The sequence below is a fragment of the Desmodus rotundus genome, chromosome 10, assembly GCF_022682495.2.
Source record: "Desmodus rotundus isolate HL8 chromosome 10, HLdesRot8A.1, whole genome shotgun sequence".
Taxonomy (NCBI): Eukaryota; Metazoa; Chordata; class Mammalia; order Chiroptera; family Phyllostomidae; genus Desmodus; species Desmodus rotundus.
In genome coordinates this window covers 11679778-11751166 of record NC_071396.1, presented here as the reverse complement: position 1 = coordinate 11751166, position 71389 = coordinate 11679778, and the positions used below count along the sequence as shown (strand labels likewise).

General features: G+C 42.2%; 2 protein-coding genes, 1 non-coding gene and 2 pseudogenes across 8 annotated transcripts; 2 read left to right on the top strand and 3 right to left on the bottom strand.

Annotated features, from left to right (window-relative positions):
• Window positions 1-1686: 1686 nt before the first annotated feature.
• Window positions 1687-2566, bottom strand: LOC112318773 (large ribosomal subunit protein eL6 pseudogene; annotated as a pseudogene).
• Window positions 2567-18216: 15650 nt separating this feature from the next.
• LIN9 (lin-9 DREAM MuvB core complex component) lies at window positions 18217-60135 on the top strand. 6 transcript variants are annotated; one of them, XM_053913188.1, is made up of 18 exons: window positions 18262-18333; window positions 23150-23231; window positions 24449-24650; window positions 25125-25157; window positions 26783-26877; window positions 28090-28140; window positions 28807-28911; window positions 34835-34968; window positions 36171-36296; window positions 41016-41173; window positions 43573-43706; window positions 45330-45449; window positions 46085-46186; window positions 49351-49431; window positions 53153-53278; window positions 57042-57221; window positions 57376-57473; window positions 58703-60135. In XM_053913188.1, exons 6-18 carry the CDS (start codon window positions 28135-28137, stop codon window positions 58806-58808), a joined length of 1476 nt encoding a protein of 491 aa, XP_053769163.1. In that variant the 5' UTR covers window positions 18262-18333; window positions 23150-23231; window positions 24449-24650; window positions 25125-25157; window positions 26783-26877; window positions 28090-28134; the 3' UTR covers window positions 58809-60135. The 6 variants fall into 6 exon arrangements, with proteins under 6 accessions (XP_053769160.1, XP_053769163.1, XP_053769161.1 ...); XM_053913186.1 differs by having other exon boundaries at window positions 18266-18333; window positions 24472-24650; XM_053913187.1 differs by lacking the exon at window positions 24449-24650 and having other exon boundaries at window positions 18266-18333.
• On the top strand, window positions 31392-31454 carry LOC112318938 (U7 small nuclear RNA). Its single transcript, XR_002976271.2, has one exon. It is a non-coding gene; the product is annotated as a U7 small nuclear RNA (small nuclear RNA).
• LOC112318825 (small ribosomal subunit protein eS27-like) lies at window positions 45689-45956 on the bottom strand (annotated as a pseudogene).
• A 4207-nt stretch (window positions 60136-64342) lies between the features above and the next one.
• On the bottom strand, window positions 64343-66040 carry MIXL1 (Mix paired-like homeobox). The gene is made up of 2 exons (XM_024576019.2): window positions 65633-66040; window positions 64343-64645 (listed from the first exon to the last, which is right to left on the bottom strand). The coding sequence occupies exons 1-2, from the start codon at window positions 66038-66040 to the stop codon at window positions 64343-64345; spliced, it is 711 nt and encodes a 236-aa protein (XP_024431787.2).
• Window positions 66041-71389: the final 5349 nt, after the last annotated feature.

The following is a 71389-nucleotide window of genomic DNA, read 5'->3' as shown; positions in this document are numbered from 1 at the left end:
ACTTGACAGGTAGTAAGCCAAAGTCTCCCTGAGTCCACGTGTGTAGCTGGGGACCTGTGTTTTATTCGGATTGCCTTCCCAGCAACTCAGTCCCTATCAGAATTTAGTTTTTCTGTGCCCTGCTATTTTTTTTTTCTTTCTAAGACCATTGCTACCTAGTGCACTAATTCTTCCTCTGCGGGTTATCGGCTAGCAAAAGGCAGTGCATAGTCTGTTTAGCAATTCTGGAAATGAGCGCAGCAGGCAGCTCAGTTCTGTGACTGGTCCCTACTGGTGTACACGGTCCCTGCCTGTGTGCAGGGGCGTCAGCCACTACCCGTTGCTCGTCCTTTCCATCCAGGTGCCCTGAGGTCATGTCCATCAGTCCCCTGGACTGCAGTGATGTTTAGGATTTTCTTCGTCAAGTCCAAGGACTCCCACCAATCCTTACTTACCTGTTGATCCTCCTTACCTGGACTGCTTCCTTGCGGGCCTCTCTCTGTTCAAATCCAACATGATACTTTTCCTTTGCTGCTTTGAAATGGGTCCAGCGCTATTAATTCTAAAGCAGGCCATCGTGGGTCAGAACAACTTGCCAGAAACAAAATAGGTGCAGAAAGAAAGGCCATAGAGGAAGGAACCCCACCTTTGCAGAACTCATACAACCACGGACAATGCGTAGGATGGATATCCATTGGCTGAGGGCTTAGGCAGTAGGAGGCGCTTGCTCGTGCTCATTGGTTCAGGGTGCACAGCACAGCTTGCTCTCATTGGCTAAAAATGCATGCACAGTACTCTCAGAGCAAAGAAGGTTATTAATAAAGTACTGTGAATAATTGTGTTGGTATTATTTTTAAAGGAAAGTATTTCTAAAGACAAATAATCTTACAATGAATTAGTGCTATGCAGGATGGCATATATAAGGGTATGCATACGTATTCTCACTCTCCTAGCTAGAGAATAAAGTAAGTGAATTAAAAGCATTTATCTCCTGTAAAGGTGGGAAAATTTAATTCTTTAAAGATTTTCTTTTTTGCTTTTAGAGAGAGAGGGGAAGGGAGGGAGAAAGAGAGGGAGAGAAACATCGATGTGAGAGAGAAACACGGATCAGTTGCCTCTCATACATGCCCCAGCCAAGGACCAAACCCGCAACCCAGGCATGAGCCCTGATGAGGAATCAAACCGGAAACTTTTCACTTTGCAGGGCGATGCCCAACGCATTGACCCACACTGGTCAGGGCTAAAAATTTAATTTAACTTTATAACTTTCCAATGCCTTCTACTGTCAGCCCTGAAAAACTTGATAAACTATCAAAAAGCAGTTGATGTGACTGTGTTTCCCTCTTTTAGACTGAATCCTGGTGGGCAGGACCCATGTCCTTTTTGTCTTTGTATTCCTCAGGCCTCCCTGTACAGTTAGTGAGATTGTACGCTGCCCAAGGCTGCCCTCCAAGGGGACAAATGACAGCTGGAATCCAGCCTGCTCTCCCTAATCCAGCTCTGTGCATTGGGGTCCTTCTCTGCCTGGAGGAGGTGTGCTTTGTCTGTCTGACCTGTAACTTGTTCTCATTCCCTGGCAGTGCCCTTTGGTTTCTCCTGAGCATTGTGGGAAGCCAATAAATGTTGTTTGGGAGGAAATGAATCAATGAAAGCATGAATGGATGTACTTTGCTTTCTTTTTTTTTTTTTTTTAAACAGATCAGTTATTTAATTAGGATTTTCAAAAGAAATGTAGAACTTCATTTTGTGAGGATAAAGGCCATTTGTAAGAGCAAACAGGGAGTGGAGGTAGCCCTAGACCTGGGGAACAGCTTTGATTTCTGGCAGAATTTGCGAGTCCATGGCTTTCTGATCAACCTGGCATTGCTCTGTCATCTCGTATTTCTCTTCCTCGGTGTCGAAGATCTCCCCCTCCTGGAGTCTGGGCTCGTGCAGCTGCTTCTTGAAGTAAGCATCAGTGAGATGCTTGGGGATTTTCGCACCACTGATATCAATTTTGGTGGAGGTGGCGATGACAAATTTCTGGTGTGTTCTACGCAGAGGAACTCCATTAAGGGCCAGAGGTCCAGTCACAAGGAGCAAGCCACTGCTCAGCTGCTTCAGGAAAACCACCCTCTTGCCTCTGTGGCGCCCAGTGAGGATGATCAGAATGGTCCTGGGAGTGATGCTGGCCCGCAGTTCCTCACCTGCTGACTGAAGGGCTTCTTGCTGTGGCTCAACAGCTTTCCAGGCATGTCTTCAGTAGGATAGCATCTAGGCATTTTGCGAAGTCGAACCACTCGGGTACCACCATGCTTGTCGCCACCAACTGGTTTAGTGACAGTGGACATGACTTCCTCCTTTTTCTTTTCAGTCCTGGATTTAGCTGCGGAATGCTTCCTCTTGTATGTGGCCTTTGGGGAATACATAGCTGACCAGGAATACCTGCCAGTTCCTCTGACTAGGACAAGGTTTCAGCTGCAGTGGGGCTTCCCCTACTTAGGCATCTTGGCCTTGAGGTGACCTTTCCTAACCTTGCTTCCAGCATCAGCCTTCTTGCTTCGGGTTTCTTCTTGGTATCCGGTTTCTCATTTTTTTCACCTGCCATCTTGCAAGATGGGAAAAACAACAGACTTTGCTTTCAATGGAGGTGAATGAGTGAGATAGACACTATTTATTTATTTATTTTAAGATTTTATTTATTTTTAGAGAGAGGGGAAAGGGGGGAGAAAGAGAGGGAAGCATCAATGTGTGCTTGCCTCTCACATGGCCCCCACTGGGGACCTGGCCTGCAACCCAGGCATGTGCCCTGACTGGGAATCGAATGGCGACCCTTTCTTTGGTTCACAGCCCACGCTCAACCCACTGAGCTACACCAGCCAGGGCTTTTTTTTTTTTTTTTTTTTTGGCCAGCCCAGCAATCATTCCTGTCTTTCCTGGCCCCATTTTTTTTCTGGTACCCACCCCTCCTCCACCCCTACCCCCAAACTCCAGGTAAATCCTGAGGAGTCTAAGCCAGTGGTTCTCAATCTTGGTTATACATTACAATCACCTAGGGAGACTTACAAAGTCCCTATGCCCAGGCACCTCCCAGACCATTTCCCCAGGTGACTGCACATACATGTCCGTACCTGGTTGATAACCTGTTTCCACTGATCTAAGCCATACGTGGTGGCCCCATTCCCTTTGCTGGCATGTCAGTTAGGAAAGAGCACATGGCCCAGTTCTGGCCAATGACACATGAGGGGAAGTCTGCTGAGGGCTTTTGGAGATGAGGTCCTCACTGATGAGAAGTAGAAGAGCTAACTCCTCCCACCGGGCATTGTGGTGCCTGGATGCCTAGACTTGCTCTGATGGTCAGTCACTCGGAGAGGAGCTCTCCAGGACCAGCTGATGTGCTGGGAAAGGCAAGGCAAGGATAGAGAAGAGCCCCAGTCCCTGATAACCTCCCCAAATGCACAGCCTCCTCCAGGAGGCTCATTACCTGAGACAGTACCGTTTCTTTGTTGTTTCAAGTCATTCGAGTCGGTGTGTTATGTTACTTAGAAACATATCAACAAATAGTTAAGAATCTCAATACATAAAGGACTTTTAAAAGATTTTCCTCGTTGGAGGGAAAGTTCAGTGATTGTGTGTGTGTGTGTGTGTGTGTTTCCCCCCCAGAGAAACAGCCACCTGTGAGAAGCAAATGCAACAGAACATGAGGGCAGAGGAGGAGAGAGACATAAAAAGCCAACAGCTAAATATAGACAAAATTCCATATACATAGTTTGGGAGGAAATTATGCTTTAGAAGAGGGATCAGAATGATGCAGGAAGAAGTTAAAAATGCTGATGATTAATGAGGACGTAATATGGTTGGCGGAACACTCGGGCCCAGGGGGAGGATTAGAGTGAAAGAACTAAGGTAGTAGGAGACAACACAAGTGCCAGGACCGGGGTGGGAGCCAGTACACGCACAGATAGTTAGTTATTAAGTATCTGCAGCATTTGTTCACGCAGGTGACAGTACATCCAAGAACACCTGCAACCAAAGTACGAGGTTTGCTTTCAAAAGGCGACTGGAGAGCACGCTGTCCCACATGTCAGATGCACAAATGAATATTGCTTGAATCAGCCGGCACACTGGTTGATCGAGAAGCAAATTGTTGGCTCAGGACTGGCATGCCTTTGCAGTGTGGAGAAAGGGAAATCAGCACAGTTGCTGGAGTAATTCTGGAGGGGACTGGGATGCAGAGGAGCTGGATCTTGAAATTTACAGAGGATGTATTTGGGCATAGAAAGTGCAGGAGGCTGAATGACATCATAGTGGGCGAATTCTCAGTGCCTGCTCCCTGGCAGTTGCTGCAGGCCAGCTCACTCCTATCACGGAGACAAGTACCTTATTGACGCAGTAGAGTCTGGTGTGACTAAGTGTGTTTCGTTTGAAAATGCAAAGCATCCCATCCACACAGAAGAATGTATGAACTCGAGAGTGACCAGTGTAACCCAGCATCACCCTTTTCGATGTTGGCAATTTTTTACAGATTTTATTTATTTTTAGAGAGGGGGGAAGGGAGGGAGAAAGAGAGGGAGAAACATCAATGTGCAAGAGAAGCATTGATCAGATGTCTCTCAGATGTGCCCCAACTGGGGACCAAACCCACAACCCAGGCATGTGCCCTGACTGGGAATGGAACTGGCAACCTTTTGGTTCACAGGCTGGCACTCAACCCACTGAGCCACGCTAGCCTGGGCCAAGGTTAACAGTTTTTATATTTTTTAATTAATAAATGGGCATCACGTAGAAGCCTACCTGAAGGCTTGGTGAAGCTTGGCGCTCTGGCTGTTGAGAAATTGGAGCTGTCACGTCATTCTGCGGGAAGAGCAGAAGCTGCCTGGCCCCTCCCACTAGCCAGCTGTGCAATCCTGGAGAGTTTCACAGACTCTTGGAACATGAGCGAAATGAGGATACTAATGCTGCCTCTCTTAAAAGGTATGAGGATTAACTGAGAAAAATGCAGGTACCATTAACTGGTGACTCGTATGTAGTGGGTATTGTGTAAATGTGAACTGCCAGCTATTACATAAATGCAGAATTACCGCAGATATGCAAAAGTAACCTAAGGCCGAAAATCAAGTAGGCCAGAAAAAGAAAAAAAATAACCAATAATTACCAAATTATAATCTGATAACCAAAACTAGCTACTATTAACATTTTTGATATGTTTCTTTCCAGTCTTTTTTTATATACATATAAAATGTTTTGGTTATAACTCTAGTGTATCTACAATTTTGAAGTTTACTTTTTTGGAAGGAATTTTTAAAAATCCACCACCTTTGGCCCTGGCCAGTAGCTCAGTTGGTTAGAGCACCATCCCGATACGCCAAGGTTATGGGTTCAATCTCGGTTCAGGGCACATATAAGAATCAACCAATGAATGCATAAATCATTTGAACAACAAATCTCTTCTTCTCTCTCTCTTTCTCTCTCTCTCCCTTCCTTGCTCTCTCTAAAATCTGAACTACAAAGAAACACAGATGGAAGGTCATCATTTTATGGTATCAGTAAACTGAGGCTGAGCTTATCTGCTAATTTGAAAGCAGGTGTATCTGTTTGCCTTGGCTACAGTGAATAATCAATATGGTCACTTATTTATTCAAGAATGAACATGATTACCCAAAAGTAAAATAGAGATCTGACCCATTTTAGAAAAGGTAATCTCAAAGAAAACAGAGTAGTGTCTACTTAGTTGTCTTTTTTTGTGTGTTTTATTCATTAATCAAGTGTTTTAAAAAGATAAGTACTAAAGAGCCAAAGGAAGGAACGCCCACATCAACGGTATGTTAGTACATGAAATGTTGAAAACTTTAATTATTGAGGGGGACTTCTCTTTCTATTCATGACAGAGTAACAGGTACCATGTATGCTCTCCAGCTATAAGGAAACTAAGCGAAACATAAGAAACAAATGTTCTTATCCATTGTACAAAGGCAACACAAAACTGTGACCCTTGAGAGGGGAAAGGAGTTACATGAGCCACAGGATCACCTAGGCTTTCTGCCTGGAGACACCCCCAGCCACTGTGGTGCAAGAAGAGGGAACCTAGCAGGTGTCAGTTTCACTGGGTTGAAGGACAGAGACTGGTGTCAGGAGGCTAAGGTTGCTGGTGTTTGCAAGGCAAAGTAACACAGAGAAAGGAGCCCAGAGAAAGAACCCAAGAAATCTGTGCAAGGATCTCTTCGAGTCTTGTGCTGAGGAAGACTAACCTGTCTATATCTAACATGAAACTATACGAAGCCAGGAAAAATAATAATAATCACAACCATGGGAGAAATGTAAGTTGGACAGTTCCCAGCGCTCACGCTGTACAGAGAGATGTTTGAGTTCTGTCTTAGTACATCCATGTTGCTATAACAAGATATCATAGACTTACAAACAATAGAAATTTCGTTTTCACAGTTCTGCAAGCTGGGAAGTCCAGTATCACTTCCTGGTTCATAAATGTCTGTCTTCTCTCTTTATCCTCACATGGCAGAAGGGGCAAAGGAGCTCTCCAGGGTTGCCTTTATTAGGGCACCAGTCCCCTTCATGAGGGCTCCACCTCCGAACACCATCCCACTGGGGACTCAGTTTCAACATCTGAATCTTGGCAAGATACAAACATTCAATCTATGGCAACTTCCAGCCAATCAGAGGAACAGAAATAGCAAAGAGGTAGAGTTAATAAGTCAATAGAGATGGATAAAACAGAATCATGAGAAACAATCAAAAGGCAACAAAAAAGAAAACAAAAAGAATAGATGAGAACATACAGAAAACAACTACTAAGTGGCAAACTAATATTCAACCATACTGATAACTGTGTTAAATATAAACAATCTAAACATTTCAACTAAAGGCAGAGTCAGACTGATTTAAAGAGCAAGACCCAACTACGCTGTCTAAAGAAATGTACTTTGAATATATAGACACAGACAGATTTTGTTCATCCATTCAAAAATATACATAGCCCTGACTGGTATGGCTCAGTTGGTTAGGCATCATCTCTCAAAGCAGAAGGTCACCGGTTCGATTCCCAGTCAGAGCACATGCGGGTTTGGTCCCTGATCAGGGCACATGCGAGAAGCAGCTAATCTATGTTTCTCTCTCACATATTGATGTGTCTCTCCTCCTCTCCCTCCCTTTCCCTCCCTCTAAAATATAAATAAATAATTTAAAAAATAAAAAATATATATAATAGTCCCTTCCTTATCCACAGTTTTGCTTTACACAGTTTCAGTTACCAGTGGTCAACTGCAATCTGAAAATATGAAATGAAAAATTCCAGGAACAAACAATTCAGAAGTTTTAAATTGCCCACTGTTCTGAGCAACATGATCAAATCTCGAGCCGCCGTCCAGCTCCAGCTTGCCTGGAAGGTGACCCACCCCTTCGTCCAGCATGCCCCACCCCTCAGTCACGTAGTAGTTATCTCAGCTAGCAGATCAGCAGTCCAGGTGTCAGTGCTGGTCTCAAGCCACCCTTATTACACTTAATAATGGCCTCCAGCACGAGAGTGGTGATGCCGGCTATTTGGGTATGCCAACCAGAAGCCGTAAAGTGCTTCCTCTAAGTGAAAAGGTATGTATACATAGGAAGAAGACAGTATGTATAGGGTTTGGTACTGTTTGCACTTTCAGGCATCTGCTGGGGAGGGGTATCTTGAAATGTACTCCCCACAGGTAAGGGGAGACTACTGTAATATGCAGACACGACTCATAGGTCATTTAAATTAATATCAGACAAGGTAAACTTCAGAATAAGGAATACTACCAGAGATATTTTTTTAATAATTTCATAGTGACAGAAGAGGCAATTCATCAAGAAGAGTTCTAAGTATGTTTCTAACAACAGAGGTTCAAATTACAGGAAGCAAAAACTGACAGAACCAAAAGGAGAAATAGATAAATCCACAATTACAGATGCGATTTCAACAATCATCTCTCAGTCATTGACAGAACAAGGAGAGAGAAAATCAATAGGCCAAGATTTGAACAATATCAATCAACTTGACCTAACTGGTATACAGAGAGCACTCCAGCTAACGGTCACAAAATACACATTCATTTCAAGTGTGAATATAACATGCACCAAGGTAATCAGTCCATATCCTGGGCATAAAACAAGTCCCACACTTAAGAGGATGGAAAGAAAATAGAGCATGTTCCTCGACTACAAAAGACTCTAGAAATCATTGTCATTACACATATATCAGAATGGCAAAACCAAAACAAAAGCCCTGATAATACCGGGTGCCGACAAAGACACAGAGCAATGGAACTCTCAGACATTGCTGGTGGGAATGTCAAATGGCACAATCACTTTGGAAAACTATTTGGTGCATCTGATAAACATACACCTACCATATGACCAGACATATGACTCCTAGGTTTTTACCCAGGAAAAAGTGAACACATAATCACGAAGAGACTGGTGCACGCATTTTCGTGGCAGCTTTATTCATAACACCCCAAACAGCGTGCATCTCTACATGCACGTAGATACGCACACTGTGGGGAGCCCATACAATGGAATGCTCCTCGGCAATAAAAAGGAGCAAACTATTGATACATGTGACTATGTGGACAAGTCTCAGAAACATTATTGTGGAGCTAAAGGATGTAGATCCCCCCAAATGGCAGGAAGCAGATCAGCAGTTGCTTAGCACCAGGAGGGGCGGGAGCACCAGGAGGGGTGGGCCTGAGTGCAGAGGAGAATGAGTGGAACTTTTTTGGTGATGGAAATGTGTGTATCTTATGGTGATGTATACACAGGTGTCAGAGTTCACCCAACTGTACACTTAAAAGGGGTGCGTTTTATTTTTTTTAAAGAGTGCATTTTATTATGTATTAGTTTTACCTCCATGAAGCTGATTTTTTAAAAAATTGTCAAGATGTTACATGTTTAAGATTTGGGCACTTTACTAAACATACATTAAGCTTCAATGTTTTAAATCTCAAAATTGATGTGGTACAAACTGTTTAAAGAAATACAAAATAAGACAAAAATTCCCCCACCCCACCCCCTAAGTAAATGAAGCTGTTCTCACCTTCCTTGCCCTCCACCCTTGGCACCTGCACGGTTTAGTTTTACTACAGCATAGAAATAAGGTCAGTGGGGCCTCAGGTTACAATTGACCCCGGGACAGGAGTACAGGCAAAGAAAGGGAACCAAGCCCTGGGTGGCAGGTGGAGGAGAGAATCTCTGCTGTGACTCTCTCCTGCTCACTCGCCAGCTTCCTGGGAGTTCACCACTTTCTCTTCTTTGGGGACTGGCTGTGTCTGCTTTTCCTCGCCACAGGGCAGAAAACAGAGGCAGAGAAAAGGACAACTTTCTGCCTTATTGTGTAGCCACTTGGAAAGTGACTAAATCCACTCTTCTGGATCCCATTCCACAATCCCTACAGGAGAGACTCACTGACGGAGCTTCCTATCCTTGAACCAGCCAACTGCAGCAAAGAGCGGGAAAGGACATCTGGGGCAGGCTCCAGGGGAGACGCAGTTTAAGCCCGGCAGCCTTCCCTTCGTTCTTGCTGTCTGATGCAGCCACGGGACCCTTTGCTACAGCCAGATCAAGGACATCTAGGACAGAAGAGACTCATGTTAACATGCCTGAAATAACCGGTGACAGCTTTGAGGAGCAACAGGTCCATTTTCTTGACAGCGATGTGTATTCTTATTGATGAAAGTAACAATAAAATCGGACCTATCACCAAAACAAATTGTCACTTGAAGGAAAACATTGAGAAAAGACTATTGCATCGAGCCTTAAGTGTCCTTTTATTCAACACAGAAAATAAGCTACTGCTGTGATGCTAAACTTTCCTTTTCGGGTTGTTTTCCCACTACTGGTAGTTATCTGTTAAGTTTTCCAGAACTGGAAGAAAATAATGCAATTGGACAGCAGGAGGAAGAAGGACAGCACAGAGCCTTGTGGAAAACGGAGTTAAAAATTCCCATGGGCCCTGCCGGTGTGGCTCAGTTGATTGGAGCGCCCTCCCGTAACCAAAAGCTTGTGGGTTCAATGCCCTGTCGGGTTGTGGGTTCCATCCCCGATCTGGGTGCGTGAAATCTCCAGTCCAGGCACGTACAGGAGGTAACCGATCAATGCTTCTCTCTTGCATCGATGTTTCTCTCTCTCCTTTCCTCTCTCTCTAAAAGCAATGGAAAAAAAAATGTCCTCAGGTAAGGATTAAAAAAAAATTCCCATGGAACAGGTTTCCCCAGAAGGCGTTAATTATTCACCACAAATTCCCTACAAGGCTCAACCTGAAGATATATTTGGGGTGAACGTGACATTGACTACATTGTATTTGGGAGGAAGACTAACCTCAGACCCAGATGCCTATGAGATTAAGAGCTATTGTTATCTGTCAAAGGGAGAATTAGAACTTCTGCGAAAAGCAGCCAGTGGTTAAATCACAGTAACGTCACGGTCTAAAATGACTGCACAGACTTCTCTTTACACGGTGAGACAACTTCTTTTAAAATCAATTTGTTGAACATGAAAAAACATGAAATGTGGAGGCATGGTTGAATGATTGTACAAGTAACTGAGAAAGATTTTTAAAAACCAGACCCAAGATGTGACATCCCTTAGTAGTGGCACTAATCTACACCGTCACCACCCCAGGATTTGACTTTGTTTTTTATTCTCTATTTTGCGGGGAAGGGCAGAGGGGAGTTTCAGAGGCAGCCAGTTACCTGTTTAACCTTTCCCAGTACTGTGGCTGTTACCCCACAGGCCGAGAACTCAGTGAGGGAGGGGCTTTCTCCACACCCCAGGTTCTAGTCTCAGAGACTGTGGAAATGACCACCAAGTGTGTCCACAGACCCCCCAGGCCTATTGCAAGCCAGACTTTAATCAGGACTCCATTTGTTACCTCCTGCCCCCACCCCAACTTTAGAGGGGCGTTTTGATGACTGCAAGCTGATGACTGTGGATGTGAACTCAGTCCTTAACATACCTGGGCACTTCCCTTTCCTCAGGGTTCAGTCACCTGAATAAATAGGTCCCTTTGAGGAATGACATAACAGTGTACACTTGCCACCCTGTTGCAGGGTTCTTCCTCCTTCTAGGGGCCTGGCCAGCTTTCATCAATGAGTACCAGAGCCGTGCGATCGTTACAAATGATGAACTCACGTGGACACATCATCCTCTCGGCCTAGTTTACATCAGGGTCCTCTCGACACAGAACCAAGGATGCACACAGTGCAGAAGTAACAGCAGAAGTTATGCAACAACAGGGGCTGGAGATCTCTGGCACGGGCGTCTGTGCCATCCCCCTGCTGGATCCCACAGGATCCCCTAGGGTGGGAAGCTCTCAGAGCGAGCTGATCATGCAGGCATATTCCATCTCCACCACCAGCCTTACCCGGTAATCATTGAAATCCCCAAGGTCCACCGAAAGCTACAATTACTAAACAATGCTGACAAGCTGGTATATCCTGCTCTCTGAACAATCCACAGAGCAAATGGTCACAGAATCTCAGAGTTAATACGTCCTATAGCATTGGCGGCGGGTCACCATCGTGTTCAGGTAGCTCTGCAGGTAAGCATGCAGCTAACCCAGACCATGGTGTGCAGGAGCCCCGGGGTGAAGATCGCCCATAACGGGAGACCCCTGTCGGGTGCAAATGGCCTAGCTCCAGCAGCTCTGCCACGCTCAGTTACTGCCACGGAGCAGCCTGGGGAGGGCATGGCATCGGCGTGAATGCTGTGTCAGATCTTAGCGTGCAGCAGCTGGAGGCTGTCCGCCAACTGCACTCCTCACAGCGGGAGAGCTGAGAGCCATATCTCCATAGCTACCAAAGCCCACTTCAGGAAAAGGTTTTTTTTTTTTTAAAAAAAAATTTAATCTTTATTGTATTTTTTCCATTCCCGTTTAGTCCGCTTATACCCCCTCCCCCCAAGGAAAAGTTTTTAAATGTTCCCCCCAACTTTTGTGTGATCCCTGTTTATCACTCTACACCTACCTCTTGCCATTTCTTAAACTCCCCAGCCGCCCTGACCTACTTAGAGTCCCTGGAATAAAAGTCATGTTCTTTCTCACCTCTGGGCCTTTGCATGTGACCCTCTGCCAATAATACCACTTTCTTCTTCCCTTCCTTTCCCTAACTTCTGCTCATTCTCCGGTCTTAGTTCAGAGACCATGTGCCTGAGGAACCTTTCTTGCTCCTGGCCCCCACATCTGCTCCTTAAAGCACCCTGTCCTCAACACTACTGTAGCACTCATCACACGAATTGTACTGCCAATAGAATTTGTCTGTGTCTTCCGTTAGACCAGGGGTGTCGAACTCATTTTCATCAGGGCCACATCAGCCTGGTGGTTGCCTTCAAAGGGCCGAGTGTAGTTTTAGGACTGTATAAATGGAACTACTCCTTAACAGTTAAGTGAGAGCTCGGCGCTGCCACCGGGTAGAAACAAGGTGCCAGGCGGGATAAAACAAGGTGGAGGGCTGGATTCAGCCCATGGGCCTTGCGTTTGCCACCTGTCCATTAGACCATAAAATCTATGAGACTAGGCACTATGTCACATTGAATTTTGCCTAATGCCTGCCATAGGTAAAATATTTGCCGCCCAGCTGCTGGATAACTGAGCTGGATAATTGCTCAGAATGCTGGGGGTGAAGAAGAGGAAGAGAAGCCAGTGACATCCAGCTGTTAATGTTTCCTTACACATCCAGGTCCTGAAGGAACAATCTGTCTGGCTTGGGCAGCCCTGACGACAAGGCCGTCCCCCCTGGGGAGCCTGGTCACATGTGCCCCCTAGCTGATGTCCCCTGATTCATTCAGGAAACTCTGGACAATGATTATGTTCACATGTGGGGGAAATAGGGCTCTCTGCTTTCCTTCCCATGGGATCATCTGTCATAACTATTTCATTTTCTTTATGCCAGATATCTGATGAAGGAGGTTGCTATTATTCCTTAAAGGACGTGGGGTTTTTCCTTAACTTTGGCTCTATTTTGCAGACTGAAAAACAGAGACCTCCACAAATGACCTGGGATACACCAGTAAGTTCTGCAAGCATACTGTCTTTACAAGTTGTGTCTTGAAAATAAAACAACATTTAGTTCCTTCTGGGTACCATTTAGGGAAATAGGATACAGCAAAGAGTGGTGGTGGGGATGGAGCTGGGCCAGGTATTTTACATAAGTGATCTCATTTAATTCTCACTACTACCTTAGGAAATAGGTTTAACGATCCCTTCTTCTTTTTTTTTTTTTTTTAATAAATGATACTTTTACCTGAGTTTCCGGAGAAACAGGTATTTGATGACCCTCCTAGGGGTTGGGTTATTCTAAAGAAAAAGAATCTGTCGAGAAGGCAATGCGCATCTTTCTGCAGACACTTGGGTCCACAGGAAGGACAGGCTCTCTTTCTCAAACAGTTTACAGGATAGTAAGGAGAATGTTTGGCAGAAAAGATAGAGTGGAAAGGAAGGCAGTTTGATATTGGGTTTTGTTTTGTTTTTGTAGCTATTGTTTAAAATGGCCTAGCAGAGCCCTGACCAGTGTGGCTTAATTGGTTGGGCATCATCCTGCAAAGCAAAAGGTCACCGGTTTGATTCCTGGTCTGGGCATATGCCTTGGTTGCGGGTTTGGTCCTGGGTCGGGGTATGTGTGAGGGGCAACAGATCAATATCTCTCTCCTTCTCTTCCTCCCTCCCTTCCCATCTCTCTACAAATAAATAAACAAAACTATGAAGTGGCCCAGCAGAGTGCCTTTGACTTTGCATCTTCGTTATCTGGCTTAGAAAAGGATTCTGTAAAAAAGTGAGTACCAAAATCTTTAGGTTGAGACGAAACCTAAAAAGTCTGAAAAGTAAGATTTTTCTTGTAATAAAAAATAAGATTTTTTTTATTGAGATGTAATTCTCACACCACACAACTCACCTATTTAAAATGTCCTGTTCAACGGTTTGTAGTCTATGCAGAGTTGTACAGCCATTATCAGACTCAGTGAATCTGAGAACATTTTCTTCACACCAAAAAGAAACCCTGTACCCTTTAGAAATGACTCCCACTTCCTCCCCAACCCACCGCCAGCCCTAGGCAGCCACTAATCTAGTGTCTTTCTATGGATTTGCCTATTCTGGACATTTCCTATCAATGAAATGAGACAATAGGTAGTGTTTTGTGACTGGCTTCTTTTATTTAGCATAATGTTTTTAAGGTTCATTTAAGCTTTAGTATATATCAGTACCTGGTTCCTCTTTATGGCTAAATACTATTCCTTTATATGAATATACCTTTATTTCAATAGCTGCTTTGTATTGTAAAAGCAATGAATGTTACTGTAGAAAAACAGTAAATACAGACACAAAGAAAATAAAAATTACCCATAATCCCACCACCCGGGTATAGCCACTACTGGATATCTTTCGTTCTGGATTTTAATCCGCTGCATATATATTTGTAAATGGGGTTATATTGTGTGTACTGTCTTTGCAAAGGAAAATGTTTTATTGTGCTAAAATATACATAATATAAAATTTACCATCTTAGCCATTTTTCAGTGTACAGGCCCGTGGCATTAGGTACATTCACCCTGCCATGCAACCATGACCCTCACCCACCTCCAGACCTTTTTCACCTTGCCCAGCTGCAGCTCCGCACCCACTAAACAGTAACTCCCAATTTCTCCTCCCCCCAGCCCCAGGCAACAGCCATTCTTCTTTTGCCACTATGAATTTGACTATTCTAGGTACCTCGTACACATGGAATAATAAAGTATTGGTCTTTTTATGCCTGCTTTATTTCATTTAGTATAATATCCACAAGGTTCAATCCCATTGTAGCATATACCAGTTTCCTTTCTTTTTAAAGCTACATAATATTCCATCATATGTGTCTACGACATTTTATAGATCCATTCATCCGGAGATGGACACTTGGATTACTTCCACCTCTTGACTGCTGTGAATAATGTTGCTATGAACATTCAGGTGTACAAATATCTAAAGACGCTGCTTTCAATTCTTTGGGCATATTCAGGTGTACCTCTTTTTATTGCGCTTCACCTTATTGTGCTTCACAGAAATTTTTTTTAACAAGTTCAAGGCCAGCTCCTCCAAGGAGAAAAATTATGACTTGCTTTATTTTTATACTTGCTTTGTTGTGGTGATCTAGAACTGAACCCACAGCATCTCTGGCATATGCCTGTATTCAGAAGTGAAATTGCTAGATCATACAGTAATTCTGTTTCATTTTTTGAGGAACTACCATAGTGGCTGCATCATTTTATGTCCCCACCAGCTGTGGACAAGTTCCAATTTCTGCACCACTCTGTCAACACCTGTTATCATCTGTCTTTCTGGTTATAGCCACCCCAGTGGGCATAAAGTAGTATCTCATTGTGGTTTCGATTTGCATTTCCCTAGTGACTGATGGGGAGCATCTTTTTGTGTGCTTATTGGTTTATTGTACATTTTTTGGAGCCTCTCCCCATTTTTGAATTGGATTCTTTTTTTTTTAAATTATCAACTTGTAAGATTCTTTATATATTTTGGTTATAAATCCTTTATATATTTTGCATATAAGTCCCTTACTGTATATGATTTGCAAATATTTACTCCCATCCTGAAGGTTGTCTTTTTGCATTCCTGATAATGTCCTTTGAAGCACACAAGTTTACAGACATAACGCAATATTTGATAAATGGGCCATGGGACTGGAAATGATCAAACCTGATATGCCTAAAATATGGCTGTTTACTTTTCTTATGGTGTATTTTATCTAGATTTTCTATGACTTAGTACCCTTGTCCAATTTTCTTCTTAAAGCAATAACTCTTATGCAATCATGTCATTTGTAAATTGAAATACAAAATTTAAAATTTAACAGTCCTGTGGCGGACTTTATCATCACATCACAGAGGAAGAAAATGAAGTGAGAAAAGGAGGCCAGAGCCTGATTCTATCATCTGGTGGATGTTGTCCTTGAACGAGTTACGACATTTGGGGGAGAATAGAGTAAGCCAAAGATTTAAAAACCCCCCTTGTAAATATCTAATAAAGAACCTCATTGAGAATAATCGTTAAGGGCTTTGTTTGCAGGCACAGCTAGTAAGTGGTAGATCTGCACGGCGACACAGTTTCGGGCTTCCGAGTGTGAGAACTCATTTAAGGTTTTGTTTAAAATGCAGATCACCAGAGGAGGGGCCTAAAGATACATACTTAGACAGCAGACCTGCTACCGCTCGTGAAAACCGGCTGAGCACAAAACCTGGTTTGTGTCGCTCTGAAGGCGCCTTGACCATGGCTTACACTTAAAAGTTTTACTTCCACTCCCCTAACCTGCTTTGTGTTTGTTTGTCTCTCTCCTTTCCTTTTCAGAGGGTTGACCTTTCCTTGTATTCATCTCCAAACTGATAGTGTCCTACTGCCCACCACCCCCCAGGGGCTCACTACAGGGATCAATTGGTCTTCATCTTCTCAGAAGGTAGATCAGAATGTGCTTAAAAGGCACAGGAGGGGGTAAGTCAGCCAGGAAGGATTACTTTGTAAAACTGAATTTTTAAACCTCTGCTCACATCCTGCCTTCCCCACCCCGCCCCCAGCAAGTGGCAGCATCCAGCTCACCCGAGGCCCAGAGCTGGCACCACCAATCACACTCCCTGTTCGAAAGTAGTGGTGGCAATAGCTAACCGTTGAGCCAGAATGGGTGCTACAAAGTATAAGGTTTTTACATCCATCAACTCAATTAATCCTCAAAACAACCGTGTTACTACCTGCATTTTACACAGGAGAAACGGAGGCACAGGGAATTCAATGCAGAAACAAACTCGCCTGACGTTACACACCAGCCCCCAGAGCCCCAGCCAGGCCCTGGACTGCAGAGCCCCCTCTCTGGAGCTGCAGGGCAGCCCGCCTCGACCTCTCCCCGTCGTCCTCGGCCTGCGCACCCCAGCAAGCTTCCTCCTGACCGGTTGCCAGGACTCTCGTCGGCTCTCCCTCCAACCCATCACCCACATGTTTGCTCCGCAACACACGCGGGAACGTGCCGCCAGCGCAATTTAAAAACCGACTTCTCCGTGGCTTCAGGGCTCCCGGGGAGTTCGCCGCCGCGTTGCGCTGGCCTGTGTTCTGCTGTCCTCATGCCAGGCTACCACGTAGCCTGTAACTTTCTGGTTCTCGGCGTTCACCCTCGTGGTGTTTTCCACGCGGGACGACCCTGTTCCCCCACTCCCGTTACAGCCCTGGGTCGAGGGAGCTGGAACTCCTCGCGTGCTTCGAATGAACAGTGGGAAGCAACAGGGCTCATCACTGGGCAGTGCTACGGGCGGGCGGGCGGAGTCTCTTCCCCGGCTGCTTCCAGAACCGGCGGCCGACTTCTCACCCAGTAACACGCCGATCGGGGACCGGGCTGCCGCGTAGTGCCCCTGCCGACTTGGCTCCGCATCCCCCCCAAACCTCCGTCGCTGCTTTTGTAATTCTCTCCCAGCTCCTGCCTCGTCTAGCGCCGACTGGATGAAAGGGCCCAGCGAAACAGTTCTGGAGCTGATGACCTAAATGGCTAACTTCGTGACCTCTCAAGGTCTCTCCTGCAGGCTGGGATCCCGACCTTAGGGAGGAGGGTGTCCCCGACCGGAACCCGGAGTCAGGGACGTACCAGCCGTGGGGCTGCGGCCTGAGCCCTCCTCCCCGCTCCCTCCCCGGGCTTTTCCGGGTAAGGGAGGGGACGGCGACGCCGGAGAAACGTGGGTTTCGGGAGCCGTGAAAAGCGAGTGGGAGCAGAGCCCCCCGCGGGTAACGCCACCCGGCACCGGGGGCTCCTTTCCCCGCGCGGGGCCCACAGGTGCCGCCCCCCTGCCCCGCCTCGGCGCTCCCGGCCTCCCTCCCACCTTCCCTCCCTTTCCCACTCGGAGCAGCCTGCAGTTCCCGCAGCCGCAGCGCGAGACGCGAACCGCGAGCCGGGAGCGAGCCCCTGAGGGGGCGGGCGGCGCGGGCCGGGAGTCGGGCCGGCGGGACCCGGGAGCTCGCGCGGCTCCCCACGCCGCGCTCCGGCGCCGGGCCCCGGCAGGGGCGGCGCGAGCCCGGCCGCTCGGCGCGGCCTCCCCGCCGCCTCCCTCGGGCCGGGCCGGGGGCGCAGGGGCGAGGCGCGGCCCGGCCCCGCGGTGCCCCCGCCCCCGGCAGGCGCGGGCGGAGCCCGGCCGCCCCCCAACCCGGCCTGCCCCCCTCCGCCCGCCGCGGCGGGAGCGGCGCGCCGCGGCGCCGCGGGCAGCGAGCTCCGCATTCGAACCTCCCTCGCAAAGACAGTCTCCGCCCCACAATGCACCGCGGCGGGCAGCCTTTGAAAAAGCGGCGCGGCTCGTTCAAGATGGCGGAGCTCGACCAGTTGCCTGACGAGAGTGAGTAGCACATCAAAGCACCCCCCGCTTCCCGCCGGCTGCTTGCCGCCGGGCGGCACCGGCCGGGACGGGCGGCCGTGCCCTCTGCCGGGCAAGTGGGCCGACTGCCAGCCCCGCCGTGGCCCCCTAGGCGTCCCGCCCCGGTGTTGCCGCCGCGTCGCCGCCTTTGTTATGGTGTCTGTGTGTTGGTTTCTGAGGTTGTGGGAGCGCCAGGGCCGGAACTGAAAGCCCGGGGGCCCAGCCCGTGCGGGGCGGAGGCGGTGGCTTGCTCCCCGGGCCCGATGCCGGCCCCGGGCCGAGGTGGGGGGCGAGGGGCCCCCGGCCGCGGGAACTGTCCTCGCTGCCGGCACCGCTCGCCGAGCGCGCAGAGCCGCCCGGCGCGTTATGTAACCCGCCTGTCCCGGGGCCGGGAAGGGCTCGGGCTGCGGACGGTGGGCACAGCCCCTTCTTGTCGCCGCAGCGTCCGACCTCGTCCTGTCACGGCCCCTGCCCCTACGGGCACTTGCGATCCCCACGGTGCCCCCCGCCCGCGGGCGTCCAGCCCTGGAAGTGTTTCCGTGTCAGAGGGCTGGCCCCTTCCCCTGGGACCACAGGTGGCCGCGGACCTCGCCCGCGATACCGCAGACGCGGGTCGCAAGTGTGCGGGGGGGGCCCCCATCCCACCGACTTTCTTCCGTGCGAGCGTCTTCGGACTCGCGGGGACGCCTTTACCCACGGACGCGGCCGGCCCGGCGCGCGCCCGCCGTGCCTTCCGGACACGCACCCCGCGCGTGGCCTCGCCTCGCGTGCGGGCTCGCCCCGCCACCTCGCACCTGTACGCTCACCTGTGCTGAGCAAGGAGCAGCACTGGCTCCGCGGTCCAGCGCGGGGGAGCTTTCCCGGACTGTAATTTTCCCTGTTGTGGAAAGGACACAGAAGAGGCGAGTCATTTCGCTAACGACACGGAGGTCCTGACCCCCGCTGCTCACTGTTCGGTGCGTGCAGTTCTGTCCTGTCTGAGAGCCTCAGTGTCCCAAACGCAAAAGGCTCACGGTGAAGGCTTATCCGGGCAAGAGGCAGACAGACGCTTGCAAAGTGAAAGCCAGTTCGGTTTGCGTTGGGATAGACTCTTCGTGTGCTATAAAGTGAAAATAAAAGTTCAGTCGCCGGGCTGGTGAAAAGTTGCATTCAGAGGGTTCACGTCTTTACCTTTGCTCCGGGCCAGCGCTGCGTCCCAGGGGGGCTTCCCCCGTGAAGGGGGTGTTCTGTTTGGCCACCCCCGCGCCGCTGGCCGGAGTGACCGAGAAACCGAATCTTCCGTTTTATTTAATTTTCGTTCATTTGACTGTAGGTCGTCGCTCGTGGCTGGTGGCTGCTGCATTGGATGGGGCACCACTGTAGAGCATCCAGGGATTTTCTTGGCTCTCGGTCGGAGCAGACAGTGGGTTGTGATTTAGGGTGCTCCGGGGTAAGGGTGGGCCTGCTGAGCACAGTGTATTTGTCACCTGAAGATCCTTGCCATCTTTACCACTGATGTGTCATCACTTCTTAGGCGTCACAGCCACCAGCGCCGTCTCTCGGTTACTGTAGTCATCCTGCTGGACGGAGAGCTGTGCCAAGTGGTTTTCCTACAGCTGTCATCTGGAACCTTCGCTCGTCGTTCAGCGGTCAGCGAGGACTCACCGTGGATCTTCGTAGGGACTTGGGGCTCATAGTAGGGTTAACTCCAGCTGCACTCTCAGATTGCGCGGCATCACCTGTGCTACTTTGTGGCGTCTCTGGTACGCTGGTGGGGGGCGTGCGTGCGTGCGTGGCGTGCATCTTGTTCCCTAGACCACAGCTTGTTGAAAGCAGGGACCGCCGTACCTGGTTGTCATAGTGTCACACATCAGAGACACGTGAACACTGGGCTGACATGGGATTGAATGTAGGGGAAGAGGCATTGTTAATGCAGCTGGAGCTGAGTCTTGAAAAGGGATGCAGGAAATAGCAATGTGTTTCTTTGCCAGTTTTAGTCAAGGGGAACCACTAATAAATTTGCCAATAGCTGGTGTGATATCATCAGTGTTAAAAGCTGCCGTTTATTGAGTACTTAGTATAAACCAGCTGCTGTACAAAACATATGATATGCGTTTGCTCACTTAATGCTTGTTTCAGTTGAGGTAAGTACTCTTGCTAGCTTAATGTTGTATACGAGGAGACTGAGGCTGTCTTCAGCCCAGATCTTTCCCCCGAGCTCCTGTTCTTGATATCTCTTGCCTGTTTCACCTCTCTTAGCTGCCTGGGGCCCCTCAGACTCCTTCCCAGGACAGAGATACTTTCAGTGGTTCTCGTCTGGATGAATGGCTTCCCTGTGCATTCAGCTGAAACCTAGAGGTTACATTCAGAACTTCCCCCTTTTCTACTTTCCGTATTAAAGGCTTTACTAAGTCTTGTAACTTCTACCTTCCAAAAAAAAAAAATCCACCTGCTTCTCACCCTAGCCCACGGTGACTGACAGCATCTCTTCCTTGACCCAGTCACTTCAGCCTCTCAAAATCCACCGGCTCACCCCCACCACCCCACCTCGGCCCACAGAGTGATCCTTATAAAAACATATATTTATGTAAGTATTAAAAATATGTGTATATGAGTAAACATATACTTGTATATATTTACATACTCACATATAATGTCGTCCTACTGCTTTAGACACTTGAGTAGCTATAAGACCCTTCGTGGTCTGGCCACTCCCCACCTCTCCGGCTTCATTTTATGCCACTCTTCCTCTTATTCCATCCATTTGAGCTAAAGTGGATCTTTTTCATTTCCTATACTCACCGGGCTTTCTTTTTTTACCTTTTTTTTGCAGGGCCTTTGCGCATGCTCTTCTCTCTGCTTGGAGTGTTCTTCCTTCCCCTCACTTCTGGTTACCTTCTGCTTATCCTTTAGATCCCAGCTGTTTTCTGTCCTCCCTGACAAAGATTACGTCTTCTTATTAAGTCTTTGCATACCACTGTGTAACTTCTAAGTGGCAGCTGTCACAGTTGCAGCTTCACATTTGTGAATGTAGTTGGACAACTTGGGTTAGGGTACAGTACTGTTTTTCTTCATGTGTGCGTTCCAATCCTGTGTGTAACACCAGGCCTCTCTGACCTTTTTTCATACCATTTGCCCCTCCATAGCTACTCCCCAAGCTCCATGGCCTCCCTCCCTCCCTCCCTTCCTTGAATATGCTAAACTTTCTATTTCAGGGCCTTCTTACCTACTGTTCTGCGCAGACTCATTGATTTGACCTCCTGCTCTCTCATGGCTGGTCCCTCAGATGTTCACTCCTCAGAAAAGCCTTCCCTAACTACCCTGTGTGAAGTGACTTCCCACGCTGAGATCACCTTCCTTTATAACAACTGCCACGAGGGTGGCTATTTTATGTGCTTATTTACTGTGTCTCTTCCTAGAATGTGTCTCTTCCCACCGGAGAGCAGAGTCGTTATCTTTTCCTTTTGCTAACCTGGGTCTTGAAACAGCTCTGTGTCAGGTGCTCAGTGAGTGTGTGTTCAATGAATGAATGAACACACCCAGTTAGCAGGTTTCTAACTTGACGTCACCTGCCTGTAAAGTCCATGTTCTTTTTTTTTTTTTTAATTTATTTTTAGACATAGGGGGAGGGAGAAAGAGAGGGAGAGGAGCATCAGTGTATGGTTGCCTCTTGCATGTCCCTGTCTGGGGACCTAGCCCGCAACCCAGGCATGTGCCCTGACTGAGAATCAAACCGGTGGCCCTTTGGTTTGCAGGCCGGTACTCAATCCACTGAACCACACCAGCCAGGGCTGAAATCCATGTTCTTAATCTAATAGATTTCTTTTAATTGATCAAAGTAATGCTAATAGCATAATATAAAAATTAGCCATGTGCTAATGTGCACTGTTTTCTAAGCACTTTTACATGTATAAATTAATTCCCATTTTACAAATGACGAATCAGCACAGAGAGGTTAAGTAACTTGCTTAAGGTAACAAAGCAAGAATGTGACAAAGCCAAGACTGCTAGTCTCCATCTGTGCTCTCAACCACTGTGCAACACCATCTCTCAAAAACGGAGAAAGGTTAAAAGTGGTGGGTCAGAGTCCCCAAGATGTAGCTCCTGTCTTCATGGGGCAGGGATGGAGATCCTTGCTGCTCACCCCTCTTCCTTCAGATGTCTGCTCAAACGTCATTTTTTAGAGAACCTAATCACGAGCACTTTGTAGAAAAATAGTCTTTCCGCCCCAATCTCACCCCACCTTCTCTGTTCTTATTATCCTGCAGTATTTTTCTTCAGGTGGTATTTGTTTGTCTCCCCTCACTAGACCATACATTCTGCCTTCGGCTGTGTTGCACGCGGTATTCTCCCAGGTGCCGCCGGCAGGGGCTGGGGGGCCTCCGGCAGCCCGTGGTACTCGGCACACGAGTGCACTATTACTGCTGCGTCTCCAGTGAGCCGAAGTTCTCGTGGTAGCCACGTGGGTGTGTGTCGTCTACTGCTGCTGCTTCCCAGTCGTGTTGTGTCACTGGTTTTTTGGTGAGACTTCACAGCATTTCTCCCTGACTGCTTTCCCCACAACGTTCCTGCCTTTGGTCATTGAACTTCAGCTTGCCAAACAGAAGCTCTTGCGTTGTCCTGTTAACCATTCTCCACATCCAGGAAGAGAGTAGAGTGAAAGCAACAGTGGCTTTGATGTTGATGGGTTGTCTGTTATTCTATAAGCCGCTCGGACCGCCCTGTGGAGGAAAAGTCAATTGAGGTTTAAGGATCTGAAATGCATAAAAATGTTTCATAGCCAGAACTGCAGTACTTTCTCTGTTGCTTTTCATTTAAGGTCTGTTGTCCATTTATGAGTTGTAACTCTGCTGCTTTTGTTAAACACCAAGGAGAATTCATCTTTCTTCACTGATTTATATGTAAGTTCATGTTCTTCTTTATCCCCTGAGATCATCCTGTATTTATTGATTTTTATGTGTGTAGTGTCATGATGGACTGGCTCCTTAAAGATATTTACTCACATTTTGAACATGCCATTTAAAAATTTGTCTTTTCTCAATGCAAGTAGCTGACCACGTTTCAAATAACTTCACTATTGCCTGATCTTAGATTATAGTCTTTCAAACATAAATGGATATCACAGTAACTGAGATGAGAAGTAGCTGGTTGTGGCTCAGTGGGCTGAGTACCAGCCTGCGAACTAAAAGGACACCGGTTCAATTCCCAGTCAGAGCACATGCCTGGGTTGCAGGCCAGGTCCTCAGTTGGAGGCATGCAAGAGTCAACTGATTGATGTTTCTCTCTCTCGTTCCTCTCTCTATAAAAATAAAAAGTAGCTGTCCATGGCTGGTGTAGCTCAGTGGATTGAGCACAGACCTGTGAATAAAAGGTTGCCAGTTCAATTCCCAGTCAGGGCACATGCCCCGGTTGCAGCCAGTTCCCCAGCAGGGGGTGCGAGAGAGACAACCACACATTAATGCTTCTCTCCCTCTCTTTCTCTTTCCCTTCCCCAATCTCTAAACTAAATAAATAAAAATCTTTATTTTAAAGTAGCTGGTTATAAAGTAAAATAAATTTGAAAACAAGTAAAGATAAATAATTTGACTATAGTAAAAGAAAAACAAAAGGTGTTCGAAACAGTTTTTAAAAATTTATTTACTGAGTTGAGAGAAATGGGGGAATGGGGGGGGAGAGACATTGATTGTTGTTCCACTTATGTATGCATTCATTGGTTAATTCCTATATGTGTCCTGACCGGGTATCGAACCTACAACCTTGGCGTATCAGGACAATGCTCTAACGAACGCAGCTATCCGGCCAGGACTAAACAGTGTTTTAAATTTAAAAGAAAATTTGCTCATGTATAATTCTATGAATAATTTCTCTTTTGTAGCATAGAAAGGTTTTTTTTTCTGTTAATTTCTCTTTAAAATTGCGATATAACTGACATGACATTATATTGTTTTAGGTGTACAATACAAGTGTCCCATATAAATGACAGAGATCACCCTTTATTATTTTTAGAGTGACTTGGACTTTTTTGCAACTCACGTACACAATCTAGAGGTTTTCAATTTAAAATCTTTCCTCTTTCCTAAAAACTTCTATTGAATCTCCTACTTCCCCTCACCTGTAGATCCTATCCTTTATTCACACCAGTGGCCCCGCGTTTCCCAGAGCGAGCCTGAGGGTTACCTGCAACAGGATCCCCGGAGGACCTTTATTAGTTGTACCTATTCTGAGTGTTTGAGGAGCTTCCTGGTGATTAGTCAGTGATCCCCTCCACCTTGATGCCAGTCCCTCCTGCCTGTTCTGAACGTCTTCTGCCGCTTGGATCTGTAAGTGTTGTACACGTCTGCATTCTAGACATGCAGGGGACTTACTGCCGGCTAGGACAGGGCCTGGGTCATTTCTGTCTTCTCCACCCTATTACCACTTCTGAATTTTGCCTCAGTAAATCCTGGTTCCCTTTCTCTCTTCCTTCTCCAACACCAGCACACTTCTGGATGAGGATCCAAAATTGCTTCTGTCCGTAGTCTTCCTCTTTCCTCTCTTTCTACACTTTTCTCCCTAGGAAAGGTCTCCATTTCTCACAACTTCAGTAGGATTTCCAACTGTCTGTCCAGTTCTTCTTTACCTCATCTGAGTTCTGGTCTGTAGCTTAAATTGTCTACTAGTTATTTCTGATTACACGTCCCACCCTCACTTCAAAGTCAGTGTTGCTAAAACTAAATAGATCATCTTTACCCCCAAACCAAGTTCTTTTTCTGTCACTTTGATTGTGAAATAATATGGATTTGTTTTCATTGCAGGCTCTTCAGCAAAAGCCCTCGTCAGTTTAAAAGGTAAGATGCATAGCATGACTCTGTAGGTGTGGCACACACTAGAAATTTCAGTCATCGAGTTAATTCGGATGTAGCGTTTCTTTTTCTGTTACGACATTATAGCTTTTAATTATTGGTTTTCACTGATGATAACTTTAAATTCATATGCTGCTACATGAAAATTGGTCCTTGGTTGTTAGAATTACTAAGAAAATTTTTCCCTAGAATTACTGATTAAAGAACTTTCTTACTAGATTGAAAACATCTCTTTTTTTAAACATTTCTTAAATAATTGTTCTGACCTGTGTTTTTGCATAATAGTTTATTTAAGAATCTTGCTTTCTCAGTAATAATGCAAGTCTCTTAAGAATAAAAGAATGATAGTAATTTTCTTTTTAAGAGAAAAAGATGTTCCTTGGTCTTGCTATTTTGTTATGTAAGTAGTATTAATTAGACCAAACCCTGTTAATATAGTTCATTTTTAAATTTACCTTGAGCAATATTCTACTGGGTAAGAACATTTGGAACCAAGCTAGAAACTCTAATGTTCATTAGTACTTTTACTTTTAAAACTATTTTGTTCCACTTTGAGTTGGTGACTTACCAGATTCAATCCTTCTGGCTTGAGAACACTTGTCTTCCAGTTACCCTAACTTATTTGCCTACCAAAATCAACACCATCCCACCTCTTTTTTAAAAAAAGATCTTATTTATTTATCTTTAGAGAAAAGGGAAAGGAGGGAGGAAGAGGGAGAGAAACATCAATGTGTGGTTGCCTCTCGTGCACCCCCTACTGGGGACCTGCCCCACAACCCAGGTATGTGTCCTGACTGGGAATCAAACCGGTGACCCTTTGGTTCGCAGGCTGGCACTCAATCCACTGAGCCGCACCAGCCAGGGCTGCCTCTTTTCTTTTGTACTTATTAAAATAAACATTTGAAAAGCATTTCATTATTTTCCCTCAATATTAAAATCATTTTCTTCAAAAAAATATTTAAGTGATATAAATTTCTAATAGAAAAAATTAGAAAATGCTGATATGCAGCTAGAAGGAAATGAAACTAACTATATTTGCCTATGTCTCTCTCTGTATAAACATGTCCTTTTTGTAGAAATTAAACTCATCCTTTTCATAATATGTCTAGTCACTTGTTCGAAGTTTTTCTGGTTTCATACAACTCAAGACATTTCTTTAAATTAAGGAAAACAGAAATGCCACACATTTCATTTTTTGATATCAAGGGTTTTAGATATGGAAGCAGAAAACATTTAGATATAAGCTTTAAATTTAAGGTTAGAAGACGCTTTTTTCATTGCCCTGTTTTCAGTTAGATTGTACTTATGAGATGGTTCTCGGAAAATTAAAATGGAGGAATTATTAAAAACCAAAAAGAAAGAAGCCACACGTTTTAATAAAAAAAGTTTAATATTTTCAAGATACATTGCCTTCCCGAATTATTTAGAGTTTGACAGAAAAAAGAAAAAGAATTTTCATTTGTAATTAACTAAAATTATTACGGTCAGTGTATTTTTTTCATATTGGTAAATATTTCCATATATATTGCTGTTATTAAAAAGGCAGTGTTCACAGTATGAAATCCTTTGAACTCAACCTAAATCTTATTAGTAATAATTATTTATTACAGAGGGAAGCTTATCTAACACATGGAATGAAAAGTTCAGTTCTTTACAAAAAACACCTGTTTGGAAAGGCAGGAATACAGGCTCTGCTGTGGAAATGGTAAGGAATCAGTTCTTCTCACACTTTAGAGTATGAACCAGACTGTCTGTATTATTGTCGTGTGCAAGTGTTTATAGCACGGTAAACATTGTTCACAGTTTTCCGCCAACCTCAAGCACTTGAATCTTTTTCTTTTTTATTGATTGATTTGAGAAGGAGAGGGAGAAACATCACATTTGTTGTTCCACTTATTTATGTGCTCATTGGTTGCTTCTTGTATGTGCCCTGACCAGGGATTGAATCTGCAACCTTGGCATGTTGGGATGATGCTCCAACCAACTGAGCTACCCAGCCAAGGCAAGCATTTGAGTCTTTAAGGGTCTGTGAGCAGTATATGATCATGTATAGATAAATAATCTGTAGTCTGCGATAATTTGGTCATTATTAAGCATTTGTAGTTTTTTTTTTTTAAATAGGCAGAAACAGAGAAAAACTCCAACAACCCAAAATCATACTATTATTAGGTACTAAAAATTTTACATGGTTCTGGTCCCTACAAAAAGATATATAAATAAGTGGTAAGATAATAAAATCTTTTTTTTAAATATCTCTGTCTCCTTCCTCTAAAAACAAAAGATTTTATTTATTTATTTATTTTTAGAGAGGGGAAGGGAGGGAGAAAGAGAAGGAGAGAAACATCAATGTGCAAGAGATACATTGATCGGCTGCCTCTCCCATGCCCACAACTGGGGTCCTGGCCCACAACCCAGGCATGTGACCTGACTAGGAATTGAACCAGTGACCTTTCAGTTCGCAGGCCAGCACTCAGTCCACTGAGCCATCCCAGCAAGGACAAGATAAAATCTTGTGTAGGTCAATGGCGGGTACATTTAGGGGTGGGAAGTAGAGATGAACATAAAGTTCGCAGGACTAATGATTTGGGGCATCTCTGCTCCTCCCCTGCCCTCTTAGGTAACCATGAGGCTTTAGGGATCATTCATGACACAGGTCCGGAGCTGGGGTAGACAGCAGTGGACACAGTAACCTGGGCATCTGGCCACAGTTAATATGCAGGACTTTCTACACTCTATCAATTCAATCGCCATCATTCTCTTCCTCCTCTCAGCAGGGGAGGGAGGTACTTCCTGTCAGGGCTATGGAGTGTTGAGACTCTCTGCAGATTTAATTTCAAGGACCATACCTCTAACCTTGACCCAACTGGATGCTGTCCATATGTTGCTAGCCCTCTGTACCTGCCTCCCTTCCAACTAGGTATGAAGCTCTCTCTTGAATAGTGGAAGAAGGATTTGAAAAAGGATGCAGGTACTATTGGGATATTATTTCTGTCCTTTATTAATGAGACCTCTGAACCTAGAATGGGCCATAAAATTTTTCATATTATAGACCCTTAAGTATATGATGTACTTTGGGTACTTAAATTTTTTTTTTAGTTCTACAGGCATTTATCAAGTATCTGTTATGGGTATCTTGTATTTTTATTTACAAATAGAAATTCAGTTAACAATTTTTGACAGCAGATCTAGTGTAATACTATATACATTTAGATCTACCCTCTAGAATCATCTAGTAACTTTGCCCCAGACCAGCCCTATGCTAAAGGCGTATTACGTGATACACCCAGCTGGTGTTAATCCAAACACCAACATAACAAGAACTGGAATTTCCAGAATTTATTTTCCTATCTTCATTCCAGGCTGCCAGTGTACTAAAGAGATTTGAATTCTAATTTTAATCATCTGCTAGGTGTTTTACTTGTAAACCAATTGTATAAACATTTATCTTATTACTCTTTAAATCTAAGATCATTTGTATTTGACCTTGCATACTTTGTATTACCCATACTTCATCCTTCTGTAGTGCTTGCTGATAATCCAGAATTAGCTGTATTCTCCAAGTACAGAATTATATTTTGGAATAAAAAAGGGAAATGTTCAGTCTTTTCATGTAATAAAAAAATTTCTATCATAGCCTTTCAGAAATTCAAAACGAAGTCGACTCTTTTCTGATGAAGATGATAGGCAAATAAATACAAGATCACCTAAAAGAAACCAGAGAGTTGCAATGGTTCCGCAGGTATGTGTGTGCTGACATTTTGTTTCACGTGAGAGGAAGTAAGCAATTGCTCAGCGCAATAAAGTTTATGTTAATTCTGTTACATTTTGAGTAACAAGTTCTTTTCTTTAAATCAGTGCTCCAGCTCAGCCCCTATTTTAGGTACCTAGAAAAGACCATTTCTACTCTGGTTTCAAGTGCATCTTGAAACCAGAGTACAAAGCCAGTCCTCAGTCTTACACACTTTTCTTTTAAGCATGGAGATAGTGGACCTTAAGCAAATGGATTTGACAGTATGGAATCAGTTCGGAGTTTGGCATGGAGAAAATATATAGCATGAAATTATATCTCCTTTTTCATTTTTGGCATCTTTTAAAAAATTTTAGTGGATATGTAAGAAAGGAATGAATGAAAATTGGATAAGGAAGTATTAAAGAATAATGTAATTTTTCTCATCAAATTTATAATTTTTGGTATAGTTATTTTCTACTTCCCTGTCATTTTTTTCCCCAAAAGTGTTATAAGATTTTCCAGTAGGATGGGCCATAGTAGAGGTGATTTTTCTCAACCAAGGATTGGGCATCAAAGGAATTAAAGGTATGACTAGCAATTGACCTACCCCGCCCCCCGGGAAAAAAACCCTAAAAAGTCTTACATACCTTTATGATAATTACAAATAGTAAAATATGTTCATGTTCTGTAAAATAAACAAAAATGTATTTTGAACTTTTTTTAATATCAAGGACAAATGTACATAAGCCTCTAAAATTCAGTTAAAAAATTGAAACTAATACATAATGTGCATTGTTTGACTCGGTAGGTGTTGGATACAAGGTTACATGAATATAAGAAATAATTAAGTAACTTATATTAACTTTAGTAGAGCTTTGTTATTAGTATAATTTGAATGACTTAACTCTACTCTTTAGTTCTTAAAAATTTCTAAATGTGGATTTTTTTTTAATTTCTTTTTTTCCCCTCCAGCTATTTATTAGGAAAATTTCCAAGCATACAGAAAGCTCCAGTCTCTATGACTGTAAAACCAGCCTGCCCCGACTCCATCCACTGCCTTTCTCTCCAGGCACATCATTCCTGCTAGGACTGTTTTTCAGAGCCCTTCCTACTTCTGAGCATAATACGAGACTGCTAGAGTTCCCTTGTTTCCAGCCTTAACATGCCTAGTTCTTTCAGTCTTCATTTACATGATATGGCTTGTTCCCTTCCCCTCCTAATCACACCCTCTGAATTCTTGTATTCTGTCTGTGTTTCTTTTTTATTTTATTTTATCCACCCGAGGACATTTTTTATTGCTTTTGGAGAGAGGGAAAGGGATAGAGGGGAATACCAATGTGAGAGAGAAAATGGGAAGATCAAACTACAGCCTAGCCATGTGCCCTGACTGGAAATCGAACCTGCAACCCTTTGGCTACAGGACATGCTCCAGCCAACGGAGCTACACCGGCCAGGGCTGTCTGTGTTTCTAAAAAGAGCACTGTCCAAAGCTGAAAAATTATAAAAACCAACTTTTATTGAGCTCTTAGTACACAGACCTTGTTCTAAGCACTCTTGTATTACTTTGATTTAATCTTCAGCAGTCTGATGAGATAAGTTACTATTATATTATCTTTCATTGTTTCAGATGAGGAAACAGACACAGAAGTATCTTGTTCAGGATTACGAAGCTAGGACCTGAAGGCTGATTATAAAATGGCAGGGATCCTGTCTCCAGAGCCCTGCTTTTTCTATTTGTTTTAATTCACATATCATGCACCTCATCTATTTACAGTGCACTGTTCAATGGGTTTAATATAGGCACAGAGTTGAGCAACCATCAGAACCAATTTTAGGACGTTTTCATCTCCCCAGAAGAAACCCTGTACCCAAGTACAGTCGTTCTCCATTTTCCATGTGCTGAATAAACCCTAGAAGCATAACTGCTGCTAGGGTATTAACATTTAAAGTTTAGAAGACACTGCCAAAAAAAATGTGTTCATAAAAGTTGTAATAATTTAAATTTCCACTAATAATTTTAATATATTTCCCCACACTCAACAAGGGATCTTTAATACAGTTTTATATCTAGTAAGCCATCAATAACTCACTTAAAAGTCTGAGTCAGTAACTCAATGGAAAGAAGCATAGCACTTTTTCTGATAGTAATATTTTATAGTAATTTGGTTATTATTTTATGCTTAACTATTTTTGCAATAAAAAGTACAAAAATTTTTTTGCATTAAAAAGTTAATTTTTTAAGTACAGTTTGGATTCTGGGACAGAAAAAGGACATGAGTAGAAAAACTGGAGAAATCCAGATGAAGTCTGTAGTTTAATTAATGGTGGTGTACCAATGTTAATGTCTCGATTTTGACAAACCTTGGTTATGTAAGATGTTAACATTAGGGAAAGCTAGGTGAAGGGCATAGGAGAACTCTGTACTTCGCTACAACTTTTCTGTAAATCTATAACTTTTCCAAGTAAAAAGTTTATGATAAAAAAGTTAGTAGCGCTTACAGCTCTTTTTGAATTTGTCTAGTACATCTTCCTGTCTTTACTGGAAGACCCACTAAAAAAATAATGAAATAAAAATAAAATGTTAATTTTGACCTCTACCTACCCTCCAGATCTACTTCCCTTATCTACTGGTAACCACTGTAATTAGCTTAATTATTCCTTTTGACCTTTTTAATACTTGTAAAACTATATATTCACAGAAAATATGTAGTATTAATATATGTAGTTTTAAAATTACGTTTATAATTTCAATTTCATGATGCTGTATCATGCATCATTCTGTAACTTATTTTTTTCACTCCAAACTTTTTGAGATCTGTCATGCTGGTTGATTTAGATGGATGGATGGAATGGAAGGATAGGCGGGCCTTACTATTTCATTTTTTTTACTGTTAATAGTGTTCAATCTTATGATACCATAATGCATTTACGAATTCCCCTATGTGGGCATTGAAGTGGTGTCTCAGGCTTTACCATTACAGACAGTGCCGTCGCGAACACCCGAAGCATGTCTGTGCGAATGTGCGAGTATCTCTTTCTAGGGCGGACGCCTGCAGTGCGGACTTGATGCATCACAGGACGTGCACATTGAAACATCTTTTTTTACTATAGGCATTTACACTATAAGTTAACATTTCCTCCAAGCATTACTTTGGCTGTTTTATTTAACTTTTGGCATGTTGTATTTTTTCAGTGGCCTCCTCTTTCTATTCTATTAAGAGTTGTTTTAATGGATGTTGAAGTTTATCAAATATCTTTAGCATCTGTGGAGGTGGTCATATGATTTTTATTGTTTTGATTTATTCATAGTGGCAAGTTATATTAACAGTTTTTTAGTGCCGGACTACCTTTGTATTTTTATTTGGTTTGGTTGTTTATTATCTTTGGATTTTTGATGTAAATTCCTGTTGGTTGTATTGTATTCTTTTGATGTTTTGATGGTATTTATCTGGTAGCGTTCTTTCTTTTTTTTAAGCTTTTTAAAAATCAAGATATAATGACATGAAACATATTACTTTCAAGTGTGCAATATAATAATTTGATATTTGTATATATTCAAAATGATCACTATAAGAAGTTAACATCTGTCAACACAGTTACAGACTTTTTTCTTATAATGAGAACTTTTAAAATCTCTCTTAGCAACTTTTAAATATGCAGTACAGTATTAACTATAGTCATCATACTTTGTATTACACCCCCATGACTTACTTATTTTGTAACTGAAAATTTCTGCCTTTTAACCTACTTGGCCTATCCCCCATCTCTTGCCTGTGGCAACCACCAATCTGTTCTCTGTATCTATGAGTTTGGACTTTTTTTTGTTAGGTAGCATTTGTTTGATTTAGATTATACATGTAAGTGAGATCATAAGGTATTTGTCTTTCTCTGTCTGACTTATTTCATTTAACATACTGTCATCAAGGTCCATCCATGTAGTTGTAAATAACAAGAGTTCATTCTTTTTATAGCCATTGTGTGTATGTATGCATCACATTTTATTCTTTTATCCATGATGGACACTTAGGTTGCTTCCATATCTTGGCTATTGTTAATAATGCTTCAGTGACCATGGGAGGCATATATCTTTTCAAATAGTGTTTCATTTTCTTCTGATAACTAGCCAGCAGTGGAATTACTGGATAATATGGTGGTTGTACTTTTAATTTTTTGAGGAACCCCCATACTGTTTTCCATAGTGCCTGTACCAATTTACATTCCCACCAAGGGTACACAATGGTTCCCCATTCTCCACATCCTTGCTGACATCTGTTATTTCTTGTCTTTTTTATGATGGCCATTCTACTAGATGGAAGGTGATATCTGATTGTGCTTTGGTTTGTGTTTCCCTGATGGTTAGTGATGTGGAGCATCTTTTCATGTACCTGTTGGCCATCTGTATGTGTTCTTTGGAAAAATGTCTGTTTAGATCCTATGCCCATTTTTTAGTTGATTTTTTTTTGCTTGAGTTATATGAATTCTTTATGTATTTTGGATATTGACCTCTTAGCAAGTATATAATTTGTAAATATGTTCTCCCATTTGGAAGATTGCCTTTTAATTTTGTTTTTTGTTTTCTTTGCTGTACAAAAGCCCTTTAATTTGATGTAGTCCCACTTGTTAATTTTTATTTTTGATGCCTTTGCTTTTGCTATCAGATCCAAAAAAATATCACCGAGACCAATGCCAAGGAACTTACTGCCTGTTTTCTTCTAGGAGTTTTAGGGTTTCAAGTTTTACATTCAGTTCTTTAATACATGTTAAGTTAGTTTTTGTATATGATGTAAGACAGTAATTCAGTTTCATTCTTTTGCGTGTATTTTTCCAATCTTCCCAGCACCATTTATGGAAGATACTGTCCTTTCCCCATTGAATATTCTTGACTCTTTGAACTAATCTATCCTATGTATGGGTTTATATTTGGGCCCTCTATTCCATTCCATTGATCTGTGTGTCCGTTTTTGTGCCAGTGCCACACTGTAGCTTTGATGACTGTAGCTTTGCCATATAGTTTGAAATCATGTAGCACGATGCCTCCAGCTTTGTTCTTCTTTCTCATGATGCTTTGGAGGTTTGGGGTCTTTGTGATTCCATACAAATTTTAGGATTACTGACTCTAATTCTGTGAAAAGGCCATTGGAATTTTAATAGAGATTATATTAAATCTCCAGATTATTTTGGGTATTATGGACATTTTAACAATACAGGGTAAGGCAAATGTTTGTTTACAGTTGTGAGTATGCAAAACACAATTTATTCTTATTATTTATTAATTATTGTGTTATTTTCCATACAAACAACTGTATACCTACGTTCGCCCCACCCTGTATTAATTTTTGCAATCCATGAGTGCAGAATATCTCTCCAAGCATTTTTAAAATTCATAGAAATGAATGATATTTTCTTTTATTATACTTGGGCAGATTTTATTATCTGTGTTATGTTGTCTTTATAAAAATAGTTTGGAACATATTTTTCTTCTTCAGTGATTTGAAACAATTTAATAGCATTGGAGCTCTGGTTTGATATAGAATTCACTGGAAATCCTCTGGGCCTAGTGCTTGCTTGCTTGTTTCTTCTCTCACTCTCTCAAGAGTAGCAGAGTTCTTAGGAACTTTTCTGGCCCAAGATCTCTAGGAATATTTCTTAGAGGTAGCTTCTTGCACACCTTAACTGAAATTGCACTGCAGTGCAGACATGGTGGGGCCAAATGTTCCACCTTCCTTGTGAGAATATGTTTCGAGACTGGAGGCTTTAACTTTGTTAGGATTAATCAGAATGTTTATTAAATAGTAACAAAAATTTCATGTTGAATATTGTTGAATCTTTTTGAGTACTTAACCACAATCTACCATTTTACAAATGTATTCAATGTTATAATCTTTTTTACTTAATGGGACTATGATTAATCTTGTTTTTTTTTATTGTATAGAAATTTACAGCAACCATGTCAACACCAGATAAGAAAGCCTCACAGAAGATTGGTTTTCGGTTACGTAACCTACTCAAGCTTCCCAAAGCACACAAATGGTGCATATACGAGTGGTTCTACTCAAACATCGATAAGTATGTGTCATGGCTTGTGGCATGAGTAGCACTTGAACAGAACATTTACGTTTGTCAAACGTTATGAGCTACAACCTTTCTCTAGGTCCCTTTTGATCCTATTTTGTCCTAAATTCCTTTCTCTATTCCTCTTTCTGGTTTGATCTCTTTCCATTTCTCATAGTTTCCTTCCCCTTTTCCTCTTTTGAAGAAGAAGGTACTATACATTTTAGTGAAAAATAAAATGAAAGTGTAATTTCTACATAATTTGCAAAGACTGAAACACAGCACCATTATTTGCAATGCAGGGAACTTGTTTTTTAAATCTTGCGATCTTAAGTGCTAGTATGATGGTAGAGAAATAGTTGATTCAGTAAGATTGTTAGGGTAGTCTTTCTCCTGTTGTAGTACTTATGTACTTTAGTTACACATAAATGTTTAAATAACACATTAAGAAATTTGAGTGAGATTTATTCAATAGAATTTACTGAAGAAAATCCTGATTTCTCATCCAGTCCAATCTAATCCATGCCAGCTATTGGCACTTGCTTTTCTGGCTACTTACCTTTATTTCCCTTCTCTGCTTTCCAAATTAATTGTCTAGTCTGAAGCTTGTGAATCTAATGAATGCTCATATTTAAGTCCAAGATCTTTGTGTGTTATTACTGGTTCCTGGTTGCCCAAACTCGTGAATAGAATTGTTTTATTTTTGTCCACAGATTTTCCATAGGTGTATGAGCAAGCTCTGAGGGTGTCCTAGTATGGCATGCATGAGTCCTAATCTAACTCCCTGGAGTTCTCCAGTTTTCTAAAACTGGTTTAATCTCAAAGAGGACTCCTTGATGATGGTGTTACCTTTGGGACAGGTGCTTTGTAGCTGACGTTGTGTATCCTTACCAGATACAATGCCAGTGCCAGGATAGCCCCCCGGAGGATAGACTCCCCATAGGAGATTTAACAAAAACCAGTGTCTCCTGGACATCTCAAGCACAGATATTATTTCTTGAGTAACTTTTACATATTATTTGTTTCATGTATGCCAAGGATTTAATTTAGCTTTAGCATTTTGAATATGTACCTGTTGTGTTTATGTTTTGGGTAGAAGGGAAAGTTTGGGATTTTGTGATTAGTTTGATGTTGAAAATTGAAAAGCATATTTTTAATTTTATGTCTCAAGTATCACATTGTATATTAACCATTAAAATACCATTTCTATTTTATAGACCACTCTTTGAAGGCGATAATGATTTCTGTGTATGTCTAAAGGAATCTTTTCCTAATTTGAAAACGAGAAAATTAACAAGAGTAGAATGGGGAAAAATCAGGCGGCTTATGGGAAAACCACGGAGGTAATAATCTTTTTGTTTAAAATAAAATCAGTAAGTTGGTAATACCATTACTACATTGATTTTTTTTAATCTTCAAGAGGACTAGTACTAAAGTATACGTTTTCAGAGTGATTAATTATTTGTTAAATATATTCTATTAAGCAACTTTAAAGTAAGGGCTTTATATATTTACATATCTTATCATTAAGTGTGCAATTTCAACTTTGTTCAATCACAGGCTTTGAATATAATTTTGTTACATATAAATATACTCCACTGTGTTTCAAAAAGTATTTAGGAATGCACCAAAAAGTATTTAATGAAGCTGTAAGGTTATATGTACATCGTTATCTTTTGCGAAACTACCACAAGAGCCTTCCCACAGACACATATTTTACTTTATATAACAACAGGAATCAAGTGAGTCTAATATGTTACTTTCTGAGAATTACTTTTCATGTGAAATGACTTTTCCTTTTCCAGTGTTATCCTGCTTTCTAACACATTACACAACCTTATAGTACTTTAGTGGAATCTTGAAATATGTTAGAAGAATTAGATCATTAGTTCTCATATTGTGTCTCCTTGCCTAGTAAAAAAAGCATGTGTAAGATTTTTTTTTTTAAGTTTTAAATAGTAGGAAAATTCAAGGAAGGTCTAGAAATTACAGTTTCTTGTACAAATAGAAATGGAAATCAGTTTTAAGAATTTGTGGAGATAGTAGATGAAATGCAAGTGTGAATTTTAGTTGAACTGGCAAATTTTGTTTCATCCTTTGTACTTAAACACGATTGCTTGAAAAGTAAAAATAAAAAGACACTTAAATGAAAAAAGAGATGATCTTACTGATAATGTTTTTAATATTTCCCTCATTTACAAGAACAAAATCAATATGTGATATGTTAATGTGTTCCATACTTGTAATTTATGGTCTTTGGTAATTACTCTAGGCAGTTCCGGGAGGCTCTGTTGTGACTTACATGTTTCAGCAAGTTGAGTTACATTGTTTCTAATTGTCCATCAGAATGGGATATCGGTTACTTCATTGTACTGTTCTGTTATGAATCGGCAGCTCGTGTAAGATTGTCATTGTATTTCTCTTGTTAGTTTTTCCTCAATTATCTCACCATAACATTGCTTAATCTTATAGTTCTTTATTTACTTTATTAAGACTAATTAACAATTAAAGTCTTTATTTTCAACAGAAGTTTGTAGTTTTTCTTTTCTGAGGAAGTCCAGGTACAGTACAAATTATTGATACAATAAACTTTTCAAAATATTTAAAAAAAAAAAAAAAGATGAAATTCCAGGAAGGACTTAACAGAAAATGTGCAGGACACAGATGAGGAAATGTGAAACATACATGCTCTTGCATTAAAAGACTCAGAATCCTAAATTAACCTGTAAATTAAAATCTGCCCTAATAAAAATATCAGTAGGCCATTTTTTTTTTAACTGGATGAATCAGTTCTAAAATTCGTGTTTAAAAGAAGAGAAATCAAGCAGAAAGATCCAGGAAAGTTCTGAAGAAGCAAAGTAGTGAAGGAAAATTACATTTATCAGGTGTTAAAATTGATTATAAAGTGCTCATAATTAAAATGGTGTGGTAGTGGTGCGTGAATAGAAAGATGAACTGAAGGGAGAGAAGGCCCAGGTGGAGCGCGGATGTCTGTGGGAATTTGGTGCATGTAGCCGTTGTCGCATCTCAGATGCTTGAGGGAGAAGGGGTCAGATCATTGATTTAATGCATATGGAGATGACTGTGTGGCCATTGGGAAAAAACAAGTTGGTTTCATACCTCGCACCTTATCCCAGGGAAAATTTAACAAGGATCAAAGAGTTAAATATTTAAAAAACGAAACTACTAGAGCAACCTATAGGAGAGTTTTGCTTAATTTTGAATTGGAAAAGTTCTTTCTAACAGGCTCTAATGCTAGGAACCATGAAAGAAAATATCGATAAATTTTACTTTATTAAAATAAGAACATTTTGCTTTGTTCTCCCCAAAAATTCATAAACAAAGTTGAAAGAAATATTTACAATGTTTATTACAAAGAGCTAATTCCCTAATGTGTGAAGAACGACTATGAATCAACAACAAAAGTCAAGCAGCCCATAATAAAAAGGATTATAAACAGTTTATAGTAAAGGAAAAAGAGATGTGTCTTCTAAGTATAGGAAAGGAGTTCAATCTCACTCATGACGAGAAACACAAAGTATGCTGACGTACCGTTCTCTAACTCTCGGGTTGACAGAGTTCACAAAGCTTTAGTATGTTGGGTTGGCAATGGTGTGGTGAGATAGTCACTCTTGGTGGTGAGAATTTACATTTGTATAATCTCTGTGGAGGGCAATTCGGTAACATCTGCTGTATTTACAAGTTCCCATACCGCTTGACCTAGTACTTCTATCAGTTTATATCACAGAAATACTTGTACATGGGTAACATTGCACGTACACAGTTACTTATTGCAACACTGTTTGTAGTAGCAAAAGATTCGCAACAACCTAAATGTCCATTAATAAGGGAATGATTAATTAAAATATGGTAGCTCAAATATCACAAATGTTTAAGACTCAGCACAGTAAGTGTTAGTGAGGGCAGAGGGTGACGTGACTCTTACACACTGCTGACCAGGGAGGGGGTGACGTGACTCTTACACACTGCTGACCAGGGAGGGGGTGACGTGACTCTTACACACTGCTGACCAGGGAGGGGGTGACGTGACTCTTACACACTGCTGACTGGGGAGAGGGTAGGAAGTGGCACAGCCACTTTGGAAAACTGTTCAGCAGTTTCTTTATTCTTTTCCTTTTTTTTTTTTCTTAGTGCTTAATTTTTTTAGAGCAGATTTAGGTTCACAACAAAATGGAGAGGAAGGTACAGAGATTTCCCACCTACGCCCTTGCCTCCAGGCAGGCGTAGTCTCCTCAGTTACCAACACCCTCCGCCTCGGTGGTCTGTAATCACCGAGTCCATAGTTTGTGTTAGAGTTCCGTCTTGGGGGTGTCTGAATATATAGTGACGTGTTACCCACCATTATGATATCACCCAGAGCACAGTCACTGCCCTACAAATCCTCTGTGCTGCACCTCCTCCCCCTCCCTCCTTTGTCCAGCTCCTGGCAACCACCAGCCTCCTTATCCTCTCCGTAGTTTGCATTTGCCAATGTCACATATTGGAATTATGCGGTGTGTAGCCTCTTCAGACCGGCTTCTTTGACTTAGTGATTCGTACGGAAGGTTTCTCTGTCTCTTTTCATGGCTTGGTAGCACGTTCTCCTGGCAGTGAGCAATATTTAATTATTTAGGTGTACCATTCACCTACTGAAGAACAGCTCAGTTGCTTCCAAGTTTTGATAATTAAGAATGAGCTGCTGTAGACATCCATGTGCAGATTTTAGTGTGGACATAACTTTTTAGCTCGTTCGTATAAATACCAAGGAATGTGATTCCTGGATCATATAGTAAGAATATGTTTAGTTTTATAAGAAACCACCGAACTGTCTTTCAAAGTGGATGTACCGTTTTACACTCCCACCCGCAATGAGTGAGAGTTCCTGTCGCTCCACATCCTCACCAGCATTTGGTGGTGTCAGTGTTTCAGATTTTGGCCGTTCTAATAGGTGGGTAGTGGTGTCTCATTTTATTTGCATTTCCGTAATGACATATGATGTGGAACATCTCTTCATATGCTTGTTTGCCATCTACATATCTTCTTGGGTGATATTTGGCTTCTTTGGTTTCTTAAAAGGTTAAACATACACTGACCATATGACCCAACCATTTTATTCCTAAGTATTCATTCACTTTAGAGAAATTGAAGTATATGATTATATAAAAGCCTATACAAAAATATTCATATCAACATTGTTGTAATAACCCAAACATGCACCGACAGGTGAACGGATAAACTGTGTGTGATGCATGCATAGAATAGAGTACTGTTCTCCAGTAAAAAGGAATGGACTGAGGCATGACAACTTGACTCTTAGAATAACTTCGCTGAATGAAAGAAGCCTGACAAAAGAGCACACACCAGATGATTCCATTGATATAAAATTTTAGAAGCTAGAAATGATAATGACAGACAGCAACTCAGAGGTTGCTTGGTGAGTAGGAGTAGAGAAGTGGACGGAATGCCACTTCTCTAGGAAAAGGAAAGTGGCACAGGGAAGCTTCTAGGGATAATTGATACCTTCGTATTTCATTCTCTCAGCTGCGGTGATGGTTTTGTGGATATATATTTGGTGGTATGAAAATTTGAAAATAGAAGACGCACAGACCCTAAAGAGTAAGTTCAGTATTCACACTCCGAGGCAGGAAGAATGTTTAAAAGCTTACACAGTGGCAAGTCTCATCTTCAGTTGCTATGTTACTACGCTCACTGGGTGACGGAAAGCGTCGTGTTTTTCTGAATAGAATATTAGAATTGAACTTTGTCCTTAGGATAAGACCTGGGATCCAGCTACAGTTTTGTCAAAGGGTGTAAACAAATCCTTCTGCTTTACAGGAAGGAATAATCTAGACTTGCTTATATGTCTTTGAGTTTTATAAGGCCCTGTGTTTTAAAAGATGTAAAAGTAACTTATTTTGAAAGGAAAGGATTATTTCTAAGAATTTGTTTTTAAATAGAGTACTCAAGAGAATGAGGGGAAGAAAGAACAATGAGATGGATGGTTTGATTTGAAGTTTTTGTATAGGATATTTATTTTATATTATTTTTATAATTTATTCTAGATGTTCTTCTGCATTTTTTGAAGAAGAGAGATCAGCACTAAAACAGAAGCGGCAGAAAATTCGGCTCTTACAACAAAAGAAAGTTGCGGATCTTTCACAATTCAAAGATCTCCCAGATGAGATTCCCTTACCCCTGGTTATTGGAACCAAAGTTACAGGTTAGTGAAGATAAGCTTGTTAATATTTTGACTTGAAATTTTTCTCCAAAATAGCCTCTATTAGAGAAGTGGCTTTTAAATTTAAAAGCTTAAACTATACTTCTACAGCAATATACTGTAGAGATTACTGTTTCTTCATCGATGAATCGTTTAAATTTCAAAACTTTAAATTATTCTGTTTTTTTCCTTTTCTAAGCAGTCTTTTCTGGGTGGTCCATAAACACCATAGTTCCTATGATCCTTGGGTCTAGAAATAGTCTATTTCTGATGATTCAATAAAACTGAATGATTGATTCACTTGGTAGTTTACTCAAAATTTTCTGAGGGTGTGAATTTTGTCAGTTTATAGATGTGATTATGTATATTCACTTCAGTTATAACATGGAGGGAAAGTACCACCAAAGCCAAGTTGAAGTTAATCTTAAAGAATTTGGTAAACTAAAATCGCAACTTACGTGGTACAAGAAATAGCAGGGTTTTACGTGAGTGGGTAGGTTAGTAATTGTACTGAAAGGTTTTGAGAAACGGTTAATCAGGGAATGTTTTCTGGAGGAAAGGGAGCCTTAGCTTTTACTTTTGACCAGTCTCTCTTAGGTATGCCCCCCGCTTCCACGTAGTTTTCCTTAGCCCGGGATTTATGGAGAGCTTACGTCAGCCCTTTTATGGCTTTCTAGTTTCCAGGATCTCCCTGTTACGTTTTTGGCTATTCTGCCGTTCAGCACAGCCAGGCCTACCCTGTGGGCTTACAAAAGCTGTGCGTTTTTCTTTTTCTTTCCTGATTGAGTTCATCACTTTTAACTGGCAAAGTCACAGGTTTTTACCCACTGGTCATGACAACATGACCAGTGTGATCTACCTGCAATTGCACCAGCACTGCTGGTGTTTTTGTGACCAGCTTTTACACTAGTAAAACCATCTTTACCAGCCAAGTGGGTGGTGGTGCTGGGGTGTGAGTAGCCTCATGCCACAAGGCCACTGCCTTCCCCTGACCTGAAGCTCTGGCAGTTTTTCAACCCTGAACATTTCTTAAGTGTTCTCTGCATTTGATCCACTTCCAGTACCCTGAAATGGTTGTCTTTGACACTCTTGTACAGGTTTACACTTGTCTTTCACAGAGAAGAATTAAAAACCTCTTCATACTGCCATAGAACTGGAAGTCCTTTTCTGTATTTGTGTTTGTTTATTCAACTTTATTTATTACTTATATCTTCTATATACCTGTTTACTTTTCCCTTAACTGATCTGTCAAAGACAGAATATTTTAGGCTCCTACAATTGTGATTTTTTAATCAATTGATTCTTTTAAACAGTCTCACATAAAATATTTGTGTTCTATTATAATGATGTGTGTATTGTACTTTTTTATCCGTATAAAGTGTGTCACTTTGTCTAGTTTAATGCCTTAAATGCTGTTCTTATGTTTTTCACTCATGCTGGGTGTTTGCTTGGATTTTCCTGATGTTATTTCAGACTGCGTTTAAATAAGAGTGACATAAAAGTTCATCTGTGTGAGGGGTCCCCCGAGTTTGGCAATTCACTAGGAAAATTCAGAAAGCTCAGCACTCATCTCATGGCCTTGGCTTATTACAGAGAAGGATACAGAGCAAAATTAGCAAAGGGAAAGGTGCGCAAAAGCTCAGAGGAAACTAGTTCAAGCTTCCCAGAACCCCCTTCCTGTAGTGTCACACACAACTTGCTAATTACCTCCAGCAAAAGTAATGATACACTTGAGGTGTTGTCTCCCAAAATAACTTGTTAGAGATCCAGTCCCCAAGGTTTTTCCTGGGGGCTGGTCGCGTAGGCACCCCTGCCTAGCGCATGCTGCAATCCCAGACGTCTGAAGGAAAACAGGTGTGCGGCATAAATCACATTGTCCCAGACAGTGTAGGCACAGGGAACCGCCTTCACTAGAATGGGAATAGTCTGGGAATTCCAGTTCCCAGATACCACCCTTGTGGTCAGGCCTCTCCAGGGAGAGGGGTCTTGGGCCAGTATCTTCATTGTTTTCTTCACCACATCCTTGTCTTTTTTTTAAAGTTGAACTACACCTGTCATTTCAGTCATTAGCATAATGACCAAAGTTATTCTGTTGACTTTTTCTTTTTGCAGTTCAGAATTTAAAGCAATGATTTAAAAATATTTTCTTTTAAGTTTGGTAGATATGTGATTTCATATATCAAAATAGGGATCATCATTTATGTTTTTTGTTATGAGTTTTGTTTTTTGTTTATAATTTTTTTCTCTAAACTGAAAATAAAGTGCATACTGTTTTTTGAAACTATAATAGACAACAATACTGTACTTTCTACATTTTAAATTAGATGCTTGGAGCAGTTTTATAATTGACAGTTCTTTGTAACTTCCAAACATCACGATGCCTTTTTTGGTTATTTTCTCAGCGCGATTACGCGGTGTTCATGATGGCCTGTTCACTGGACAGATAGCTGCTGTGGATACTTACAACGCCACTTACAGAGTGACTTTCGATAGGGCAGGGCTTGGAACCCATACTATCCCTGACTATGAAGTTCTCGTAAGTGTTTCTTATATGTTTGTGTATCATGCCTATTAAATATGCTATATAGAATTTTTTTAGTGATTGTGTTATACAATAGAATCAAGATTTCAGGTCACAGAGGAAAAGATCCTCAGGGGTTTCTCACTCCTGCTCATGGGACCCCTGGGGCAGAACTATACTTAAGTCTTCCACATTTTTGAGAATCTGGCATTTCTCTGTTGTACCTTAACCAGTAGCACTTTAGAGTGCAGAACCGATCACTCCGGACTGCGCGTAATCTTGGGGAATAAGCTACAGAGCATTTTCATTCCAGCTCTTTTGTTATAGTTCTCCTGTGAAACAATTTTTAAAGTATGAAGTAGCATCTTGCACTTTAACATTTTCTCCTGTTTCATCCCCGGAATTACATAGGGTAGGAAACTGAGACATTAGGAATTACAAATTACTGTAAGTAATGGGGCCAGGCTGTGGAGCTGGTTTCCGGACTGTGAGACTAGAATTCAGATCTTTCGAATTTCTTTGCAGTCCATTCAACTACGGGGTCCTTATTGCATGGCCATGGCTCATTTAGCAGAGTCATGGAAGTTATACACCTTTCTAATGAGTTAAAACAATTTTAAGAATGAATCTATGCAATCTAACAAAGTTTTAAAACAGTGAATAATGAACTTATTGTAACAAAATTATTTGCCTCTAAGCATTATGAAAATTAAATTGTTCCCCCTTAGGCTCCCTTTTTCATTTCTTTGTTATAAACTTGATTTGTAAAGTTTACGAACTTAAAATTAAAAATCAAAATTTCTTTATCTCCTTAGTGCAAAAATAGAAGAATCTTCCTTTTCTGATATGAACTTGTTAAAAACTATAACTCTGTTTATTGAGAGGGTTTCCTTATCAAACCTAATTTTTAGAGGACAAATAAGAGAGAAGGAACATTTGAACTAAATACAGATCAAAGTACACAACCTTAAGTTTTTTCATTAAAGGATGAAATCTTTCAACCTCCCTTTTCAAAAAAAAAGAAAAACTGGCCCTGACTGGTGTGGCTCATTGAGTCGGTCATCGTCGGCAAACCCAGTGGTTGGCTGTGTGACTCCTGGTCGGGCACGTGCCTGGGCTGCAGGCCAAGTCCCCAGCGGGAGGCGTGCAAGAGCAAGATGTTTCTCTCCCTCTCTCTCTCCCTCCCTTCCCCTTCCTCAAAAAATAAATTAATGAAATCTTTTTTAAAAAAGGAAGATTGCTTTCTGTTTCATCAATGTGATTCCCTTTATGAGATCACCTAAGTATTTCTCTCTGGCCAGAGAATTGACTTTAATTATAGTAGGTAATATTGAGATAGTCTTTAACACACAGACAACCAAGGGTGGCCATAGAACACTTTAATATTCCATATTAATCTTTGATCCTCTGTTTTGATCTTTTTGTCTTTTTCTTTTCTTAATTCCCTTGTTTTATGTGTTCAATCTTTTGGTAGCAAAATAGTATTTTCATACTCGGACTTAAGTTCTAGCCCTTTGATCTTTGTAGGATAATATGTCCTCTGATAAATCATAGCATATGAGCTAGTGTATATTGTGCAGAAATATGTAATGATTGGCAAAGCTCTACAAGTCTTGTGGACTTTCTTTTTTTCCAAAGAGTAATGAGCCTCATGAGACAATGCCAATTGCTGCCTTTGGACAAAAACAGCGGCCTTCTCGATTTTTAATGACTCCACCACGGTTACATTATACTCCTCTTCTCCCGGCACCAACCACGGTAATGTTTTTAAAATGTCAGCAGTGATTTAAATGATTATTATTAACGTGAACTGGGTATACATCTATTACAGCAACTTCAGGAGGTGCCCACATTATTTTGAGTTGTCAGAGTTTAAATAAAGTAAATAGTTGCTTCAACTCTGGAAATTTTTTGGTAGGATTGTTTTTTTTTTTTTTTTTTGTATCCAAAATGTGTTTATTGGGATGGTTCCCCACTCATCTTGATTCAGGATACTTTTAGTGCTGCTACCTTCTGAAGGAGCATCCTTCTGTAAGCCTTGCTTTTCCTCTGTAGGCTGACAGAGGACAGTGGAGCAGCCAAAGCATAAAACTACCGTTCGTGCATGGCTAAAGACGGTGGTGATTTTATAGCATCCTGGGCATTTCACATCCATGAAGTAGGAATTGGGGCCCTGCACCAGGCGCTTCTTCTTGTGTTTCCTCTCCTGCTCTTCTGGAGAGGGATGAAGGAGATCCTTTGCGAGAGGCATATTGTCGTGGGCAGGTCGTCACTGCTGGAAAAAGTGGACTTTTAATATAATATTAATTAGAGCAGAATTTACTCTTCACCAAAATATCAGATACTTCCTTTTGAACAGTCCGTGGTTAAATGATTCTTTCTTATACCCACAGGATAATGACCCTTTGTTAGGACAGTCACCTTGGAGAAGTAAGATTGCGGGCTCCGACACCGAAACCTTGGGTGGCTTTCCAGTAGAATTCCTTATCCAAGTGGTAAGAATTTTTCTGAATATCTTGACTGGTCATTAAAAAACTCAATGTCTTTTGTGTTGAAGTTGAAACTTTTCCTAGGACCTAATATTTAAATATTTTTTTATCATTGTATTGGTTTTAAGAACTTTGTTATTTCCACCAAAGCTTAAAAATAAAAGTTATAACAGCCAAAAAAAGACTTAGAGGTCTGTTAGGCTTTTGTTGGGCTTGATTATTATTTTATGTTAAGGACTCACATTCTAGCCTGTGCCCTGTGAAACTCTGGATGGTAAGCTGTTAATAACTTGTATAAGCATAAAGCTTTTATTTAGTAATCTCAGTGCATCTTGCCATTATCAGTCAGCCGAACAGTTGCCACGTGTCGGCTCACTCTTTGGTTAGGAGGAACTTTCTGAGACTAGAAATAGCTATTCATTGAGAGATCTAAGCCTAAATTGAAACAGGTGTAGAATTATCATATAGAACAGTTTTCCTAAATAGCCTGACTCTTAAGAATGTAGTGAGTCGTTTGTTTTGAAAATTAGGTTAAATTATTTAGTTTGAATCATAGTCTAATGTTTGATTGAAAAGAAAAACTAAAAAAGAAAAAAATACTTCGGCTTGGGACAGTCTTTATATTTAAAAAGTTTCTATGTGCTATGTTATATAGCATGACCCATTAAAATATTCAGTGTTACCTTTTGCAGTTGATGTTATTTTGAGGGAAAGTCTTGTCATTTGTGTACATGTATATACTATTTTTGTATTTCTCGGTCATATGTTGTTAAATTTCCTTGCAATACAGAATTTTATTTTGCCTTTGGCTTCCAAAGGTAGATTAAGATATTTTTATATAAAAAATTTAAATTATGAAAAGAGCCAAAGGTTATGCTTTTCACAAATAGAACACTTGTTCACTTGTTATTTAAAGACATGCTTTCTTTAAATAGTGAAAGTGAAAACGAAGCTGAGAGAGATTGAGAGATTGAGATTGAGGCACCAGCAGGGGGAGCCAGAAACTGAGTACCACTGGACTAAAGTATTGATTTTTTTTTTCTTAAGATTGTATTTTTTTATTTTTAGAGAGGGGGAAGGGAAGGAGAAAGAAAGGGAAAGAAACATCAGTGTGTGGTTGCCTCCCACACGCCCTCCTATTGGGGAACGGGGCCCACAACCCGGGCATGTGCCCTGACTGGAAATCAATCCGATGACCCTTTGGCTCTCACATCGGTGCTCAATCCACTGAGCTATGCCAGCCAGGGCCAAAGTTTTGATACTTTTATTGATGTTTAGATATTTGATTTCATTTCTTAACTTCATAATCTACATATGTTAAGCTTAGTTAAATCATGTAGTGATTCCAATCATTATTTTAAGCTATCTGAGAGGTAAAAATAAAAGGCCTTTTTGTCTTTTATAGTATGTAAGGTTTTATGAAACTCAGGTTTGTTCATGTAAGTATTAAGCTTTGAAGTACATGGATAAGTAGATGGATATGTTTTTACTTTTTCTGTTTCTAATATTTTTCTTATAACAAACATTAAAATATTTTGCAAGTTTCATAATTCATAGTTTACAGTGAATTTTCTTTTTGAGGGGACATTCTATGCCTGGGGTTAGGGATTTGGAAAAATCTAAAAATATCTATCCGCTTTGTTATAGAGAACTCAGGTTTGAAAATAATTAAAAGGAAACTGATTTTCTATCAAAAACAAATAAGCAACACAAAACTAAAACAAACAGAAAAGGGGAGAGAGAAACAGACTGTTACCTTCATCCCATCTTTTACTGCTTCCAAGTCCAAAAAAAATCACACAAATTTCCATAAGAACTCAGTAACTTAGAGGAGAAGGGAGAGCAGTCCAGAGCTCTGGACCTGCTGAGCAGTAAATTCAGGTCTGTGGGAGCAAGTTTGTAACATACCTCACCAGGCCAATTTTAAAGAAATTTTTGTATCAAAAATTTAAAGAACATAAAAGCAGACAGAATTGTATAATGCGGTTCTGTGTATCCATTATTGGCTATAACAGTTATTAACAACTCCTGGCTAAATTCAATAAAAATATATTAAAAAAAAAAAAAAAAACTCCCAACCAGTCCTATTTCATCTTTACCCCCACCTACTTTCTCCCTTTTGTGTTATTTGGAAGCGAATACTAGACAGCATATCATTTATCTGTAAATATTTTATTATGTATCTCTAAGAGATAAGGGCTCTTATTTTTTAAAGAAACATAACTGTAATAGGTACCATTGTTAAATCAAAAAAAATTAACAGAAATATCTTAAGAGTATCAGATATCCTGTTGGCATTTAAATTTTCCATTTCCCCTCAAATGTCAGATGCTCTGTTTCCCCATACAATTTATTTTTTAAAGAAACTGGATTATTTGCCCATAGAGTCTCCCATAGTCTGGATTTTGCAGAATCCTTGTGGTATCATTTAACATGTTCTCCTGTTTTTTGTATTTTATGTAAATTGTTCATTGGATATATAGTTTTAATTAGATTTGGGTTTTTTATTCGGTTGGTTTACTTGTTTTTATGTGACTGGTTTTATAGGTGGTTATGTATTCTGATAGGAGACATATTTTCTTTTTTAATATCATGGTAACTGGCACTGTTTATCAGTCCTAGGTCCATCATTATTAGGATTGTAAAATAATGCTATTCTCATTCTATCAACCTTTCTTCACTATTAACTGAAAGAATTCTGTAAAGAAAGATTTCCCCTCATCTATTATTTGGTTACCTAATGGTTTAGTTTGTATACAAAAGGCAGAATAAATGTTTAATTCTTTCTTTGTTTTTCAGTTTATAAAATAATGACTTTAGTCACTAGCATTCTCTAACAGAAGTTAACTTTTTTTTTAAAGTATCAGTATGAACTCATAGGTTTGAACATATTTGTGCTTCAACCCATTGCAGTTATTATTCTTTTTGGTCCACAAATTGTCCCATTTGTTCAGGTGGACTCTTTAGTCCTTTTGACATGTCCTAGTTACAGTGGATTTTACATATTTTCTTGTCAGCCAATCAGATTTATAAAACAAAAGGCCTGTGCTATATTTACATTGAAACACTAAGATCTACTGCTAAAATGTCTTAGTGAAAAGTTGGAGATTTGGTGTCTGCTATACTTAAATGCCTGTATTTGTTCCAAAACATCTCTTCTTTCTCTATAGACCAGATTATCAAAAATTCTCATGATTAAAAAGGAACATATCAAGAAATTAAGGGAAATGAACACAGATGCAGAAAAATTGGTAAGGTTTTTCTTTTTTATTTGTCAAATTTTAAAATGGTTAGAGGCTTCTGTATCTAAAGATTTTTAAATATTTTATGGAAGAACACCCTGAAATAAATGTTATTTTTAAATCCTCGCTTGATATCACTATGTCTTGTCACATTGAACACATGGTGAGCGAATTAGCAGTTCAGTACAGCTCATTAACCCACACCTTGTTATGCACTTGCCTGGATAGTAGAATAGGATTCATTCTATTCTACAAGTTTATTAGGTTCTTTGACAGTTTGCATGAGTATAGAATCCCTAGCGTTCCTCTAACTAAGGAAGTCATGTTAACAGAGGTTGTTAAAAGTGATGCAGAATAAATAAATCAGGAAATACATAAGTTGGCATCTTCAGGTTATTTGGACAGTTTATATCGTACTTTACTAGCCTAATCAGTCCAGAAATATGACAGTTTTATTCATAAGAGAGATTTATCAGAGTTCTTTATTTTTATATAGAAAATACTCACCAAGAAAGTTCTTGAAATTTTTTTTTGGCATTTTGTTTTGTCTTACTTATTTTTTATTGAACTTATTGGGGTGACATTGATTAATAAAATCATGTAGGTTTCGTGTTGAACTGTGTTGAAAGTCGTAACTTGCTCATGGATTTATAGGATGGTGAATAGAGTTCATCTCAAGTACCTCCCCATCTCCAGGAGATTGAAGATGACTGCATGGAAACACGAGAGTGAGGGAGAACTCAGTGGCCAGACGGGGGGCAGAGTGTTACAGCTGATTACCAACATCTGTCACAGTGCGGGAGTAGGGAATTGTAACATTAGTCATCTCCGGGAGGGAATGAATGGTACAGGGGCGGCTAGACAAGTGGACATGTAACTGAATGAGGAGCAATCCTCTTTCAGGGTTGTAGAATTTTTAAAATCTGAATTATCTAATTCAAATCCATCATTTTATGCAATTAGAAACTAAAGACCAAAAATGTCAAGAGATTTTAGTCTAAGATCATACTGTTATGTACACGTACCAAAACAGGCTTCTTGGTCCCTATTTTACTCATTTAGGCTTGATAATGAAATTATCAGATGAATAGGCTATCAAAGATTGAAAAAATTAGCCATAACATAGTGACATTATGTATTTTAAACATTAAAATGTTCTGTTTGCTTCTTTCCTACTGGACTTTGATTCTTATCTATCAGTTCTGTTTCTTTTTATTCTATATTCCTCCTTTATATTTTCTCTGATTAATTGTATCATCTCTTCCATCTTTATGCATTTCACGTTCATATCACTAGCTAGGACTTTGCCCACTGGCCAGGTTTCATGCCTTAAAGTATTGGGCTTGCCTTAGCTCGGTTAGTGTTACCTACTCTTTTTTTTTTTTTTAAGATTTTATTTATTTATTTTTAGAGAGAGGAAAAGGGAAGGAGAAAGATCGATGATGAGAGAGAAACCTCGATTGGTTGCCTCTCACATGCCCCCACACCAGGACCTGGCTTGCAACCTGGGCTTGTGTTCTGCCTGGGAATTGAACCAGTAACTTTCCATGTGCAGGACAATGCCCAGCCCACTGAGCTACACCACTCAGGGCAGTGTTACCTACTTCTAAATAGAGGCCTGTTTTGATGTGTTGGCTTTTTGGCATGTGAGAACTTTGTAGAAATCTAGTTGGTTTAATATTTTTTATTATTTGTTTTGTTTTATTTATGGTTAAAAATAATTTCTGTTATAAAAATTCAAATCTTAGAAAACTATTTAATAAGGAAAACAATTCTTTACAATGCCTCTCCTGTAAACAAATACTATTCAGTTTAGTATATACTATAAATTTAGGATATAGGTTTCTTCCTCTGTATATACTACTATCACATGTGGTTTTGAAAATCATTCTCTAACAAAAATGGAATTATGTCATTATAAACATCTCAGTCTTTTAAAATTTCTGTATTGTACCATCAATTAAATGATCCCTTAGTGGATATTGGGGTTATTTCCATTACTTTACTAAAACAGTGCTGCAGTAAATACTCACATCCATACAGTTTTGTGCATTTGTGTGTGTCCGGCTATAGCACAAATTGTTACACAGTAGAATGGCTGGGTCAAAGTATTTGAACATTTTAAAGATTTAATGAAACTTCTAGTTTAAGATGGTAGGCTGAACACATTTTCATCCTAACCCTTACAATTTCACTTAGAATAAGTACAAAAGGAATAAATAGAATAAATGGAAGCAGATATTTAACAAGGTATGAAAGATTTTTTAAATTTCTCTGACGCATTGGATGAAACAAAAACCAAGGCTAAAGGCTGCGTGTTGGAACCCTGAAGAGGCTCCAGGCACAGAGCTGCACATACGAGGGAGGAGTGCAGAAGTGAGATGCAGTAAAGAAGAAATTGATCCAATGTCTGCCTCTTCATATCCCACTAGATTAGGTGATCTGTATTAACCTTTCCTTCTTTTTTAAAAAATACACTGTCATATATCTTTTTAAAGATTTATTTATTTTTAGAGAGGGGGAAGGAGGGGGAGAAAGAGATGGAGAGAAACATCAATGTGTGGTTGCCTCTTGTGCGCCCCCAAGTGGGGACCTGGCCTGCAACCCAGGCATGTGCCCTGACTGGGAATTGAACCGACAACCCTTTGATTCACAAGCCTGCGCTCAGTCCACTGAGCCACACCAGCCAGTGCTGAATTAAACTTTCTAATCCAAACAGTTTCCTCTGGAATAAAACATAAAAATAGCCTGCTTGAAGACACTGGAGCATTAACCAGGCATTAAATAATTACAGGGTAGGTTCTGGGAAAAGATGTAAACTCAGAAGGGGAAGTCTGGCTTTTTACTCGGGGGCTTCTGCAAGTTTCAAAAAAGATGGCTTAGAAACTGTGTCACATTCTTGAGTGGCTTACAAGGGTAGGGAGGACAAAAATTAGAGTCCAAAGACCCACCAAGGGTTAGGAGAAGCTGGCAAACCTTCCATGTTCTGGGTTGGAACCTGGAGCATGGAAGCTTCAAATTGTCTCATCTCTGAAACTGAATTAAGAGATTATAGAACTCCAGGGCCTTAAGCAGCCCACCAGAAGTAAATATGCCCTCTTTAAGGAATACGACATCATATTAGACCTCTAATTATTTCCACAATATTCAATATACAGTGTCTAACACTCCATTTTAAATCCCAGACACAACAGGAGACACGATAACCCTAACAAAAATCGAAAGAAAGTATAGACAATTGACATATTCCAGATAAAGGAATTTTTAGGCATAGATTTTAGATGCTTAATTTGTTTAAAGATACTAGAAAAAATGGATGAGGACTGGAAACTACAACAATAAAAAGGACCAAATGAATATTCCAAAAATAGCCCTGGCTGGTGTAGCTCAGTGGATTGAGGGCGGGCCTGTGAAGCAAAGGGCCGCTAGTTCAATTCCCAGTCAGTGCACATGCCTGGGTTGTAGGCCAGGTCCCCAGTAGGGGACACATGAGAGGCAACCACATATTGATATTTCTCTCCTTCCCTCCTCTCTCTCTAAGCATAAATAAAAATAAAATCTTAAAATAAATAAGCAATACATAATGTCATGCACGCAAGAAGTATGTCACTGAGTGTTGACAGTTTTAATAACCTTTGGTTGGTACTGGATAAGTCAGACCTCTTATTAGATCATTGAAATGGCACTGCTCAAAAAAATTCTTACCAAAATCTGATTCTTTTCTTCTCAGAAATCATATTCCATGCCCATTGGCATTGAATTTCAGCGGAGGTATGCAACCATTGTTCTAGAGCTTGAACAGTTGAACAAGGACCTAAACAAAGTTTTGCATAAAGTTCAGCAGTTCTGCTATGAGGTAGGTAATTTGCAGGAATTTCCCTTGAGGGGGCTGTGCCCTCTACACTTTTCTTATTTGAAGCGTAATACTGTTACCTTTACGTTTTAGAAAATCCAAACTAAGCCAATGTCTTTATAAAATCTTTTAGCAGAACCATATTTTATATATTTGTATTCCTTACAGCATCAGTGTCATGGAGTGCTTTATATCCAGTGAGCTTATCATTTGTTTGGATTACAACTGGTATAGCACGCCAGAAAAATTTAGAAAAATAATCACTCTTAATTCTGTTACTCCAAAGACTGTATTTTGGTTTACTTATCCTTAGTTTTATATATATACATATATATATGTATGTATATATATGTATGTATGTATGTATGTATGTATGTATATGTATGTCTATATGTATGTATGTGTATGTGTATATGTATATATATTTATATTTGTATTTATATAATATATAAATAACTATATGCTATGTATACAATTTTGTTTCTTCCTCCTTTAAACTTTACATTAGGACTGTGGATTGTTGAACTACAAACACATAGATTATAGGGTTATTTGTGAATTATTATCATGCACGTAAAATTGTATACTTGAATGTGGTTCAACAGTTTCACCTAAAATTTGAAGTAAATGATTGAGATGAGTTTAGAATGTGCCTGCGTTTATTTTTCTTCTTAGAGGTTTCATGTTTTCGGTAAACCACCTTTATTTGTGATATGAGATTCTTAAACAGTTAGCTTTTTAGGACACTAGCCTCATCAATGAGTCCAGTATGTCGGCGACAGGTGATACTGTCAATCCACTGGAACTGAACTGAGGGAAGTGAACTGTGGTGACCCTCAACTAAACTCTGAGTATATTTTACTCATTCCTCTAGCCATCAATTTTTTTCTTTAATTTTCCTAGTAGTTATCACATACTACATAGCAAATGTGTTGTCCCAGCAAATGCATTTCTCCCTCTGGACTAGCAGCTATTATGAGAGGTGCAGACCGAGCGAGTCAGGAAGATACAACAACACTGACGGTACAGCGGAAGTGGGCTCATCCACCTCTTTGTATAATATCATTCATACAAGGTCCCTTGTGACAGGCTCATTATCTAATGAAGTAAAATTATTTACTTTTCACAGTACTCTTGTGGAGGTATGATACTGATTTTAAAATAAGAACATATCAGCGAGGACATTATAACTAAGAAATTCTGCTCCTAAGTATATACCTAACATACATGTGGACAGATATGTACCAAAAGTGTACACTAGTGTACGCAAAAGTGTCCATAGCATCACTGTTCAGTGTAGCCAAGAATTAGAAATCCCTCAAATACCCATCGATGTTAGATTAAATCCATAAACTGTCATAAAATTATACAATAAAATATTATTCAGCAATGAGAATGAATGAATTCAACTATACACAGTCCCATGGATGAACTCACAAATATAACGTCGAACAGATAGAGCCAGACACAAAAGAAGAGATATATAATGGATGATTCCATTTACGTAAAGCTCAAAGCCATCCGAAGCCAGTCTGTGTGCCCGAAGTCAGGACGGCTGTTACCCTCAGAGGATTACATTGGGAGACTTGATTTGTGATAATTCATTAGCCCATACACTTTATGATTTGTGAACTTTTAAGTATTGATGTAAAATTTCATTTGAAATTTTTTTTAGAAAGTGTTAGAGGACAAGGCTACTCATTGCAGCATTACTGGTAATTGCAAAATACTATATGAGACCTAACCGCCCAGACCCAGGGGCTTGGCTAACTAACGTCTGGTGCATCCACACAGCGGAGTACTGTGCTGCTGTCAGAGCCAACCAGGACACGCTCCATTTACTGATGGGGGGTCCTCCCCACATCGGTATTAAATGAAAAAAGTAATGTACAAAAAAGTACATATAGTAAGTTACCTTTCGGGTAAGCCGAAATAAAATATACATGCATCTGCTTCATTTTTCAAAAACAAACACGGGAAGGATAAGCCAGAAACTATTATAATTTGGGAATGGGGTAGGGAGGGGGAAGTGAGAAGGAGTGACATTTCTCTAAGTGTTTGTTTCCCCAACAAATATGGGTAAACTCCGAAACGCAATACAAACCAGTGAGCCTGACTGTATTTCAAAGGGATGGCCTAAACACACCGAAGGGGGCAAGGCGAATCCACGTAATTTTGACGCAGCATTTTGGCTGTATACCCTGTAAACCAAACTTTAAACAAATATCAAACTCTAGTTGGTACAGTTTCTCTCGTAGTGGTAAAGGATTAGCAATTCTGAAACTGTGTTCTAGGATTGAGCAGATGATTAAACAAGTATGTTGAGAATGATGGGAGCCAGGTCTTCCCCTGTCAAAGAAGGGGAGGACTAGAACGAACCCCGTGGTTTGTTAGATTAGATTAGAACAGGGAAGAATCTGTATGGATTCATGGTTCATTTTTATAATATGCGTATAGCTAAGTGTGGATGTGTGCCGAGAGAGCCTCGAGCAACGACACCCCGATGCACTCCCTGAGCACACCTCGCACCCAAAGCCCGGTCTCTAAGCACTGTTCTCCAGAACAAGGAAGCAGGGCTTCTTGCAAAAGAGATGATTCCAGAGCTAGGGCAGAGAAAGTGGAATATGAGCCCCGACCATCTCATTGTGCCAGGAAGTAAAGTGTGCCCCTCAAATAAGGGATATATCAAAAGGAACCAGCTTGACGGGGTCTCCACTGGCCAAATCTGGGACATTTGAGCTTCGGCATAAATAATTATAGGAAGAGATTATAACCCACTGAATAAAATAAGACCCATGAGTCCACTAATAAGTAATTAACCAATTTTTAAGGAGAAGTTCTTATAGTAAAATACCCACTAATGAATGTAGAAGGAACAATAAGAATGAGAAAGACCATTGGTCAACCATTGTAGGAAAAATTGTTAAAGGCAAGAGTCATCAACAGATGCTAAAAGTAGTGGATAAAATTTGATGAGAAACGAAATCTTTACAGAGCCTCAAAACAGCCCTTCACAAGCACTTAGTAATTACTAATCCTTTACTGTGGGGAATCTGGCAGACACTTAACACCCTTAACCGAGCGGGCAAAGATGACATCACAGTAATGGGACAGGTCAGTACCCTGTCCCTCGAAGCAGCCATCTCCACTGCGTGTGCCTGCCCGGACCACATAACCTCAATGAGTCGTGGGAACAGGCAAACCCACACTGAGGGGACTGTACAAAATAAGTGGCTGGTGCTTTTCAAAAATATCAAGGTCGTGAAAGACTGGCAGGGTTGCAGAGTAAAGGAATCTAAAGAGACAGGACAACCAAGTGTACTCAAGGGGAAACATCGCCACATGGAGGACAGTGAGTGCAATTTGATGACAGTCTGTTAGAAAATGGTATTCCGTCAGTGTTGAATTTCCTGAGTGGGATAATTGCACCACTCCTATGTGAGAGAATATCCTTGTACTTAGGAAATGCAAATGAGTATTTAGGGATAAAAGAGTATAAGGGAAAAGAATTAGATACACACAGAGAGATCAAATGTTGAGTCAGATGGAATAAGCCATAAATAGTTAGTGAATCTGGGTAAAAAGTTATCTAGAATTCTCTTTTCTCTAGAAAACTATTATAGGAGTAAAAAGCTTCTAAGGTAAGAGTGCCCCTCCTTTTTGTTATAAATGCTAGTTTTGTAAAAATCCAGGTCTGAAAACAGGCACAACACACAAATGATACGGCCTTATAATGTACATCTTATGTTTCCATCGTCGTACGCAGCTTGCTCCAGACCAGGGGCTCCAGCCCGCAGATCAGCCCACAGATATGAGGCGACGGTGCGAGGAAGAAGCACAGGAAATTGTCCGGCACGCCAACTCCTCCACGGGACAGCCCTGTGTCGAAAATGAGAATCTGACAAACTTAATCTCCAGGCTTACAGCAATTTTATTACAAATTAAGGTATGTTTCGGAGGAAATACTTCCTTAATTTTAACACCTAAACAAACTTTGCTAATTTGTTGCTAAAATAATTATAACATAGATTATGTCAGGTATTTTCTTGTCTGTGTTGAATTGTAATTCAATTAAATTTTGAAATATTTTTTTCCTCTAGTGTCTAGCAGAAGGAGGAGACCTGAATTCCTTTGAATTCAAATCACTCACGGATTCACTGAATGATATCAAGAGCACAATAGATGCCTCTAATATCAGGTAATTCATTGGATGCACCCTAACAATTTTCATGTTAAATTCATAGTGATTTCCAGTACAGGTTTTAAGGATTATGCATATTTGTGAAGTGTTGGGTTGGCCAAAAAGTTCATTTAGTTTTTTTCCATAAAAAAATAAAAGACATGTTTTTCATTTTCACCAATAACCTTACGGATTTGGATATTTTGAGTATGTCGACTATCTGAATTAATGTCTTGATTTGATTGCTATCAACTGTAACTAGTCTTCCCGACTGTGGCGCGTCATCCAGCAAGAAACCTCCAGCACCAAACTTCGCAAACCGCTTTTGACACGTTCGCTCAGTCACAGCGCCTTCCCCATACAATGCACAAATCTTTTTTTTCTTTTCAGTTGCATTTTTACCTTTATTGAAGTAATAAAGCATAATATACAGAAAACGTTGTGTATATTTTCCATTTTCAGTATTAAAATGACTATACAGCCCTGGCTCGTGTGGCTCAGTGAATGGAGCACCGGCCTGTGAACCAAAGGGTCGCTGGTTCAATTCCCAGTCAGGGCACATGCCTGGGTTTCAGGCCAGGTCCCCATTTGGGGACGTGAGAGGCAACCACACATTGATGTTTTTCTCCCTTTTTCCCTCCCTTCCCCTCTAAAAAGAATAAATAAATCTTTTTTTTTAAATGACTATACAAAAAAATCACTAACTTTGATTTTTTTTTTTAAATGCCTGCTGATATGACACCTGTCATAATGCAATCTAACAAAATTGTTTGGAATGAAGTTAAAGACAACGACTAAGCACGACTAGAGCCATCTTACAGAAAAAAACAAACTTTTTGGCCAACCCAACATTTATATAATTTGTATCCTTTAAATAAATTGTAAAAGAGCTTTTCAGTTATATTCAGTCTGATAGAATAGAAACTTCACATGGGGTTTTTAATGTAAAGGAATTAGAAGACATATAACACTTAGGTTTTGGATTAGCATGGAGGTTCAGCTTAGAAAGAGAGATTCCCCAATCAAAGAGTCCGTCCCCTTGCCAGCACTCTTCGGCTCCTTCTCCTTTGGAGCATACTTTCGCGATGACTTCTGACGTAGAGTTAGGGCTCATGTGAAGGGGAGATTTATTTCTTCCCTGGGATCCTTCTTAGCTGTCTCCCAACTGACATTAAGCTCTTCCTTTTTAAAAATTTGTTTTTAATTTTGTGAAATAAAGCAGTTAACCATGTTTCTTCTTTCTTTAGTTGCTTTCAGAATAATGTAGAAATCCATGTTGCACATATTCAGAGTGGCCTGAGCCAGATGGGAAACTTACATGCCTTTGCAGCAAATAACACCAACAGAGACTGAGGAGAAGACTGAGTTGTCCCAACCGCACAGACATTGTGTGCGAGAAGTTCCTTTCCTTTCTGTAGGCTTCCAACACCCAATAACCCAGCTGCTGGAAGACAAGGGAAATTTCAGCCTCCAAATAAGGCATTTTACTATGCTCTACTGCTTCTTAAACCAGCATTGCTGACCATCATTATATTTATTTTTCTCTCATTATTCAGCTGCAGTAGCATTGCTTGTATTATGTATGTTTATCAGTCAGTAGCTTTTAAACTGAAAATGTCCGAACATAATTTCATGGAAGAATACATTGACCCTTTTCTTTAATGTGCATGAATTCAACCCTACACACACAGACAACTGTATCGGAGAACACAAAGAAACACGGGCTTTTCGTGCACACGCATGGCAGTGTGGAAATTCCATGTAGAACATGAAACCTCCAGTTCATTTACTGACCACCGTCTCAGTCTTCGGAAGAACGTCTCGAGGTCGGGGAAGCCCCAGCCTGAAGGAAGGCACTGGCGTGTAGACGGGGAATACGGACTGTGCAAGTATATGGGGTATATGCTTGCAATGTGGCGTGGTTCTGTAGATCATTTTATAATAATAAATATTTTAATTTATCATAATTTATAAAAGAAACTTGTTTGTTGAAAGAAAATGAAGGAGCAGGAAAAAAACGTAACTTGCAAAATGCTAAATTTCAGCAAGTGAGTTTGGCATGTCTTTTCCTGTCAATTCAGGGCAAAAGCGCTATTGTTATGAGATTTATTGAAAAAGAAAAGACTGATAACACACTATTTTCGTATTTTTTGTTTATTTGCACAAATTTTGAACCAGATTGCTGGTTAAAATCCAACAGTATACCGTTTATAAAGTAGAGAGATTTTATAAGGAAAACATACAATAACCAGTGCTGTGAATACAGAGAAAGGTTTGTATTTGGTTGTGGTTTTGTTTTCTTGTTTTGTTTTTTAAGGAAAACCCTGCCTAAAATGTTAATCTTGTAAAAAGTGTGTATTTGGAATTCTCTTTGTTTTAATATAGAATATTATAAAGTCAAAATATAATAAATTGTTTGCAGATTTGGAGTTTAAGATATAGCTGTAGAAGTGGCTTTAATTCTTTTAGATGTCTCATAAAATGAGGCTTTTTATATGTTAATGTATAATAAAACTGAAACAAGATTATTTTCCATTTGAAATTTTTGTATAGTTTAAAAAGGCTTCCAAATTCTGTGCCACTGCAGAACTTAGTGCAGAGTTTATATTTAGCTCAACTGTTATGTTAATTAAGAAGAGCATAAATCTTTTATTCTTAATATTTGTAATGCTAAATAAATTGATCTATGAAAATTCATATTGTCTACTTTTTTTTTAATTAATATAAGCTGATAAGTATTCCTTCTACTTAGGAAGTTTTAATAAATTGTAGTTTCTACTAAATTTTATTTTTAGGGGAAACAGTACAGATTAATTACCAACTCATTCTGAACGACAGTGCCGTCCGGTATTACCTTAAGGAGGATTTTTCTTCCACCCTGAGTAAGTCACTGTGGAAAACACTAAGCAAGCAAGCACTGGTCTCACTGGAGACCTAGTGAAAGGCCAGTTCCAGCACGTCCTGCCCAGCATTGGGTGAGTGTATTTTGCAGTGTTTTACACTTTACGTTTCTTAAGGCTTACTTGTCACACTTAAATCATACTCATTTTGCACATATCCGAGTGCTGTCGATGACTTCCAGTGCCATCACGTATTGACGGCAGGAACTGTGCCTAGGAACATGTTTGCATTTTATTTCTGTTTGGGGAAGACGATTCGGCACAATCCAAAGTGGTCCTTTTGGGTTGTCTGCACGTGAAGTGGAGTGAGACTGCCACTGCCTGACAGCTTTTTGCAGCTCTAGAGAAAGCCGGCCAAGCCAGATTGAGCGAACAAGCAAGCACATCATGGGTTAGGTCGGTTTGGTTCCAAATTGCTTGTAACTAGTTCAGATATCAGATTCGCTTGCTACCATGGAGAATCTGCCAAAAGATTTGCCTGTCACACATTGTCCCTTGAATTCCTGCACCGTTCTCCAGCTTCATCATCACTGCGACTCCACCCAGCTACGGGCACCGCTCGCCCAGCACACTGCAGCCGTCTCCTGCTTTATCAGCTCCCAGGGTTCACTCGGTCCCCCTCACACAGCAGCTGTCACTGAGTGACACTTTAAAACACAGAATCACTCTTGTTTCCCCATCTAAGTTCTTAGGGCTCTCGGGACAAATCCAGAACTTGTACTCTGGAGTTCAAGTTCTGGACTCACAGAGCCAGGCATGGCCTGGCCTCCCCTACCAATTTCTCCATCCTGCTCCTCACTCCCCTGGGCCTGTGCACGTGCAGGGCCCCGGGTTACCTCTCTCCCTCACCTTGGTAACTCAGCGGCAGCCTACTTACCTTCAGCATCACTTCCTCAGAAGCTTCCCTTGGCTACAACACGTCACCTCCAGGCCCTCGTACCGTTCCTTCCAGCACGTGTCACATTTGCGATTTTATGTTTCTTTTGTGTCCCGGCTGCCTTCTTTGCCCAATGAGGGGAAGAACCATTTCTGGTTTTCTCATCATTTTATTCCCAGGCCCTGGTAAAACATCTGTTCATAGGCACCGAATATTTGTGGGATGAATGAACAAACGAGGGTCTCAAATGAGCTCTAACATTAGTGGCACTGGAATAAAAGTATGTTCTCTCATGGTGATTGCTTTGAAAGACAAGACAATAATCAGTTGGATGTAGAAATTATGATGAGGGGGTTGCCTTTAAAGCTATGATGTCATCACTAGTCCAGATTTAATAAGGCCAGGCCAGTATAGGAGGCATTACATGGTGGTGGGTAAGTGATGGAGTGAGTTACTCTTAGGTTTGAGTCCCGGCTGTCATCTTATCAGCCATGTGGTTGTGAACCACTACTTCACCTCAGTTTTCTGATCTTTAAATAACAGCCCCTACCTTATTTGGCAGCTGTGAGGACTAAACAGAGAATGCGTGTAACACACTTAGCAGTTAGGGTCTCTTAGGAGTTTGAAAGAAGTGCAGACTACTGTTCTTAGCAGATCCATGTAACAAAATTTTAAAAAGTGTTCCCTGGGGAAAACAGCAGTATAAACGCAATACTACTATTAATAAGCTAATTGCAAGATTTGCTTTTAAATGTGATCCTTAGTGGACTCTCAGTTTAAAGTGTTCTGTCATGTAGGTGAATGTACCTCCTTTGGCCATGTCACAAGTCTAAATGCAAAGGAAGGCCTGTGAGCCCTGCCTACCCCCACAGTCCACCCTGAGCATGATGTTTGGTACACGGCCAACACTTGAAATAGTTGCTAATGTTTATCATCTCATTTGTGGATTCCAGCAGTTTTCAGGGTTCCAAAGTCAAGTCCACTGCTAAAGCCTGAACTGTGTCCTTGTTGCTTTTTTTTTTTTTTTTTTAATTTTTATTGTTATTCAATTACAGTTGTATGCCTTTTCTCCCCATCCCTCCACCCCACCCCAGTCCTTGTTGCTTTTAACAGTGGATTTGCTACTCTGGGAAGTGCAAGCCATTTGAATACCACCTCTGTGAACATTGGGGCAATTGGCGTATATAACCTCTAGGACATTCCACGGGACTCAGACCTTCCTAGTAACCGCCGAACTCGAGTCCTGGCCCTAGCCACAGCTTTTCCTTAGCCTTCTCCAAAGCGCAGTTTACAAAGAAACCTCTCTGCTGGCTACCTCACATACAGTTTCCTTTGGCCTTCAGGAGTTTGAAAACCCTCAAAATAGCAAAACAATAATTTATCTCAGGCTAATTTAGAAACAGTAATTTACATGTATTCTTAATGTGTAAATTGGGATAGAGAGATCTGAAACCAAAAGACTCATGAGACTAAATTTGGACCAAACCAAAGATATGTTTGTAACCAAGTTAAATTTCTCTACACAGTGGCCTATGGTATAAGAGACGTTTTTCTTTTGGAAATTTTTTCAGGGCCCCATAATGTATTACACTGAACAACTCCGGAGCAAAACACTGTCTAAAGGACAGAAGTTATTTAAATAGAATCACAATGAGACATTTGTGGGAAACATTTAATAATTCAGTAAAGTTGCATAGGGGTACAGTAACAAGTGCCAAGGATAATTAACATTGGAGTGACTGAGTAACGGGTACAAAACGAGAATTAGTGAAAGTTTCAGACTTCAGAGACAAGGGGGTCTCCGGTGTTTTGAAGGAGGTATTTGTTTCATTCCAGAAACTGAAAGGAGTGTCTTTGAGACGGAAGCATAACTTGTGGAGGGGTCGCCTTAAGAAGGTCCGCGTACCTGCTCTGTGGGTCGTAGCTGTCATTTACCTGAGGGGTTCCCGGAGGTTTTTATAATTTAGTAGCAGTTGGAGACTACTACAGATTTCCAAGGACAGTAATTTTTGTTTCACTTTTACACATGTGGTTTTATTATCTTTTGGATATGTGACTTAAAGAAGTCCATGAACTTTTCTTTTTACAGTTAGTATTTTAATTTGGTCTTGAGGGTGTTTGAGTCTTTATTATCCCTTTTGCATTGATTTGCTTTTTTCTAACCAACTTTTAGCTTTACTTTCTAAAAAACTATGTCGAGTTTTTAAAATCAGCCTTTTCACACTTTTTGTCCTAACAATTTTAAAAACCACATCCGAAACTCTGTATTTTAATTCAGTAGCCCAAAAATTTACTCCTAATTTGCAATTTACCTATCTGACCGAATGGAGTAATTTCTTGGAAACTGAGAACCTAGATGCAGGGAGCTCTTGAAATAATCTGGACACAGAATCATTGAAGCTACAGCCGAGTGTAAAGGTGATAGACTGAATTAAAAAGTAGCAAATCTTGGTGATAGGCTGACAATTGATGGAGACGGATTAACTGCAGGGGTGTCCAACCTGCGGCTCAGGATGGCTGCGGATGCAGCCCGACACAAAATCGTAAACTTACTTAAAACATGAGATTTTTTTGTGACTACACGTCACAATGTATTTAATGTGCGGCCCAAGACAACTCTTCCAGTGTGGAGCAGGGACGCCCAAAGGTTGAACACCCCCGGGTTACAGTTTAAGGTAATAAACCTTCAGGAGGCATGAGAAGACGGCAGCTGTCGCGTCCAAGGGGAAACCAAGTCAAGCTGAGGCATTCTTGTTAAGAAGATAACGGGTTTTTTTTAAAAAACCAGCCCCAAAACAAGAACAGCGCTGGCGAGAAGGAACAGGGATAGAGACCGAATTGAGCGTTCAGGTTTGGAGCTGTGCAGGTGAAAACAAAGCCAGAACTCCCGGGGTGGGGGGTGTGCTCCAGAGGAGAAAACGGGAGCTGGGCCGAGGCTCCCAGGCAAAGGGCAGGAACCTCCCCAGGTGACAGATGACTGTCAAAACCACCATCAAGGTTCACGTGCATGCGTCCTTACCACGGACGCCAGAAAGGACAGTGGTCTGACGCGTCTCCCTGGCTGCCAGTCAGTCATGGCCCCTCTGAGCCTGTCCTGAGTTCCAGGGTCCTCAGGAGTGACCGAAGGCAGAAAAGATGTGTTCCTCCCAGGAGTCCAGCTTTGAACCGATGTCTTCCGGGAGCGAGTAGGTTTCACAATGCTGCCCTTGGAGGCTAGGGTCGCAGCTGCCCCGGCCGACCCCGTTGGAATCGGGCGGGCAGCTGGCATCCACCTCGAGAGGCAGCTGGGGCCGCAAACGTCTGGCTTCTGCTCCGCGGGCAGGGTGGGGGCGGAGGGGCTCCGGGCGCGCTGCGGGCTGGACGGGCTTCCCGCTCTGGCGCCGAGACTTGGCGCGCCGGTTCTGGAACCACACCTGGAGGGGGGGCCGAAAACAGCTCTGGTTGGACTCCGCGTCATCAGAAGTTCCCGATTAAGATGCCCCAGCTCCCAGCTCCACGTCGGGGTGCAGGAGGAAAAGCACTTGTAGCTGGGGGAAGCAGCGCTAGTATGCTTACAGATGACAGACGGTAAAGTGGTTCGGAAAATGAGTTTCTAAAAGTACACGTACTCCCTTGCCAAATCAATCGAGGAGGTATTTTGCTCAATGGCCTTCGCTTTTCTTCTCACTGTTTCCCAACAAACACCAAAGGCACCCCGCTTAGGAAGAAGCCTCCGCGCCAGCTATGGAAACGTTCACAGGTTCCCGGGCGCAGAGCCACAAGTCCACTCTCTGCCCGCGTTCCCGTGAGCGCCCCCCCTTAAGGCTGCACTGGGACGCATGCTTCTCATCCCCACCAGACTCGGGACTCTGGGCTCAGTTACGCAATGACGGCACCTTGCACTCGATTTTGCAAATTGGGACAAGCTCATCTGCTTCCAGCTCTGCCCCAAGATGCTACATCCTTTGGAACCAAACCTCGAGCCCCAAAACCTGCCAAGACAGTGGCGGGGGAGGCGGGGCAGGGCTCAGGGGTACCTGGGTGAGTCGGGCCTGCCCCCTCTCCGCTGCCATTCCGCTCTCCTGCCCGAGGGAACGCCCAGCCGGGCCTCATCTGCCTCTCTTTCCAGGAGGAAGTGTGAAATACTTCCTATGAGCTTCCGGCTGAGGATCTACTTTCTGACCATTTCAAGGGACCAGCCAGCCGGCCTCCTCCGAGGGGCCCTAGTCGTACTTAGCGATGACGGAAGTCACCGAGGGCACCCCCGAGTTGCGCTTCACTGAAGCCTCGCAAATCCCTGCTTTAGAGGCGAGGTCACCGCGGCTCAGGTCCGCGCGCGGGCACCGGGACGCTGCCCCGGGAACTCTGGCTGCCGACCCCCGGGGCCTCTACCCAGGGCGCCCCGGCGCCCCGCCGCTCACCTGGATCCTGGACTCGGGGAGCAGCGTGAGCGCGGCCAGGCGCTCGCGCAGGTGGATGTCGGGGTACATGGTCCTGCGGAAAACCAGCTCCAGCAGATGCAGCTGCTCCGGGCTGAACGACGTGCGCTTGCGGCGCTGAGAGGCCGACGGGGCGGCCGCGCCTTTGGGGGGCGCAGGCGGGTCCAGGCCTGCGAGGGGCAGTGCAGAGGGTCCCGGGCCCCTCCCCAGGAAGCCGGCAAAGGCGGCAGGGGCCCCGCGATCCGGGCCGGGGCCTGAGGGGTTCACGGGGAGCAGGGCGGTGGCGGGGCTCGAGGACGGCAGGAGCGTCCCGCCAGTGTGCGCGGGCCGGTACACCGGGAACACGGCGCTGTCCCCGAGCTGGAACTGGCGGGACCCTGCCGCGGCCATCGCTGCCCGACTCTGGTGTGCCACGGAGCGGGGCACGTACTACGGTTATACGGGCCCCAGGGCCCAGGGAGGGACCAGGGTGGCGGGCGATCAAAGGGGTGGGCGCAGGGAGGCCCGTGGCTCTCCGGGTGTGAGCCCGCCCCTGGCCCCGCCAGACACCGGTGGGAATAATCGCTTCCGCTGTCCGTGGGATGCGGGGAGGGAGGCGCGAACTTGGGCCCGGACCCCCCTCCCGGCCCCTCCCCTGTCCCCCAGTCCATCCGCCCGCCAGCCCCGCTGCCGCAATCAACATCCCCGGGGACGCTTGTGCTCTGGAGGGGCGGCCGGGGAGCCTGACCGCCTAGGCCAGTGGGGCAGAGCGACCCCTCCCTCCCCCAGGGGTCAGGTCACCCACTCGGGGCGGGGGCCTTGGACCAGCCTATCTGTCGCAGGGCTTGACAGTGAGCCTTGCCCGCTGTCCCGCCTGTCGTCTTCAAAGGTATTTATTTACCCCCCCTGCTACGTGCTAGACCCTGGGCCAGGTTGGTCAAACAGCCGGCCCCTGACCTCCTCAAGCCTCCCTAACACATCCTGACTCGGAAGGAGGGGTTGCAGATAAAGGGACCTCAAAGGGAGGCAGTAAACTCACCCTGGGGAACGGGGTGTGTGGGGGGGGTGGCAACCCTTTTGCCTGGAACCTCGGTGTGGGCATAGGAATAAGGATTCCTTAGGCAGGCAGGGTTGAAAGTACAGTGACATTTAGCAGGGCATGATTTGGCCTTTCTGGAGGCCTCCAGCGGCACTCAGGACACATCCTGCTGGAAGGGAGGAGATGGAAGGGGCTCCAGAAGTTTCCACTCCCTTTTGCCTCTACCCTTTTGGCCTCGTTTAAGGGTCCCGTTTCATCTTAGAAAGCAGGAGCCCATTTCTCTCACTGAGGTCCATGAGGCAACTCTCTTCCACATCCACCATCACGCCCCAGGCACTTTGCTGCCCCTCCACCAACCTCTGGCAGCGGCTGTCACAGGATTCACTTGCTAGGAAGGGAAACAGGCGGTCCAGGGCGAGCCTCAGGAGAGGGACTCAGAAGACCAGGTTTTCTTGCTCCCAGAACCTGAGCCCGGATTTCACCAGCACCTTGCGGGCACCATCCTTTCCACAGTGCTACAACCTCGGGAAGAACGTGGGCGCTTTCGCCCTGGGTGGACATTCCAGCTGCCAAAGCTGGAGGGATTCTGAGTTCAATTTTCTCCTAGCGGGGTGGAGGTGTCAGGGACTGTCCGGAACTATCCCAGACTGTCCCAGACCCTGCACGGCCCCTGAGGCTCTAAGAGGCAACCTGATAACGCTCACCGCCTGCCTCTCCACCTACCCCAAGCTTCCATCCCTCTTTTCTTTCTTTCTCCCTCTCTCCTCCCTTCCTCCCTTATTCTTTTGCCTGTTCACTGGGGACTTTCAGGCAGGAGGATATGGGATGGGGGAAGACCCTCTATTTTTCTGTGCTCTTTCATCCTTTCATGAGCTCAAAAGCCATTTCTGAAGTGTCCCCATGTTAGGCCATGCTTTAAGTGTGTTTCTATAAATCAGGTCTTTCTGTCCCATCTTTACAGATCAGGAAAGAGTTCACCATCTAGATGGGCCTGCTGCCTCCAAAGCCACTGTGCCAGGCTGGCCTCCAGACACGACTCCAAGCTCACTGCTGAGTCCCCTGCCACCTCAGGAAGAAGGCAAAGCCCCCTGTCCTCCCCACTCCAGGGCAGGGGGGCGGTGTCCTCTCTCAGGCACATGGGCACATGGGGCTCCTTAGGTTCCCAGGAGCAGGCGGCGGTGATGGAGCCAGATCGCTGCAGACCTGAGTTCTGTTGCTGTAGTGACGAGGACCAGGAAGCCAGCCCCAGGAGGAAACCAGGGTTTGCTGGCTGCTGGCTGCTGGCTGCTGGCTGAGGTTTGACAGCCAGAGATGGCCCAGCAACCCAGAAGCTCTGCCAAGGGTCGGGAGTCACGGGGGTTCTCCAGCCTGTGTGGAAATTCCCGAGGCCTGTGGCCAAGCCTCACTCCTCCGCTGCTTGGGCTCGCTGGTGAGGCCCCAAGAGAGAGGGTCTGCTTTGCAGTAGGCCAGGAAAACGGACCTGCAGAGTCGAATGGATTAGCTGGCCACACATGGAAACTGCGGGTGGCCTGATGAGGCCGTCCAGCCAGGGACAACGACAGCCTTTCTCTGTCTTTTAAACTGGTGGTAAGAAATTCCAGCGTTCAGTTTGTGGCTCAATAATTATCCAAACTAACTAAACAAGCATTAAGTTTTTATGACTTTTCCTGAGAGCTTGTGCGGTATCATAATCTCTACAGAAATAAGATTTCAGCCTTTCCCCTTCTCTCTTCCTTTTGCTTAAAACGAAGTTTTAAAAATAACCTATAGTGGAAACCCAGAAATGGAATTGGGAATGAAGGGTTGGAGAGGGACTCTTTATTCCCTTTGGTGCAGCTTCATTATTATTTTATTAACTCATGTGCATGCATTAATGTTGTAAGTATTTTTAAAACCTAGTGTTTTGGTGACTAAATGCGATGTGGTATTCTGGATTGAATCCTTAGGAAACACTAGTGGGAAAATTGGTGAGATCTGAATTTTTTTAAAAAAACTGAAGCAGAGGGTACAATGTCATAGATCTGGAAAGAGAGATTACTTCACCCCGGGAATAGATTTCCAGTGCTCTTCGGGTTTTCCTCGGTGAGGGTTAGCAAGATGGGAGCCTTTGCTGGTCTGCAGAAGCTCTGACAGGCACGCTCACTCAAAACTCAGCTTACCTTCCCACTTCTCTTTGGTTTGACAGACACCTATAAAATCATAACTGGTTTGCACTGAATGCAATTTCTAGATTCCTTATTCAATTACCCTGCCACAAATGTACAATGAATAATTTGTTAATTCTCCTATACCCGTATCCCAAATTGGAAAATGGAAAGAGCCCAATTTGGGGCAATATCTTAAAAAGCAATTATTGCAATGTACTTTCCCCAAATAGATAATCTGTGAAATTGAAGTACATTTCAAATTGGCTCTATAAGTAGTTTTTTTTTTCTATCAAAGTAAGCCAGTGTGCCAGTTTCAGGACAGCCAGATGAAGTTCAGGGCTAGCTGAAGACCCTGTCCCTGAGGTCGGAGGCAGGGGTCTCCTCAACAGCACCTGGGCTCACTGGCTGCCCACTTGATTTGCTTTGGCCATTGTTGTATTTGGCCTCTCTATTGAAATAGGTACAAGGGGAAGGTTAGGGTAACATAGAAGACAAGGCTCAAAGATGCTTTCCGCAAAATGGGGAAAGGCCAGTAAGTACAAGTAAAAAAGCAGTAGAAAAGCAGTAAGCTTTAAAAAGAAAAAAAAAAGTGTTATCTGGAGCACCCCAGGCTGGGGAGGGTGGAGCCATTCGGGGCTACTGTCCTCTTCTGTACCCTCAGCATTTCCCACTACATTTCCCACCACGGTTCCTGGCTCCCCCAAATCTCTCAGGGGCCTGCCTTTCCTCTCTAAGTGCTAAGTACTCTCTTCCCCAGATCTCTTTGTTGTTTGAGTTAGTCCTTCTGTGCTGCCCTGGCCCTGGCTCAGGAGCCCTGGCTGTTCATTAAAAAGAGAGCCAGGAAAGGCAGCCCAGGGGAGTCGATGGCTCTACTTCTTTCACCCTGAGATCCCGGGGCTGTCTGCCCCTTTGATCCTGACCTTGGCTTTGATTTCATCTCCTCTCCTGCCCAGGCCTCTTCAGACTCCGAAGTTTATTTCAGAACCAGTGGTTGCAAGAGATTGAAAGACAACACCCCCCCAAAAGGCATTGATGTGCCCGGAAAGTGCTACATGTTAAGAAGCTTCTGTTTGTGGTTTAGTGAAACCCCATATACATTCAAATAACAAACACAAAATAGATCTTGAACCCAACAGGTTGAGTTGCTTGTGACTCCTTTCCTTCTTTCAATTTTTTCTACCCAAAGCTTCCGAGTAGGGAAGACCCCCCCCCACCCTGGGTGAGCCTTTATATCATCATCTGGCAAATCACTCTCTTTTCTGATAATTTTTTATATGGAGATACAAAGAGGTATTTAATTGGCATAAAATCATACACTAGGTTTGAATGCTAGAGTCTCACTTGTATGGTTTCAATAGATCTTCGGGTCTGTTTTCAAACCAGGCAGTCGTAACTCGACCTGTGTGCCACACGTAATAACGCTGCAGCATTTGCAAGTGGTCCGTGTCCAAAAGGGACCTTTCGCGCTTACTATAAAAAGTTTCTTTAATGTTGTCCCTTGACGTAAACCCCACTTCATTTGATAGCTTCGTTCTCTTCTAACCACACAGCGAAGCTAACTCTGCTTCAGGAGCTCTCCGACTTTCCCGGGGGGGGATGTAACGTATTGAATGAGTGTCTATCACATATCTTCCATGAGGCCCCACTGAACAAGAAAAAGGAAAGAGAGAGGCGTCAGAAGAACACAGCATCTGCCAATACCTGTCCTGTCTGCCCCCAAATAATTTATGAAAGTGTCAGCTGATACCCAGAGTAACCTAAGATCAATTCTGGACTCTGTGTCCCAGTCAGCATGGCCTGGGTGGGTATTTTCAAAGATTGCCTTGTGCTGGACATTCGAAGCCCACCATGGCTGAGAGGCCCCTGGACGTGTCAAACACCGCCCTGAACTGGCCCAAGCAAACACAGATTCTTGGAGGCCAAAGGATGTAATAGGGCGCTCTCAAATAGATTCTCATCCATTTTAGCGTATGCTGATGTGGAGGGTTAAATAAATGGTCCCTGTCTCTCAGGTGATTGGGCACTTAGCTTTCATAGTAATCTGACCTTCCAGCACCCGTTTGCACAGAAGAGGAAGTGACACTGAGTGCCAGCTCCGCACCAGGCACCGTGTCTGGGCTGGCATAGCTAGTCCTACCCGAAAACCTGAGAAGTCTGGAATACTTAGTCATATCTGAAAATGACAAAACTATTAGACGCTACAGAGGTGGCACTCTCAAACAGGACAATCTGAGGACCAATAAGGATCATAAAAGCAATAGATTGAAACACATCAGATACATTAAAACCCATGAGGTCACGGTGATCATTGAGAAACAAAAACCGCCATCTCTGGAAGGTTCTAGGGAACAAGCCCTTTATTCTGGCGAGCAAAGAAGGAAGCAAGCATTTATCCTGCCTTTTCTATATGACTGTAACAGGGTGAACTGCTTGATAAAGAAAACTTTCTCCTTATAGAAGTGTTCTGCTGATAAATGCAGAAGGCGTGATGGAGTCAGAATATGCCCATTTTGCAGCCTCTAATGAAATCGTGAACCTAAGCAGTGGTCCTTACTGCCTTGTAGAAATATACAG

Excerpts from the sequence above, each read along its gene's own strand:
- LIN9 (XM_053913185.1), top strand. The coding sequence starts at position 18,255 with ATGCACCGCGGCGGGCAGCCTTTGAAAAAGCGGCGCGGCTCGTTCAAG. Across the intron at positions 18,334-25,124 it reads CGACCAGTTGCCTGACGAGA|GCTCTTCAGCAAAAGCCCTC; the intron begins GTGAGTAGCACA and ends TTTTCATTGCAG. Across the intron at positions 57,474-58,702 it reads ATAGATGCCTCTAATATCAG|TTGCTTTCAGAATAATGTAG; the intron begins GTAATTCATTGG and ends TTCTTTCTTTAG.
- MIXL1 (XM_024576019.2), bottom strand. The coding sequence starts at position 66,040 with ATGGCCGCGGCAGGGTCCCGCCAGTTCCAGCTCGGGGACAGCGCCGTG. Across the intron at positions 64,646-65,632 it reads TCCCCGAGTCCAGGATCCAG|GTGTGGTTCCAGAACCGGCG; the intron begins GTGAGCGGCGGG and ends CCCCCCCTCCAG.